Source organism: Cibotium barometz, chromosome 12 (genome assembly GCF_041138505.1).
Source record: "Cibotium barometz isolate CiBa-2024 chromosome 12, ASM4113850v1, whole genome shotgun sequence".
Classification (NCBI taxonomy): domain Eukaryota; kingdom Viridiplantae; phylum Streptophyta; class Polypodiopsida; order Cyatheales; family Cibotiaceae; genus Cibotium; species Cibotium barometz.
Genome location: NC_141057.1, coordinates 7,830,747 through 7,891,694, shown reverse-complemented (window position 1 = coordinate 7,891,694; position 60,948 = coordinate 7,830,747). Strand labels below are relative to the sequence as shown.

The window sequence follows — 60,948 nt, the reverse complement described above, 5'->3', positions numbered from 1 at the left end:
CGCCCATGGCATGTCTTGGGGGCCCTAACTTACCAGTGACATAAGTGTGGAACCACCATCACCCAGGCTGTCCACCAATGTCTGCACATGTGGAGCTCGATATCTTAACACTTTGGAGCTGGAGAGTAGAAAATGTGGCCGGCTCGAAGTACGAAAAATTATACCAAGCATGTGAATTCTGTTGTTTCACTACCCAAAATTCTGTATCTATCCATCTTCTTTTCATTGGCATGAAACAAGGGTTAATGCATCTGTGTCGAGGGGCTATTTGGTACCTGTACTGCTACTCCTCTATTCCCACAAGTAGTGCCTTCGCCAACGCAGTTGTAAGCCATAGGCTTGCAGGTCTCTAGCTCCCTCCTGGATATCTATATACCCTCCTTGTGCTTCATCCAGATGCTTCTCCATCCATTTCCTATAGCTATACACTATAATGTACGTGACTAATCTGATTTCCAAGAGATCCACTAGTTTCGGGTTGGCTAACCTGGATGCCTTGGCCACATTGCTCCACAAGGTTCCGTCTCCTTGCATCTCTTGTAGTTCTTCCATTGGTGGAGCTTCATCTCTTATTGGGAACGACCACCATGAAGATTGAGGCACACTCAAGTAACACTCGAGTAAGCTTCATACTCTATCTTTGTTGTTGGGTTGAAAGGAGTGATCTGTAACAAAGCATTAGGCATCAGTTTTGGGTTTAGCAAGGCATTACCATATAGCATGTGGTTCTTGTAATAAGAATTGAGTGGCTGCTGGAGTGGGACTTCGGCTTATGGTTGTGGTGGTGGTTGATCCTCTGGCCAGTATTTCAATTCCTCCTCAAGGTCAAGAGTGTTAGTTGGTAATTCAAACAATGGGAAAGAAGTAAGAAATGCAGACTCTTGAGGGGGGTTAGTTTGTGGTGCCCTTGCAATCTCTTTTATGACCTTAAGCATTTTAGCTTGAATAGGGCTATGGACAGCCAGGCTATGGATAGGATACGTGGCAATTAGCCTTTTTTTTTCTCCTCATCAGACAGATCTTTTGCATCATGAGGGGTCTTGGGATCTAACACTGTGAAGTTTCTACTTACCACATCCAAGTCAACTACCTCAGTAGGATATTCCATATGTTCTAATGCAAAATCATGGGTTAGGTTTTCTAACATGGCTTGCATATAATTGTAGATTTTAAGATAAAGATATAGTATGCCACTGGGATGATAAACCATACTATTATGCAAGGTTAGATGTAAAAATGTGTCATGGGCTTCTTCCCACCCATGGACTTGTAACGATTGGAAACTCTCTTGGATTTTATCTCAAGAGATCTAGGGGTACTAGGTAGTGGCCTCGCCATACTTAATTGAATAAATTCATCCTGGTCATCAAAATTTGTGGAGTTTATAAAAAGTACTCAACATCATGACCAAAAATTTATGGACTTTATGAGTACTCAACACCATGACCAAAAATTTAGGATGATTGGATGCAATGCAAAAGAGTAGATAGATGTGTTATCTTGTAATTGTTGCAATGCTCCATGGAATATAGAGATTATAATAGTTGGATCAACATAGCAAGTAGTATTTTGTATGATGAGAGCTATGTCGTTAGCGCTAAGGTCACAAGTGATGTTAATTTGAAATTGAATGAGGGAGGGGGTAAGTGAAAAATAAAACAAAGACAAGGTTTCATGAGGGGCCCGAGGAGTTACTAGAAAATTGGTGCCAAGTTGATTAGCTATTGTAGGGGTTTGGTTGGCATCCTTGAAGTGGGCCTTTCTTTCTCATCCAATAGTTTTTTGAAGCACTAGGATCTGGGCTTCTTTCTCTTCTAACTCTTTGTTGTTGCTAATGGCCTTTTTTCACTCTTGCCTTGCTAGGATAGGAATCCTGAACACTCTGTAAGGCCCTATCCACCATTTCCTTGTTCCTTTTGAGACTCTGCAATGATCCCTGTCATCTGCTATTCCGGCTCCTTTAGTTGGTCTCTGCCTTACTTATTGTGCTCCCTGAGCTCTTCAACCTCCTCATTTACTTTAGCTTCCAAAACTAAATACATGTTCTCAGCATTGTGGAGCTGGTCTGTTACCTATTGTACCCGCTCTTGAGCTTGGAGGAGTTGTCCTACGTGTGCTATCTTCTTGTAGTAGTAGTTCAGCCTCTTGGAGCTTTACATGTACTCCCTCTAGCTTTTCTTCCATTTCCTTAAGCTGTGACTTAGATAATTCCACCTATTCTTTATTCTCCTTTTCTTTCTTGCGCAACCTTTCTTGCAAACTGGTAATCTCTTGAATGCTTTTCTCTAAATCCATATTTTGTTCATAGCGTGGCAATTACCTGTTCACTTTGCTCTTTAATTTCCTTTAGTTTTTGCACAAGCTCTTTCTTTTCCTTCTCCAATTTGGTGAGGTCCTCCAAGTACTTTGTGTTATGGTGAATAAGAATTCTGATGGATTTGAGTAAATCGTTCTTGATGTACCTATGCTTCTCTGATAGCTTTCTGGGCATCCCTTTTCTCCTTCTCTAACCTATGTATGTACCCTCTTTGTGCAGTGATAGTCTTCTCTATTAAACTTGATGTAAGGTGCTACAGGTGTACTATATTCTGCTTACATATTTCATTATGCTCTTGGTTACTTTCAGCATAAGCTTGAGGAGTGTAGTACCTCTCTAATAAAAGATGATCAATAGAAAAGAGCATATCTTTCTTGAATTCCCCCATTAAGCCTATCCCAGTCTCCTCTCTGACTTGTTGTCTCTTTGGAGAGGGTTCTCCCATATCTTCATTGTGTGTTCCTTCTTCCCTTTGCATCTTGGCTAGTTCAGTCACCAACTCCTAAGGAGGGGATGGGGGTGTATCTGAAACAATGGGCTCCTTCTCCCTTTTTATCTTGGCTGGTTTGATCACCTATTATTGAGGAAGGGATGGGGGTGTATCTAAAACAATGGGCTCTAGTTGTAGAGTTTCCTGTGGGGTTGGTGGTACTTTTTGCTCCTCTGGTTGCAGGGCCCTTGTATCCTTTTTTAGGGCTCTTGTATCTGGTTGGGCCTCCTCTTGCACATGTGGCTCTAGAAGTGGTACGTATGGTATATCATATTCCAAAAGCTGTGTTTTTGTTGGGCTGGTGGATCCTCTATTTTTTGGCTGGCCTTGACTAGTAAGGCCCTCCTTGCCTTAATCTTTTCATTCCACTCCCGACCGTGGATCCTCTGCAGATATGGTGGAAGATTATTGAATATCATCTCATTATTAATTGATTTGATTAACATGGAGTGCTGGACAACAACTGAAGCCCACAATTTCTGATCATCCAGTCACAAAATGTTGTGGCCTAAATTCATACAAGATGTCTTCATTATGTCATCATTATATTATGAAACATGTTGTGGCCTAAATTCATATAAGATGTCATCATTATATTATGAAACATGTTGTAAGGATCTTGAGGATGTTCATACATCTTGGCCATGGAAGACTACTTGTTGACATATTGTTGCACGGACTCATTCTCCTTTTGCTCTATCTTGTTCTACTTCTGCATGATCTTCTGCATGGTATTAGGTGGGAGGAACTGAGCATATAAACTTGTCCTTTGCAGGTTACTAAAAAGCAATTCAATCCACCTAAAAATTATTCAAATTTCTAGTTCCTATATGCTTGCATTAAAGGTGGATTATATAATTTCTTTTTTTTTAAATGAACACAAGATTCCGAGGCTAGACTTAAGTTTTAAGTCCATTTTGGATGCACAAGTATTTTAGGCTTCATTGGATGCTTAACAATATAGGTAAGGTTCCAAAGGTGACAACTTGGGTTAAAGTTGTCATATTGGCATATGAGATCCAGTAACAAATATTGCATCCAACAACCATCTGATATAATGTGGCATCAAAGGAATCTCCAAGATCCTGAAAACTAAGCCGAGCACCTGTCTCAACTGGTGTGGCTACTACAGGCTTACAGTCTTCAAGTGGAAATCTTTTTAGCAGCTTCAGTATATACTTAGACTGCAATTAATTCCTTTAACTTATGGTAAACTAATTAGAAAATCGAGATACGAAAATAGAAAAAGAAAAATGATACTTTTATTATGCAAAAGTAATGGTCTGTTGTAATCCCCTTGGGCAGGACCCGATCGATTCTTGGGATCAAATTTGTTTTGAGATGGAGAGTGATCTAGCAGCCGAAGAACTTCAGAGACAAGAAATTCGTAATCTTGAGCAATGCCTTTTCCCTGATCAAATAGAAGCTTTATGGTAAAAACATGGGTCCAGAATCTTAATTCATGCCTTGTCAAGGTTCCTTTAGGACCCTCCTCCATGTGGTCTTCAAATATTCAACTATGTCAAAGGTTGGAAGTCATAGGTATTGATGCCAATTATGATATCATTGACCATGAGAGTTTATCAAATGATGAGTTTCATAGGAAACTCCATCACTTTTCCACTTATGTAAATAAAATAAAAATTTCCACCCCTCTAGCTACTTAGCTAAACAACACAATGCCATCATCACGTTGTAGAAACTGGATGCCTAAATAATAACGCAAACAGCCCAAATTTGACATCTCAAATGTAGCATGTAATTCAGCCTTAAAGGTTGAAATCTGATCCACAAATGCAAACAGCCCAAATCTGACATCTCAAATGTAGCATGTAATTCAGCATGGAAATATAGAATTCTGCAATAGACATGTGCAAGAGAGAGAGAGAGATATGGAGCAAGAATGCTGAATATATTGATCTATTACAATCCCGAGCAAGAGACCTCAACAGGGCTCATAAGTGAGGGATAGAAGGGCTAGAGGATAGTTACAAGCATGCATTGTTGATCAAATGAGAGTATATACAAATGAGGGAATGGGTGCTGTCTTTATAGGGGCAGCTAACCAACCCGACCAGCCCAAAAGAAAATCGACCAACATTAAATGCTTACGATTGGAGGAAATGAGCATGAAAGATGATGATATAATGATATCAAATTGTCTTGGCCTCACGATTCAACAATAATAATCAAGACCCTTGATGGTTATATTTACCCTGATGTATGACTTGGCCTCACATCATGGTTTCTAAGAGTCATTTCTTGTTGAGATGAGTAGAAATGTGCATCCTATTCCATTTGGTCTAGCGGTATTGGATGTCCACCTTCGAAACAAGGCCTCCACTTTTTGGATTGTGGATTCTTTCAAAGTTTTGATTAAAGGGTTGAATGACCTTAATGCAGAAATAAAATATGTGCTTGTTGTGTTTATAAACTTTGCACACATTGGTACCCTTTTGGAAGCTGTGGACAAAGTGGTCCAAAATGTACCTTGATGTCTAATGAGTCAATGCCCCTAGATCATTAGACATCACCTTATATATAACAATGTAGATGGCATACCCTCATGCTTGAACAAAAAGTTAAATGTGTCTATGTAAGTGGGTGCAATGGAACTCTAGTACTATGAAGATGTCTATTGTGATATGTTGTCTTATGAGTCCTAAATATCTCTTTGATGTGACTTTTACATATGGTATGAGTAGAATCCTCTCTCTTTCTCTTTAATGTCTCTTTCATAAATCTCTTCTAGTATGCAATTAGTTGAGTACTTTCCCTTCCTTCCCCTTGCACTTCAATATTTTTGCACCCAACAAGGTCACAATTGAGGAACCTGAGCATCTAGATTGTTCATGTGGTGCATGGCCAACATTATTTGGTGATGCAGCAGAGTTTGTCAAGTGCTTACGAAGAATGCCAACGATTCAATGTTCCTCAGCAAAAGGATAGAATGCCCTTAATTCACGGTGCAACAACCTTTTAAGAAATGGAGAATAGACTTTGTTTGTCCCATCAACCCAGCTGCCCACAACACACGCAGTCACGCTATATCATTGTAGCAACGGATTACCTTACAAAGTGGACTTGGTCCACAAAAACGAAAGTCAAGTACCAAGGACTTGGTCCTTTTAGATTTGTTGAGATTAACAAGGATCGAGACCCTTGACGGATTAGATATGGAAGGGTAGATCACTCCTCAAGGATCAACAAGGATCGAGACCCTTGACGGAATAGATATGGAAGGGTATATCAATGGTAGTAAATTGAAGAAATACTATGGGCCATTGACTCAAGACATGCTAGCACAGATTCATTGCAAATAACATGAGAAACAACAACAACAAGAGATGAAAAGAAGAGCTGTGGTGGTGGAAACTAAGGCTCAAGAAGGAGAACAACAAGAGCTAAAAACAAGGAGTGAAGAAATAAACAAACATTGAATGTCAACATTGAACATCAACATGGCAAACCTCACCCTTGTGGATGAGGGGAGTATAGAAATAGAGGTTGCATGCCTTAACTTGAAACTTGTATGTTGACAACAAAAATGTGCCTACATTGGCCATGATTAATACCGGGGGGGCTAGTCATAACCTTGTATCTTATAAGACCTGGGAGAGCAACTTGGCTAACCAACACACTAACTCCAACCAATGCTCAAGTGCATGGAGTAGGGTTTTAAACTAGAAAGGCAATGGGTATTTTAGAGCTTGATGCTTCCCTTAGCAATAATTGCTTAGTCGAAAGGTTTATGGTGATGCCTGCCAAGTTCAATGGAAGAGTAGTGATGCTTCCCAAGTTCAATGGAAGAGTAGGTGTTGCTTGGAAGAACTTGGATTTGCAACACCAACTGCACAATCCAATGGAAAGAAAAGACCGTTGAGCTATAAATTCAGGGAAAAGGACTAAAGCTACCATGGGGAATTCAACAGCAGCAGTAAGAAGAGGATACCAACTTGGGGGGAACAACTCCAAGATTTCACCTACATCCAAGCAGGTGTTATCACCTAAGAAGAAGGAGGACATCAAAGGTAAATGGTCGATGGTTCCAAAGAAAGAGCAGCCAAGCTGTAAAGGTAATGCAGTGGAGACCCAAAGTGCCAGCAATGGAAGCATCCAAATGGGAACACCAAAAGTCCAAGCCAATGGCATGCAAGGTCACACGCCGCCAATGCCAAGGGCCATATTACAAGCCATCAAGTCGCTCGTCTCGTACCAACAAATCAAAGGGTTACTCGCAAATGGATACTATTGAAAGTACTTGAAGCACAAGGATACTATAATACTAAACATTTCCTTTTGTCGAGGCTTCTTTATTTTAATTTATGATACATATATGTGGTGTTTATTCATGTGCAACCTGACCTTTGGTAATGCTCACCAAGAAGAGGCTTGTGCGGGAATCGGGAAGCTAATGCTTATAAGGATGCTTTCTCATAAGGCTTATGACAATATGGGAGGCTTGTATGTGAAGTTGGCGGCTTAGCATGGCAGCTTGGTGACTCGTCTTCAATGGTTTAGTGGTGATTTGGCTCCAAATATCTTGTTTCACATGAAGGATTTTATGTAATATTATGTATTGGGTGTGAGAATGAGTGGAGTGCTACCTTGTAAATACCATTTGTATGGATGATAAATACATTGGTATGGGAAATAGTGCTAATGTTTTATAAATTAGTGATGAGTCATAAAATAGGAGTGGGACTTTTGTCTACTTGGCTTGGTAACTCCAATAAAACAAGATGGCAAACACATGCAAGGCTTGTGGAGGGTGGAAGCTTGTGGATGGCGTGTGGAGGAGTGTGGAAGGATGCATAATAGAGAAGAATCCTTCTAGAAGTCCCATGTGGATTAAGGAGATTTTTGACATGTGTACATGAGGGGCCCTTGTGTGGGATCAATGTGGGCTTAGATCTTATCTCCCAAGTCAACATTTCTTTGATTAAAGAAATCAGAGGAACACATGTCAAAAGTAGCCAAGAAGGACATGTGATGGTGACATTCGGGCTTATACAGTCCTAGATTGAAGGCTTCTACTATTGGAAAGTGTAATTTGTGAGATCATGGTGAGAAAGCTCATATAAAAGGAGCCCTCTTGTAACCCTCTTGCTCACTCTTGGAGACAAGTTTTCTCATTCATAATTGATGATAGTTTGCCTAGAGTAGTGTTTCCATATCTTGTTGCTATCACTTATAGTGTAGCTTTTCTCCTTCTCTACTATATTCCCTATGTTTATGTGTTGTTGAATTTATGGATTGCAATGAAATTCTAGTATTATGAAGATATTTATTGTGATATGTTGTCTTAGTCCTAATTAGCTCTTTTATGTGATTATTACATATGGTATAAGTAGAATCCTCTCTCTCTCTTTCATGTCTCTTTCATGAATCTCTTCTAGTATGCAATTAGTTGATTACTTTCCCTTCCTTCCCCTTGCACTTCAATAATAAGGTCACAATTGAGGAGCCTAAGAGTAAGGGACCCCCTTTACCCTCTCTCACTGGGGACAAAGTAGTAATGAGGGGGACAAACTAGCCCCCCCTAATTTTTAGAGGGGCCCAATTCAACACACCACCCTCTTCCTTTTGGTCCATTGCTAATGGATTCTTAATCAAAAGGGCCCTTTCATAGTTCAAAAGACTCCTAATTTTAAGGAAACAAAAAGAGAAGAACCATACGTTGACATGGTTTTTTCGTTAATGGTAGTGTACATATCAAGAGTGTGTTTTTAATGTTAGAGGATGGATGCCATGGACAAGTGATGTCTCTACCGTGTGTAAACACTTCAGTTTCAATTTTGTTAAATGTGGATTTGGATTGCTGCATTGAGAGTCTTGCACTTGGTGCCATTGTTGGTGGCACTCTTGTTGATATATATGCTAAGGGTGGAAGCATGTGAACTTGAGTTTATGGAAGTTTTGATGTAAATAAGTGATGGGAAGACCATATTTGTGAAGGTATGGAATTACATGGAAGAAAATATGGCCAGCTAGACATTGGAAAGATCTAGCTAGGCATTCTGCATGAAACTTGCAGAATGAGAATTACTTGTGTAAAGTCGCATGGACTTGGGATAAATATGTGAACCCATGCTGAGGGGATTATGGTTAAAAATAGCAAATATGAGAAGGCCAATCATTTTGTTTTAAAAACACGTGAAGAGAAGTTGGAAAGTGAAGCACATGGCGCGGTTTTTTGTGGGAGAGCCTCAGCACGCATATCAATAGTAACCAGAGTTTTCAATGTGTGTTATTACCTGCAACAAAAAAACTAGAGAGAACCGGTGGGAGAACCTCCACATAACAAAAAAGAAATTGAGCGTGAATCTTATCGTGGCGAGGCTCTCTGTAATACATGCTGCTTACATGCGAAATGATCAACCAGCTACGCATGTTTTTTTTTTCTTGGAAGGTGGATCTGCAAAAAAGGATATGGCACGTGTTTGGTTTCTCTGCATGTAGAGAATATGGTGAACGATGCTCTGTTCTGAGGCCATGGAGAAGGCAAAGGCCATCTAGCAAGCATCACAGTACTTGCAACCAAGTCTTGAGCACAGGTTTGTTTAGAGCAAAGCGCAGCCTTTGTAGGCTATATAGGGCTACGGTCTAGAAATATGAGGCTGCCGATTGGAGGAGATAGCATAAAAAGCAAAGCATGCTCAATCGTGGAGCAGTTCTATTGGCGGACAGCATGGTACACAGCCACATCAATAATTCACTCATTATATTCGGTCATGGGACTTTCTTGCATCAGCAGACCAGTAGTATAATCTCATATAAATAGATTTGGACATTGGTCATTTAGATCATCTCTTAGCTCATAAGTGGATCAAGTAACTAAAGCAAGTCACAACAATTCGGCATAAGAGCACAGGATATCTCAGCATTGGAGCAGTCAAGTGCCAATTTGGGGCATCAAAGTCAACCTTCAGGACTCAGCATAGAAGTTCATCCCTAAGGTCAAGTTTATGGTATAATGGATCTCAAGAGGGTGTTCTCTTTGTTATTTTTTGAATGTGAAGATATTTTCTTGATGTTAAGGGAACCCTTTTTGTGGTGTAAGGTCCCTTGCCTACTACCAAGGGTGGTGCCCCTTGCATACGTATAGATATTTTGGCTGGGTGTTTTTGATATATTGATATCTTGAACAAGTTCTATGTAAGAATGGTTTAAACCTGTGAAAATAGCCATCTTTTTTTCTCTTTCACTTGTGTAGCTATGAGACGTGATATAGAGGCCACCCCCGAGAGCTCATATATCTTTTAGTGCCCCCACTAATGAGGATTTTTGAAGAGCAATGTTTATGCTTTGGTTACCATCTTGGAGCCCACTTGGTGATCAACGCAGGATCTTTGATAGTGGTTAGTTCATTGTCTTTGCAGATGGAGGATATGCCATTATGGTTTCATGGTTTGCCAGGAGAGGATGTGTTGACAAGGATTGAGCATGTTGAAAGCAGGTTGTATGCCTATGAGATCTATGATGATTTTCATGCTACAGGTTTTGCCTATCAAGGTTTACTTGATGATGCATATGCTTGGTTTTGAGCAAAGTCATAAAGATCAAGGGAGTTGGTTTTTGCTAAAGCATGGTCTATTTTCTCATTTTAGAAGGCATCTATGCAAGAGTGCATACATTTGTGTGATGACCTACAGAACGTTCATGAGAATGTATGTGGAAACAATGATGTGGATGTCATTGATTATATAGGTTTTGCCATGAGTGAATATGTGTCAAAGATAGATAAAGTGGAAGAGAGTGATGATGATGCATGGGAGATTGTCACTGAGGATGAGGAAGATCTGTGTGTTTTGCCTAGTGATCACATGAGAGCTTGGACGAGGATGAGTCTATTTTGCAAGGTGAGGAGAGCCTTGGAGAGATGCCTATGGTCTTGAATCCACAGATGGTACAGGAAAGCAACAGCAATGATGGATTGGAAATGCATCATTCTTATGTGTGTGAAAGTGATGAGTTGGATGGTAATGCTTCACATGTTATTCAGGATGACATGTTCCCTTTGTTAGATCTTGTGGGTGATGATTTCTTTGAAGAGGGTTATTTGGATGACTCCAAGCATGATGATGCTGGCAGTTTAGAGTTGCTAGACAACCTTGATGATGGCGGCATAACATGCCTTTTTGAGGATACATGTACTGGAGTGGACTTGTGTGAAACCCTTGAAGCTAATCGATATGGTGAGCCAGCTATGCATGAGCAAGGCAATGATGTGGAATTCTTGGATGGAATTTTGGGAGCTCCTTTTGAAGAAGAGAATGCCTCACATGAATGTCACATGGATGAGATAGGCAAAGAGGAGTGTAAGGAATCTATGCAGCATTAAGATTTTCTTGCGGAGACAGTTTGTGATGATGATAGTGCTTTTGATACAAGCTTGGAAGAGTGTGAGATAATGGTGACACCACAAGTGCTTGCTTTGGTTGATGTTGGATGCTTTGACATTGAGGACCTAACTAGTGAGCTAGAGGATGCTCTTTTTGATGAATATGTCAAACATGAAGACCATGACTTTGGGTTTGAGGCACATGTTGATGAGGTTGTTGATTCCTCTATCAACGAGGGTTCATTTGTGGTGGTTGATAGAGATGGTGATATGCATGTGGTTACCTTTGAGCATGTGGAAGTTCACTATATGGGTGGCCCTATTTTGAAAGGCACATAGTTTGATCTTAGAAATGACATTTGTGTTCAAAAGAATGAGTTGGAGATGCATTTTCCATTTAATCCAAGAGGGGTTGGGCATGTGATCCCGCGACTTGTTTTTGATCCAAGTGCGAGGACATGAATGTTCTGCATACCAGGGGTTGGGCAATATGACATGGTTTTTTTGTTAATGGTAGTGTACATATAAAGAGTGTGTGTTTGATGCTGCTAGAGGATGGATGCCATGGGCAAGTGATGTCTCTACTCGCGTGTGTAAACACTTTAGTTCAAATTTTGTTAAATAAGGATTTGGATTGCTGCATTGAGAGTTTTGCACTTGGTGCCATTGCTGGTGGCATTCTTGTTGAAATATATGCTAAGGGTGGAAGCATGGGAACTTGATTTTATGGGTGTTTTGATGTAAATAGGTGACGGGAAGACCATACTAGTGAGGGTATGGAATTACATGGAAGAAACTATGGCCAGCTAGACACTGGAAAGATCTAGCTATGCATTCTACATGAAACTTACACATAGAATGAGAATTACTTATGTGTAAAGTCGCGTGTGAACCCATGCTTAGAGGGGATTATGGTTAAAAATAGAAAATATGAGATGGCCAATCATTTTGTTTTAAAAACACATGAAGAGAAGTTGGAAAGTAAAGCACATGGCACGTTTTTTTATGGGAGAGCCTCAGCACGCATATCAGTAGAAACCAGAGTTTTTAATGTGTGTTATTACTCGCAACAAAAAAACTAGAGAACCGGTGGGAGAACCTCTACATAACAAAAATTAAATTGAGCACGAATCTTGTCGTGTGGAGAGGCTCTCTGTAGTAACTATATAATACATGCTGCTTATATGCGAAATGATCAACCAGTTGCGCATGTTTTTTTTCTTGGAAGGTGGATCTGCAGAAAAGGATATGGCGTGTGTTTGGTTTCTCTACATGTAGAGAATATGGTGAACAATGCTCTGTTTTGAGGCCATGGAGAAGGCAAAGGCCATCTAACAAGCATCACAGTACTTGCAGCCAAGTCTTGAGCCAAGCCAATCATAGGTTCGTTTAGAGAAAAGCGCAGCCTTTATAGGTTATATAGGGCTATGGTCTAGAGATATGAGGCTGCCCATTGGAGGACATAGCATAAAATGCAAAGCATGCTCAATCGTGGGGCAATTCTATTGGTCGACAGCATGGTATATAGCCACATCAACAATTCACTCATTATATTCAGTCTCATGGGACTTTCATGCATTAGCAGACCAATAGTATAATATCAAATAAATAGATTTGGGCATTGGTCATTTAGATAATCTCTTAGCTCATAAGTGGATCAAGTTAGTAAAGCAAGTCACAACAATTTGGCATAAGAGCACAGGATCTCTCATCATTGGAGTAGTCAAGTGCCAATTTGGGGCATGGGCATCAAAGTCATTGTTCAGAACCTAACATAGAAGTTTATCATTAGTAAGGTTAAGTTTATGGTATAATGGATATCAAGAAAGTTGAGCTTGAGGGAGAGTGTTGAGAAATCAAGCTCAAGTGATAGTATGTGTTGAGAAATGTAGTGCCAAAGAGCACAAGAAATGTAATGTAATGTCAAAGTGCACAAGGAAAAGTAGGGAGTGAGGAGAAAGCAAAGAAATACTAGGAAAAGTAGGGAGTGAGGAGAAAGCAAAGAAATACTAGGGAAAATGGAGAAGTGCACTTGTCTCATATAAAAAGGGGACATTTTGAACTCAGTCTCAGCTTTGCATCCCCTTCTCATTCCATTGGGAAGAGTGCATAGGCTCGAGATTGGACATCTTTGGTGCTTCTACAACAATGTACAGTTCAGCCCAACACTTGGTCTTCAAAGGTCTATCGTCAGTCACACCGTTAATCTCTTTAAAGATAATAAAGCAAATACTATCTCGGTAACGGGATAGGGGGCCCTTCAGTGGGTAATTCGGGACCCCATACGTGTTTAGTCTCTCTCTCCATCTCTTTAAAGTTTGAAGTCATTAAAGTGGATTGCTAAACTCGCGAAACTCAGGATACAGAAGAGGGTGTGAGCATTTGTGTGACAGGATCCTCCAATACGAATACTTCCGCTGCATGTTACAGGAAGAGTACTCTGGGAACACATTCCCCAAGCACCCATCCTTGGGTATTGTTTATTATGTAGCTTTTATGTTTCATGTTAGGAAAATCTATTGGTCCCAAGTGACACCCTCAGCTTGTACATAAATACTCCTTTGCTAATATAAGTATTACAGAGGGGGTGGTCGGCCCATTCCGGGCCACCAATGTGGTGTCCAACATCTTATTATGTTTATTTTCTTGTTGATGTGAATGTTGGAATGGTCTATCAACTTGTCATCTTGTCTAAATTCACACTTAAATAGTTATGTTGATTCCTTAAAGACCCCAAATGGGTTACAAGAGGAATACAATAAGTGGCTACAAACTAATGTATGCATGAATGGACAACAACAAGGTCCAGCTTACCAGCATACTAAGTAAAGGTCACGTTTTTTGGGAACAGGGTTGGCAAACATACTGTGGTTGACTGCGTGGAACATAGTTGCATCCGAACGACGTTTGGATGTAATCCAAACGTTCCAAACGTTTGAAACGTTCACTAACATTTGGAAACGTTAGTGAACATGCACTGAGACCACACAAGCAGTGACATCTTTCACCATCCCCCCGTCCTATTGGTGCGGATCACACATACCTCTTACTGTCACTAGCGAGCTCCACACCAGCACCCACACACCCCCCACAGGCATTGCATACAACTTTCTACTTCACCCATGACTTGGCAGACATATATGAGCATCATGTATATAACGGGCTATTCCAGATGGATCCCCTGTCACCTCTAGACACACTCACCACCCAACTGTCATCTCTACTACCTATGGCCGCCACCCGCAGCTTCCCCCATCATACACACATTGCACACAGAGATAGATCTGGGAGCATGCCCCAGAATCGGTGGTATGATGATGAGTGCAGAGAGCTATATAGACACCTCCGTGCCCAGAGAGCACTGGGGACCATTACACAGACAGGCGAGCCGACAGATGAGGATCCTCACACGCCATAAGAGGCGTGCATGAGGAGGCACAATACTATACCACCTACTCATGAGCAGAGATGCAGTCACTGCATGGCGCAGGATGAGAGAGCCTCGCCCTCGTACCCCGATTGAGGATCCACACACATGGCACACACATGCAAAGAGCCTCTACCATATCCCTCAGCAGCCGCCCATACCACAGCACAGGAATCCCGCCCTACCACCTCTACTTTCTTTACCGCCTCGATGGTAGAGAGAGCATGCCCCAGAATCGGTGGTATGATGATGAGTGCAGAGAGCACTGGGGACCATTACACAGAGATAGGCGAGCCGACAGATGAGGATCCTCACACGCCATAAGAGGCATGCATGAGGAGGCACAATACTATACCACCTACTCATGAGCAGAGATGCAGCCACTGCATGGCGCAGGATGAGAGAGCCTCGCCCTCGTACCCCGATTGAGGATCCACACACATGGCACACATATGCAAAGAGCCTCTACCATATTCCTCATCAGCCGCCCATACCACAGCCACAGGAATCCCGCCCTACCACCTCTACTTTCTTTACCGCCTCGATGGTAGAGAGAGCTATCCGCCGGTTACAACATGGGAGATCGGCTGACCACACAGGTATACAGAGTGAGCATCTTATTTATGCAGCTGACACACTGGGACTCTTTGTTGCTCACCTCTTTAATAGGGCACTAGTGGAGGGCCTACCAGCTGAGTGGACTATGCACACCATCGTGCCTCTCCACAAAGCGGGAGACATGCTAGACCCCAGCAACTACAGGACTATCATGATTGGTCATACATTGGCCAAACTTTATGGCGCAGTGCTCGAGGCAGAGTTGAGCTCATATGCAGAGGAGGAGGGGCACCAGGGCAGGCTGGATTCCGACGAGCTTTCTCCACTATTGACCATACATTCACTCCGATATGTCTGATTGACCAGGCTAGGGCGCGGAGAAGAGATTATACTCCTGCTTTGTGGATTTCTGCAAAGCATTTGACACGGTGCCACGAGAGAGACTCTTCCAACGCCTACAGTCATTGGGGATCCCATCAGAGATGGTTTGGGGCATCTATGCTTTATATGAGCAGGTCTTTGGGCGCATACGATGCCCCGGGGGGCTATCTGATGTTATTGTTAGCACCATAGGTGTGAAGCAAGGATGCCCACTCTCTCCTACACTATTTGGGCTATACATCGATGAGGTGGCTGACTTCATTGGTCACGGCGGTGGGGACGGGGTAGACATCTCAGGTACCACAGTCCACATTATGCCATATGCAGATGATATTATTCTGGTCTCTGAGTCGTGGATGGGACTACAGCACCATCTCCATGCACTCGGTGACTTCTACACACAAAGGGGGCTAACAGTGAACCTTGAGAAAACCAAGGCCATGACTTTCCACACCTCAGGGCTGGTTCGACGAGAAGCCATCTTCACACTAGCAGGAGGACAGGTAGAGGTGGTAGACTCATGTGTACCTGGGGATTACATTTACGACTCCGCCAGTAAGATTTACTATGGCACAGGCAACCAGGGATAGACTCACATGAGGGTATGCAGCTCTGGCCATGCTAGAGAGACAGTGTCACCAGGCACACTTCCAAGAGCCCCACACGAAGGGGTGGTTGTTTGACACACTAGTCACCCCTACTTTGATGTATGCTGCAGCAATATGGGCACCTAGGCTCGCCACCTCCACATGGTCTCAAATAGAGAGGCCTCAGATTCTCATGCTCTCACGGATGATCCGCAACAAACCCTCCGTCCCACATGGCATTGTCCGGACGGAGTTTGCTGCACCTCCTATGCTAGTAGAGGCCCTCTTCCAGACGATCTGCTTCACACAGAGGATCAGAGATATGCCATCAGATCGACTCTCACATAGAGCTTTTAAAGCGTCCAAGCAGCTCGCAGAGAGTGGAGATAGGAGATCATGGTATTCACAGATGATACAATGGTTCACTCATCATGGTCTTGACATAGATCACCTGACACCTTTCCAGTACCAGCTCTCTCACAATGAGAGGAACAGAGTCCTTCGGCAGGATTTATGGCAGCGATACACTCAAGAGACTTGGATTACACCCATTCAGCCTCTACCGCCGAAGATGCTATACTACAGAGATCAGTTTATGCGTATCTCAACGGATGGATTCATACAGAGACCTGGATACATGGATGTGTACATGCCTCACAGTGCTCGAGTGGTGATTGGCCAGCTCAGAGTGTCATCACACTAGCTTGAGATTGAGGCAGGTAGGGTAGCACGGATCCCCAGAGCAGAGAGGATATGCAGACTATGCCAGGAGGAGGTTGAGTGAGAAACATTACGTATGCAGATGCAGAGCATATAGTGTCATTAGAGAGAGATACACCACCATCTTCAGTGGATATCCCTCACTCCGCCAGATCATGGAGTCCACAGACCAGCGCAGATTTGGCTAGTTCTTGCTAGAGACAGCGCCACAGAGAGACACTGCTCTACGGACTCATACCACAAGGAGGGGTGCGATAGCTCCAGCTCACTGATTTCTTCCAGAGATCTATCCCAGTGCCTATCCTGACACAGGAGGGGGTTACACTTTAGCGCACTGCGTACCTCCGAGCCAGACGGAGACCGAGAGCACCAAGCTACCAGACTCCCAGACTACATCAGAGGGAGATCACAGAGATACAGGCTCAACATCAGCACCATATCCAGGAGCGGCTAGCTCACTTACACTCACACCCGGAGATCATGCTCTGAGGTATTTTTGTCTCGCCATCGCCTACGTATCATATATTACACCCCCATTATGGTACTGGTTGGAGCTAGACAGATCTGCATTGCATTCTTGTATACCCTACGCATATAGGTTGCATACTGAGCCTCTAGCAGTAGTGCTCCATCCATCACACCCCCCACTAGCTCAGTACTTTCATAGTTTGTTTCATGTTCATTTTGTCCTTTTTTTTTCTGGACATCTAGAAGACATTGACAGTTGTACATTGATTTGTCTCATAGGTCGAGTTCGGCCTCTAGTAGACGTTAATACACCTTTTTTTCTCCTTCTTTCTCTCTCTCTCTCTCTCTGGTAGCGCGACCTGCTCCTATGGCTGAGATGACCTGTTGCGCCTCTGCTCTATGTGCACCTCTTTGCTGCGCCTCTGCCCGCCTCTCTGCTGAGATGACCTGTTGCGCCTCTGCTCTATATGCACCTCTGTAGCCCGCCTCTCTGCTCAACTCTGTGCGCACCAACCTACGCACCTTTGCCTGCCTCTCTGCTCTAACTTGTGCGCCTCTACTCTATGCGCACCTCTGTAGCCCGCCTCTCTGCTGTGACTTGTGCGTAGGCAGCTGCCCCCCGTTTCCCACCCACCCTTGCGCTGCCCGCCTCTCTCCTGTGAGTTGTGCGTAGGCAGCCGCCCCCCGGTTTCCCACCTATCCTTGCTCAGGCCCCCAAGGCAGCAACTAGTGGAAAACATGTCTCAACCCTTGGAGGGAGAACAGGATGGTGAGATAACCTTTCACACCCCCACGAAGGCACCAAATACCTACCGCAGAGAAGACTGAGGGAAGGGATCATGTCCCCTGGCTCACGAAGGCTTGCGAAGATGGCCCGACGAGATGAGGCCCTTTATGAGGAGATACAGCTTCACATAAGGACAGAGATGAACACCATGCGACAGGAGCTTGAAAAGGAATGGACCGAGCAGATGCATGCCCAAAGGAAAGTGATATAGGAAACGTTGAAGGAAGAGATATATGTCCAATTGAAGGGAGAAATGCAAGCCCAAGTATGGGTTGAGATGGAATTAGCCCAAGCCTTGATGCACACGGAAATGAAAAAAGAGCAGAAATGGAAAGACGACATGCTCCGGGAGATTGGCACAACAGTTGCATCATACGAAGGCACTTTGAAGACATGTATGGCTGACCGCGAAAAAGACATCACAGAAATGCAAAAGGTTTCGAAGCCCGCCTGGAAGCCTGCTTTCGGAAAGGATTCCCTATGCTGCTTACCACGTATGCAAGAACTGCAACGTCCTTGCCTACTACCAACATCTAGCAAGCCAACCACCATCTGGTCCCGGAAGGCGCGCCTCAATGCATCCACATTTAAGTGGCCAAAATGAAAGTGCCACAAATCTCCGACCTGAGAACCTGTCAATGAGGAGAGTGCAGAGAGCTTGTAGATGCCATTCTCCACACCGCCTTCCCAAACAACTTTGCCTATCTCACGGTCCCTTAGAGCAACTGAATGCTCCTCAATTTCCACCCGAAAGCCAGTCTTGCATACCTCATGCACTGACAGAAGATGAAAACCCAGAGCAAGGACATAAAGAACACGGGAAGCATGCTTGTCCCCCTTGCCATCGGGAATAATCTCCATCCGGCCCTCACTATGTATCGGAATAGTGGAGTTATCGCCAATAAAGATACGACCTGACTGCCGTTTCAGATCCAGAAAGAAGTCACGGGATGGAGTCATGTGCCTGGAAGCACCACTGTCGAGAATCCATTCCCGGTTATCCTTCGCGGTGAAGCCAACTGCCTCCTTGCTCGAAGATGATGAAGCATCGGAGTCCACCATCTCTAAGTGCACAAATGCCGAAGTCTTTGCAGCTGAGGCTGAGGAATCAGCACTCTTCCCTATCCGCTTAGGGCACATCCTCGAGTAGTGGCCTTTCTCGCCACAATCATTACAAGATCTTTCGGCCTTCAGCTTCTCTCGTTCTGGATCAGGCTTCTTCTCAGAAGACTTCTCCGGTGAAGCCTTCCGTTTGCCCTTGTTGTTACTCCGGCCTTTCGACCGTTGGCCAGTTAAGGCCTCCGAACCTCCGCCGTGAGGAGGGTTCGTGAAACGTTCCTCCTGGTCCAAGACCATTGGCACAAGCTCCTCCCAAGTAATGGTGCTGAGCCTGCCACTCGTGATCAACGAGGAATAGAAGGCAGAATACTGACCAGGCAAGTGGGAAAGCAAAGTGATGGCCATATCTTCAGATGATATCTCTTTCCCAGCTTGTAGGACTTCCTGCTGAAGGGCCTGCAGCTTGTTGATGTGTTCCCTCATCGTCGAAGACTTTGCAGGGTTCATAACCCGCATCTGCACTTCCAAGGAGATCCGTTTCATGGGGGATACCCTGTTATACAAAGAAGCCAAGTGCTCCCATATGCCTCTCGCCAGCGTCATGTGCTTCACATGATTGATCACTTGTGGTGTGCAATTGAGGAAAATAAACGACCGGACCCTGGCGTTGACACGATCCCACATGTGTGCCTGTGCCTCGTGGTCCTTCCTCGTCGACAGTAACTCCCCTTCCTCAGCTTCCGGCCGTGGAACCCCGATGATGATAAAATCAGCAAGGTCATATGAGTCCAGAACCGACTCCATCATGACCTTCCAGATGCCGTAATTGGACCCGTCCAACTGACGATCCACTGGGAACGTGGGGAGAGTCGGAATCTTCACGTGCTTCTCAGCCATCTCTAGTAAATCTGCCATCGCGGAAAGTAACCTGAAAGGGTGGGTGGGTGGGGAAAAAAAAAATCTGTAAACCTGCAAGTGGCTGTCCAACCAGCACCTAAGCCCGCCTTCCTCTTGCACCTTCTCTTCCCGTTCAGCCCAAAACAGTCCACCAATCAGCAGCCTAACGCTCCCCCTCTTGCTCAGAAAAACGCCCAAGATCTGTCTAGAGCCTAGGGCTCTGATACCATGTCAGAATATGCAGCGGAAATGATAACCAAACTTGGGTAGACAAGAGCAAGTAGACTGCAGAAAATAAACAGCACAAGAAACACAGAGAGATAGGTGTGTAAACTCTTCTCTATACACAAGATCCCGAGAAAACTGAATGAGGAAGTGGTGGGGGCAAGGGGCCTATATATACATCCCTGGGAGAGCAATCGGCCAGCATATAAAGTGCCCACGACTGCTGAAAATGGTCCCACGACTGCATAAATGCAGTCGGCCAGCAGACAAGTGCCCACGACTAAGAAACTCCAGTCAGCCAGCAGTCCAGTAGCCCACGACTGAGAAACATGCAATCGGCCAGCACTGGGAGTGCTCCTGGCATCCTCTGGCAACCCTCCCCACCACTAGGAAAAATGGGAAAAAATAGGGAAAAATACGGGGAGTGTGGAAAAATGATAAAACACCTTATACTGGGCGGGCACACCCACAACAAAGGCCCTGGTGTAAAAATATAAACAGGAGATGACTTCTAACATACTTTGGCAGGAAACCCGATGTCTCGCACTTCCGTGTCTTTGGGAGTGATGCGTGTGTACATATTCCGAAGAAGCAGAGCGGGAAGCTTGACGTCCCACAAGCTGGTATTTGTGGGGTATAACTCTCTTTCCAAGGGATACAGGTTGTATGATCTAGATAGGAACGAGATTGTTGTCAGCCGGGATGTGGTCTTTGACGAGCATGTTCCAGCATCCACTGTCGAGGAGCCGCCACTTCTTGGAGATCCAGAGGAGTCTGATGATGATTCCCAGTCTATCATTCCAGTTGATCCACCTCAGTCATCACAGGAGGTTGAGCCCGCAGCTGGAGTAGAGCCCCTGCGACCACAGGACGCTCCACGATCTGTTCGAGTACCTAGGTGGTTGTTAGACACCCTTCCGGAGTCCGGTGTCACAGAGCTACCCTCCGAGTGACCACAGAGGATGGCCCTCGAAGATCACATCGAGTCCGAGATAAAAGCAACACAGCAGAGCTTCTTCAGGTGAACTATGCTTTGATGTCTCGTATCATGCGGGATAAAGAGCCCACTTCCGTAAAGGAAGCCCTTTCACAGGATACTTGGAGGAAAGCCATGCAGGTGGAACTTGATGCCATCGAGAAGAACAACACTTGGGAGTTGGTACCGAGGCTGTCGAAGCGGTCAGTCATTAGTGTCAAATGCGTCTTTAAGACCAAATACGCGTCTGATGGGTCGGTGGACAAACACAAAGCCAGGCTTGTGGCTAAAGGTTATGCTCAGCGGCCAGGCATCGACTACGAGGATACCTTTACACCGACAGTGCGGATGTCCACGATTCGGACCGTTCTAGCCCTTGCTTTTTCTCGGAGGTTGCCCGTGTATCAAATGGATGTAAAATCTGCATTCCTTAATGGTGACCTACAGGAGGAGGTGTACGTTGAGCAGCCTCCAGGCTTTATTGTTCCAGGATCGGAAGGGATGGTTTACAGGTTACGTAAGGCCTTGTATGGTCTTAAGCAGGCTCCCAGGGCTTGGAATCAGAAGATTGATTCCTTCTTTATTCGGACTGGATTTCAGAGATCGGTTACAGATCCGAACGTGTATCTCTTTCGGGAACGCGGCATGGTCACGCTTATCATCCTTTATGTGGATGATCTCATTCTCACCGGCGGTCATGTGGAGCACATTGGAGTGACGAAGGTTGCCTTGTCAAAGGGGTTTGAGATGACAGACTTAGGCTTACTCCACTTCTTTTTGGGATTGGAGATCTGGCAGACCTAGAGGGGGTTTTTGGTCTCTCACCAGCGGTATGTTCATGAGTTGCTTGAGGCCTTTGGGATGGAGAACTGCAAGCCTATTACCTCACCGATGGACCCGAACACAAAGTTAACCGTTACAGATCCTTGTGAGCCAGTTGATGCCTCGCAGTACCGGAAGTTGGTTGGTTCATTGATCTGGTTGCTGAACACCAAATTGGACTTGAGCTTCTCCGTGGGGCTGTTGAGCTCTTTTATGCAGACGCCATTGAAGTCTCATTGGGACGCAGGATTGCGGATCTTGTGGTATCTGCAAAGTACGACGGATCTGGGACTCTTTTACACAGGAGGGAATGGAGTCAAGCTCCAAGGTTGGAGTGACTCAGATTGGGGAGGAGATCCAGACATGAGGAGATCTACTTCAGGATACAGTTTTACCCTCGGCTCAGGAGCAGTTTCTTGGAGCAGAAAGAGGCAGCCAACTATTGCCCTTTCTTCGACAGAGGCAGAGTATCGGGCTGCTTGTGGTGCTGCTTGTGAGGTTGTATGGCTGTGGAGGCTACTAGGCGAGATTGGGTTTCCACAGAGGGAGCCCACAGTCATCCAGTGCGATAACCAGAGTTGTATAGCTATTGCTCGGAACCCGGTTTTCCATGCCCGGACCAAGCATATAGAGATACAGTATCACTTTGTACGTGAGAAGATCTTGGCTGGTGACATCTTGCTACTTTATTGTTCGACGGAGGACAATGCGGCGGACCTCTTCACGAAGTCTCTACCTCAGGCTACGCTCAGGCGGCACTCCAGCTCCCTTGGGTTGGTTTCACAGCCAGGAGCTGAGAGGGGGTGTTAGAAGTCATCTCCTGTCTATATTTATACACCAGGGCCTCTCTTGTGGGTGTGCCCGCCCTGTATAAGGTGTTTTATCATTTTTCCACACTCCCCGTATTTTTTTCCATTTTTCCTAGTGGTCGGGAGGGTTGCCAGAGGGTGGCAGGAGCACTCCAGTGCTGGCCGACTGCATACAGGTGAGTCGTGGGCTACTGGACTGCTGCCCGACTGCATTTTCTCAGTCGTGGGCACTTCTCTGCTGGCCGACTGCATTTATGCAGTCGTGGGCACTTTTTCAGTAGTCGTGGGCACTTTTTATGCTGGCCGACTGCTCTCCCAGCGGCATATATATAGGCCCTTTCCTATACCACTCATTCATTCAGTTTTCTCGGGATCTTGTGTATAGAGAAGAATTTACACACCTATCTCTCTGTGTTTCTTGTGCTGTTTATTTTCTGCAGTCTACTTGCTCTTGTCTACCCAAGTTTGGTTATCATTTCCGCTGCATATTCTGACAGTGCCGCCTGTAGTAGGAACACAATCCCAAAAAGCTGCGTACATCATGCACGGTTCTCAAATCTGGCCAATTAAGAATTGTTTCCACATTCGATGGATCCATACGGACTCCATACTTAGACACAATATGCCCCAAGAAGTGTATCTCTTGCAAGAAAAACTCACTCTTCTTGCCATTAATAACCAGCCTATGGTTCTTGAGTTCTGCAAACACAATGGCCAAATGCCTTCTATGCTCTTCCTCAGTTTGTGAATGCACAATCATATCATCAAAGAATGTGCCTACAAACGCTCTATGAGGCTTGAAAATCCTGTCCATCATTCTGTTAAATGTGGCAGGCGCATTTGTCAAACCAAAGGGCATAACCAAGAACTCAAACAACCCAAACGTGGTTCGAAATGCTGTCTTATGCACATCCTCGGGTCTAATACGTATCTGATGATACCCGCTTTTCAAGTCACTGTCTGCGACTAAAGACTGTGGAGCCCTGTAAAGCGGTCCAAAATGTCATCGATCCTCAGAATGGGGAATCGATTCTTGATGGTATTCTTGTTCAGCGCCCTGTAGTCAATACACATGCGCCAAGAACCATCCTTCTTTTGCACTAAGAGTACAGGTGAGCAAAAGGGTGATGAGCTAGGCTGTATCAACCCTTTATTCAAAAGCTCCTGTACCTGACTCGTAATTTCTTCTTGTTGGGCTGCACTAACACGGTACGGCGGTCTATTTGGTGGAGTACTACTAGGAATAAGATCAATGGCATGATCTTCTGGCCTCTCCGGAGGAAGTTCCCCTGGCAATGACTCGGAAAAACAATCTTGGAACCCACATAAGAAATCAGTCCTGCCCTTATCTAGCATAGACAAATTAGACTTAGACTCATCATCTTTTGCATCCTTTACATAAATCAAGTACGCGGAAAGATGCTTTTTCATTTACGGATGAAATTGCCGAAGCTGATACAATAGGAACAAATTCCCCTTTTTAAGTTTTACATCCAAAACATGTTCTTTCCCTCTATGAGTCAAAGTGATCTTCCTATTGTATGTATCCACCACCGCATGTACTCTGTGGCACCAGGGCATACCCAACAAAACATCACATCCATCAAGTGGCATGATGAAAAACTCTTCGCTGTCCACATAACCCTGCAAATGGCCTGAGCTTCCCAATGATAGGAGTGACGGGTTCTGCATACCCTGGACAAGCCATGTTAATGTTAGCCTCATATAACGGCCCCATCTCCTTTGCACGAATCCCCAATTGGCCAGCCAAATCCGGTGAAATAAAGTTGGCTCTAGCACCTGTGTCAAAGAATATCAAGGCATTTTGATCTCTCACTTTGCCCCATGCCCTGCACAACTCAGTCTCTTCACCACCTGGCTGTTCCCCAACAGGATCAGGAACTAACCCTGCAGACGGTTTTGGTTTCTTTGACTTGGGCTCTCCTTTATTGTCAGAGTCCTTTTGAGACTTTCTCTCGGGACAATTAAAAGACATATGTCCCTCTTTTGTACAGTGAAAACATTTCCGAGCATCCCTCAAAGCCTGTCTCTCCTCAGGAGTTCTCTTGGGCATTGGCAACTTCTTATAGCGCGTCTCTGTAGACCCTTTTGCATCACGCGAAGCATGCCCTGACTTTTCAGATTTCTTGCTCGAGTTCTTACTGCCTTTAAATCCAGATGAGACTCCAGTGAGTAACGCATTAGCTGTCATAGCATTCTCTATCATGTGTGACATGTTTGTTACTCGAGTCTTTATGCAATAGTCACGCACCTCCTTGGGCAGCCCACAACAATACTTCTCTACCTGCTCAGACAAAGGCACTGCACGATAAGAAGTAACTAGGAGTAAAGCTTCCCAAAACTTCTTATTATAATCTTCAAGATTTTCACACTTTGATGCATCCAACTTGTGCCATGCTGTCATTACATCCACCTCAAAAGTAGATGTGAGCCATACGGAAGAGAACACTTGCTTAAACTGTACCCAAGTAGATGGTGCTATGCCTTGCAAAAGAAGAGTAGACCACCACTGCAATGTATTGCCTTTGAGAAAAGTCGCAGCTTTTCTCACTTTAGAAGACTCCGTGTAATTACCACAAGAAAAAGCAGCATCAAATTGCTGTAAAAAGGTAAATGCTTTTAGCTTATCTTTGGCCCCACTGAATGTGTCAAATTTCACAGCAGCTCCTCCTTCCTTATAATCCTTTGCCTTATTCATAGGCGCTAGATTATCATAAGGAAGTGGCTTCACAAGATTGCTACCCCCAGCATTCATGCCCATCATAGGGTCAACATTACCAATTCCCACACCTCGCATGCTATACATTCCAGCCATGTTTCCAAACATACCATTATGCATACCGGGCCGCATGCCCCCATACATATTTCCTTGCATTCCTGGTTGCATGTCCCCAAACATGTTTCCTTGCATTTCGGACTGCATACCACCATACATATTCCCCTGCATACCAGACTGAAAATTAGCTCCAAAAGTCCCTGGCATACCCATGCCTCCCTGAGGATAACCCCTAGTCATAGATTGGAACACCGAGCCACCACCAAATGCATAGTCTGCTGAGGAATAGATGGCTGTCCGAAAAAGGAACTCTGAGAATTAGCACCAAAAGCATGCTGCATGTTCGGAAACTGTCCAAAAGATGGATCCTGTGGGAAGGCACCACTATGACCCTGAGGAAGGTTCTTAGAACGCACCGTCTTCTTCTTCTTTTCAGGCTCTGTACGGGATCTCATAAATTCAGCAAACTTCTCACTTTGTGTGAGCTGCATAAACACATCCATAACACCGGCCAAACGAGTTTTAAACTGAGCATCATCTTCCTCTTTACCAAGCACATCTTCTGGCTGTGTTACATCCTCATAATGCTCATCATCTGCAGCCTGTTCTCCTGCAAGAATATCCTCAGATTCATTTCTCTCAGGAGAGGTCTCTTGCTCTTCCTCTTCATGATAAAAATATTCGTCTTCTGTATCAAACATGTTGCTGAATTTTTCAGGGATGACTTTCCTCGAGTCAACCACGAGCTCACCCCCTTAAGAAAGTTGATGATGGGTTCTGGTAGAAACCAAAGTGCGGTAGACTAGCAGTCACCTTTCCACTTGTAGTCCAGATATAAAAACAAATTTAATTGGAGCTAGAGTGCCCCAAATCTGAAATGAGAACGACACCTGTTGGCCCCAAAGCTTGGCGCCCCTTTCGGTATTTCTTTATTCAAATTCAAAAAGATGTAAAGCTGAGTACAACAAAACCAGCCAGGAGAATACACCTGTATGTCCAATCTGGCAGCCCACAAGACCTCTTAGCACAGAGGATTCACACACAGATCTGTGTCCCACAAAAGCAACACTCTGTGTGTCCCTCTGATCAGCCAAGACCATTCAACAGGGCAGCCTTGAGCACACATCTGGCATACCCCAAGTACATGGTTCCACAATTCAGCACAAACATACATCCACTGTCCAATCTCTGTTTCCACCCTTTCAATCTGCCATACCCCTCCTCTCACAAGGGGCCAGATAGCACAACTCTGCAGCAGACATAAGCCAATGGAAAGAAAGATAGATGGACAAGTTCAGAGCTTACCAAATCAGCACGTGGTTCTACACTCGTGAAGCAGTTCGTACCAGTCTGTACTTGTCAACGACTGTCTGTACTCTTCCTCCTCCAACCACCTGACTGTTTGCACCAACCAAGCTCTGGAAAAGCTCTGCCTACAACTGTCCAAGTCTGAACAGAACTGAGAACAGCTGTACGTGTCCGTACAGGGCAGTAAAACCCTACTCTACATGTCCGTACAGTCTCTGCAGTCACCTGTACAGTATAGATTAGTACCTGCAGAGCAGTCGCCTGCTGTCTGTTCCTGCCAGCACAGCCTGAATGAGCGCCGACTGCACCTGTTCTGCCCGTACAACTGTACCTTGCAATCGTACAGCTGCCACGTGGACTGTACCTGCCTGCGCCGCCTAAATCTACAACTACAACCACCTGCAACAGCCAGCAACAGAGTAACAGCCGCCTGACCTTTGCCGCCTGTACCTGCAGCAACCGTACACAACACCTACTGTCCATACAGAGCTGTACGGCCTGGCTGTACGGCCTGTTCTTCAAAAATAGCAGCAACACCCTATGCAGCAGTCGACCAGCTTCTCTCCCCTTGTCCATGCTTGTTTCATGCACGACTCCCAAAAAGCTAGAGAGAGAGAGATGAGAGAGGCGTGTAACTCCAAAAGTGGAGTGGCCTCTCTACAAAATTATCGTAGGCCCCCAACTTTAATAATTATTAAAGCTCCCTAGGGGTCACCCATGAATAAAACATTAAAATTCATTAATGTTCTGGTCCCCCTTCACACCTGCAGATGTCCACACACCATTATCTTTGTCCGGGCACCCCAAATGTGAATCATTTAATATTTTTGCTCAGCAACCACCATGCCCACACTTGTGCTGTTCCATTTTCACAGGGTCATGACATACCCCCCTCTTGAAAAATGGCAAGCGTCCTCGATTGCATTCCGGTGATACAGCAAAATATCCAAAGTGAAATATACAATATGGCAAGATCAGCGTCCCAATCTCTCTAAGCCATGCACATGTAACATCATTCACTGCAAACCAATGGCGTAGTAGTAGTCCAAGTTGTATACCACTGTGAACCATACACATCCACAATATCCAATGTGACTAGTACACATATATCATAGAAGTCCCATTAACAGATGTACTGTCAGCCACCATCAGTACCTTCGGGTGAGACAAAAACTGCACCGAGCGACCTCTACATGTCATCTGAGCCTGTCTGTATCAAGGGAGTGGAGGTACTACCCCCCTCTTGAGCATCAGGCAATGCTCCAGACCCATGCTCTGCTGAACCTGAATGAGCCAAAACAAGAGTTGGCTCCAACTCAAAGGCATCGAGATAAAGCTGCAAAACCTGAGGTGAATCTGTTAAGTCACCTTTCTCCATCCACTTCGCATCCATCGGTGAATAGTTCTTGAACTTCACAAGATAGCGACGGGAAACTTTACCTCGTACCTTTCTTTCCTTATGTGCCAGTATCTGCTCTGGAATAAGAACCTCATCAAGTTCCTCAACTTCTGGCTGAGCCTCATCTGATACATCCTCAGGCACATCCCCATGGAAGGGTCTAAGGAGACTCACGTGAAAAGCATTGTGAATCCTCCAGTGATCTGGTAGCTTCAAGCGATAGGCCACCTCACCAATCTTTTCCAATACCTGAAAAGGCCCATAATAACGCATGCTCAACTTAGGGAATAAGCGCTCTTTACCCTTCATCTTCTTGAGTCTAGCCTTTTCAAAGCGCAAAAGAACCCAATCACCCAATGCAAACTCTAATGCACGTCTGTGACGGTGTGCCGCTTTCTTTTGCTTCTGCTGAGTTTTCTGGAGTGCCAACTTAACTCTCCGATAAGCTTCATCCATGTTTTCCACATACTGATCAGCCTCAAACATCTTATCCTTTGTATGCAAAATGGGTGGTACCTTCTTCTGTCCTTCCACAATCTCAAAAGGCGCCTTGCCCGTCGAGGTATGGACAGTATTGTTATATGCAAACTCCACCAAAGGAAGATACTTTTCCCATTGTTGCTTGTGCTCTGACACATAACACTTAAGAAGATCTAACACTGTAGAGTTGGCCCCCATCTGTTTGTGGATGAAATGATGATGAAAACTTGAGAGTTGTACCCATGTTGTCAAACAACCCTCTCCAGAATAAACTCGTGATCCGTGGATCACGGTCACTAATGATAGATGTAGGCAAGCCATGATACTTGAAGATGTTCGCCATGAACAACTTCACCATATGATCCACTTTGATCATTTTACGCACGGGAATGAAATGAGCCTCTTACTGAACCTGCATATGATAGTCCAAATGCCATCATTTCCCATTTGTGTCCGTGGAAGATCAAATATAAAATCCATGGCAATGCTCTCCCAAGGTCTATCTGGAATAGGTAAAGGCTGTAGTAACCCTGGTGTCTTTTGACGGTCAAACTTTACCTTCTGACATACGATGCATTGCCTAACAAAGGCATCAACATCTCTTCTCAAGGTTGGCCAATAAAAGAAAGTCTCCACTGCTTTTACCGTGGCGTCAATACCTCTATGACCTGCATACGGTGGAGCATGACTTTCAATCATAACCTTGAGTCTCAATTGCCTGGTAACACACAGTCTACCATGCATCAATAAAAACCCATCTCTGAGAGTATAGTGCTCATGCCGCTGACCCTCAGATATCTGATCATACAACCTTTCAAAGTCCTCATCATGGGCATACTGCTCTTTCATTTCATCAAGCTCATGATGATAAGCAAGTGAAACTGCTGAGACCTATGGCTTGCGTGACAAAGCATCTGCCACAACATTCTTTTTGCCTTCCACATGCACAATTTGGAAGTGAAACATAGACAAAAAGTTTGCCCATCGCATATGCTTCTCTGAAAGCTTAGTTTGCGTGAGGAAATAACGCAAGGTCTGATGATCTGTCTGCACAATGAAATCAGCCCCAAGCAAATAGTGTTTCCATGTAGAAAGAGCATGAATTACAGCCAACATCTCTTTCTCATAAACCTGTAAATGCTTCTCAGCATCTTGCAATATTCTACTCTCATAGGCTATCACATGTCCCTCCTGCATGAGAACTGCCCCAATGCTACTTCCACATGCATCACATTGGACAACAAAAGCCTTTCGGAGATCCGGTAACACCAATACTGGATCTGAAGTAAGCTTTTCTTTAAGCTTTTTGAAGGCTGTAATTTCCCGATCAGCCGATCTAAACGGAGTTGCCTTCTTTGTTAAGACATGAAGGGGCGAAACAATTTCAGCAAAATACCGTATGTACCGCCTGTAGTAGGAACACAATTCCAAAAAGCTACGTACATCATGCACAGTTCTTAAATCTGGCCAATTAAGAATTGCTTCCACCTTCAATGGATCCATACGGACTCCATACTTAGACACAATATGCCCCAAGAAGTGTATCTCTTGCAAGAAAAACTCACTCTTCTTGCCATTAATAACCAGCCTATGGTTCTTGAGTTCTGCAAACACAATGGCCAAATGCCTTCTATGCTCCTTCTCAGATTGTGAATGCACAATCATATCATCAAAGAATGTGACCACAAACGCTCTATGAGGCTTGAAAATCCTGTCCATCATTCTGTTAAATGTGGCAGGCGCATTTGTCAAACCAAAGGGCATAACCAAGAACTCATACAACCCAAACGTGGTTCGAAATGCTGTCTTATGCACATCCTCGGATCTAATACGTATCTGATCATACCTGCTTTTCAAGTCAATGCAACTAAAGACTGTGGAGCCCTGTAAGCGGTCCAAAATGTCATCGATCCTCGGAATGGGGAATCGATTCTTGATGGTATTCTTGTTCAGCGCCCTGTAGTCAATACACATGCGCCAAGAACCATCCTTCTTTTGCACTAAGAGTACAGGTGAGCAAAAGGGTGATGAGCTAGGCTGTATCAACCCTTTATTCAAAAGCTCCTGTACCTGACTCGTAATTTCTTCTTGTTGGGCTGCACTAACACGGTACGACGGTCTATTTGGTGGAGTACTACCAGGAATTAGATCAATGGCATGATCTTCTGGCCTCTCCAGAGGAAGTTCCCCTGGCAATGACTCGGAAAAACAATCTTGGAACCCACATAAGAAATCAGTCCTGTCCTTATCTAGCATAGACAAATTAGACTTAGACTCATCATCTTTTGCATCCTTTACATAAATCAAGTACGCGAAAAGATGCTTTTTCATTACGGATGAAATTGCCGAAAATGATATAATAGGAACAGATTCCCCTTTAAGTTTTACATCCAAAACATGTTCTTTCCCTCTATATGAGTCAAAGTGATCTTCCTATTGTATGTATCCACCACCGCATGTACTCTGTGGCACCATGGCATACCCAACAAAACATCACATCCATCAAGTGGCATGATGAAAAACTCTTCGCTGTCCACATAACCCTGCAAATGAAGCCTGAGCTTCCCAATGATAGGAGTGACGGGTTCTGCATACCCTGGACAAGCCATGTTAATGTTAGGCTCATATAACGGCCCCATCTCCTTTGCACAAATCCCTAATCGGCCAGCCAAATCCGGTGAAATAAAGTTGGCTCTAGCACTTGTGTCAAAGAATATCAAGGCATTTTGATCTCTCACTTTGCCCCATGCCCTGCACAACTCAGTCTCTTCACCACCTGGCTGTTCCCCAACAAGATCAGGAACTAACCCTGCAGATGGTTTTGGTTTCTTTGACTTGGGCTCTCCTTTATTGTCAGAGTCCTTTTGAGACTTTCTCTTGGGACAATTAATAGACATATGTCCCTCTTCTGTACAGTAAAAACATTTCCGAGCATCCCTCAAAGCGTGTCTCTCCTCGGGAGTTCTCTTGGGCATTGGCAACTTCTTATGGCGCGTCTCTCTAGACCCTTTTGCATCACGCGAAGCATGCCCTGACTTTTCAGATTTCTTGCTCGAGTTCTTACTGCCTTTAAATCTAGATGAGACTCCAGTGAGTAACGCATTAGCTGTCATAGAATTCTCTATCATGTGTGACATGTTCGTTACTCGAGTCTTTATGCAATAGTCACGCACCTCCTTGGGCAGCCCACAACAATACTTCTCTACCTGCTCAGACAAAGGCACTGCACGGTAAGAAGTAACTCGGAGTAAAGCTTCCCAAAACTTCTTATTGTAATCTTCCAGATTTTCACATTTTGATGCATCCAACTTGTGCCATGCTGTCATTACATCCACCTCAAAAGTAGATGTGAGCCAAACGGAACAGAACACCTGTTTAAATTGTACCCAAGTAGATGGTCCTATGCCCTGCAAAAGAAGAGTAGACCACCACTGCAATGCATTGCCTTTAAGAAAAGTCGCAGCTTTTCTCACCTTTGAGGACTCTGTGTAATTACCACCAAAAAAAGCAGCATCAAAACTGCTGTAAAAAGGTAAGTGCTTTTAACTTATCTTTGGCCCCACTGAATGTATCAAATTTCACAGCAACTCCCCCTTCCTTATAATCCTTCGCCTTACCCATAGGCGTTAGATTGTCGTATGGAAGTGGCTTCACAAGATTGCTACCCCCAACATTCATGCCCATCATAGGGTCAACATTACCCATTCCCACACCTGGCATGCCATACATTCCAGCCATGTTTCCAAACATTCCATTATGCATACCGGGCTGCATGCCACCATACATATTTGCTTGCATTCCAGGTTGCATGCCCACAAACATGTTTCCTTGCATTTCGGACTGCATACCACCATACATATTCCCCTGCATACCAGGCTGAAAATTAGCTCCAAAAGTCCCTGGCATACCCATGCCTCCCTTTGGATAACCCCCAGTCATAGATTGGAACACCGAGCCACCACCAAAATAACTTGGATGCATAGTCTGCTGAGGAATAGATGGCTGTCCAAAGAAGGAACTCTGAGAGTTAGCACCAAAAGCATGGTGCATGTTCGGAAACTGTCCAAAAGATGGATCCTGTGGGAAGGCACCACTATGACCCTGAGGAAGGTTCTTAGAACGCACCTTCTTCTTCTTCTTTTCAGGCTCAGTACGGGATCTCATTCAGCAAACTTCTCACTTTGTGTGAGCTGCATAAACACATCCATAACACTAGCCAAACGATTTTTAAACTGAGCATCATCTTCCTCTTTACTAGGCATATCTTCTGGCTATGTTACATCCTCATAATGCTCATCATCTGCAGCCTGTTCTCCTGCAAGAATATCCTCAGATTCATTTCTCTCAGGAGAGGTCTCTTGCTCTTCCTCTTCATGATAAAAATATTCGTCTTCTGTATCAGACATGTTGCTGAATTTTTCAGGGATGACTTTCCTCAAGTCAACCATGAGCTCACCCCCTTAAGAAAGTTGATGATGGGTCCCGGCGACGGAACCTTGAAACCGGCCTCTGGTAGAAACCAAAGTGCGGTAGACTAGCAGTCACCCTTCCACTTGTAGTCTAGATATAAAAATAAATTTAATTAGAGCTAGAGTGCCCCAAATCTGAAATGAGAACGACACCTGTTGGCCCCAAAGCTTGGCGCCCCTTTCGGTATTTCTTTATTCAAATTCAAAAAGATGTAAAGCTGAGTACTACAAAACCAGCCAGGAGAATACACCTGTATGTCCAATCTAGCAGCCCACAAGATCTCTTAGCACAGAGGATTCACACACAGATCTGTGCCCCACAAAAGCAACACTCTGTGTTTCCCTCTGATCAGCCAAGACCATTCAGCAAGGCAGCCTTGAGCACACATCTGGCATACCCCAAGTACATGGTTCCACAATTCAGCACAAACATACATCCACTGTCCAATCTCTGTTTCCACCCTTTCAATCTACCATACCCCTCCTCTCACAAGGGGCCAGATAGCACAACTCTGCAGCAGACATAAGCGAATGCAAAGAAAGAAAGATGAACCAGTTCAGAGCTTACCAAATCAGCACGTGGTTCTACACTCGTGAAGCAGTTCGTACCAGTCTGTACTTGTCAACGACTGTCTGTACTCTTCCTCCTACAACCACCTGACTGTTTGCACCAACCAAGCTCTGGAAAAGCTCTGCCTACAACTGTCCAAGTCTGAACAGAACTGAGAATAGCTGTACCTGTCCGTACAGGTCAGTAAAACCCTACTGTACCTGTCTGTACAGTCTCTGCAGTCGCCTGTAGAGTACAGATTAGTACCTGCAGAGCCGTCGCCTGCTGTCTGTTGCTGCCAGCACAGCCTCAATCAACGCCGACTGCACCTGTTCTGCCCGTACAACTGTACCCTGTAGTCGTACAGCTGCCACATGGACTGTACCTGCAGCTGTACTTGCCTGCGCCGCCTGAATCTGCAACTGCAGTCGCCTGCACGCTTGTTTCATGCACGAATCCCAAAAAGCTAGACAGAAAGAAAGAAAGAAAGAAAGATAGATATATTAACGTCTACGAGAGGCCAAAGTCGGCCTATGAGACAAAAAATAATACAACTGTGTTCTTCCGGTCATCGGAAGAAAAGAAACAAAAGAAAAAGTGTGCATGTGTCTGGATACAACTGTGAATCATCATGGATCGGTGGAGCCCATATACAAACAATATAAGGGGGGTGGGGATGTGGATGGAGTGCTAAGGCAAGATGCATCTCTATATGCTGAAGGGGTAGTACAAGCATGCTATACAGATCTATGTCCAACTCCATCCACAGTGCCATAAGGGGGATATAAGATATCATACATCGCCGATGCTGAGGCTCTGAATGGCATGAACATGTACCCTGAGTCTGAATGAAAGCGAGCTAGCCTCTCCTGTGTCTCCATCTGGTGTCTCATTCGGATAGCTGCTATCTCTCGGTGACGGAGTCGGGGTGCTCTATGTCCAGTCTGTCTAGGTCTCCTCCTGGCTCTCAATTCCTCTGCTCTCTGTGCGGTCACCCCACGTGGTACATTAGCTGGCACTGGCATAGCTCTCTGGAAGAAATCTGTGAGCTGGGACTGTCTCCCACCCCTAGTGGGACCGGGTGTCTGGAGGAGTCTCTCTCGAGAACTATGAAGCTCTAGTAGTAGTCTGCCAAGCTGTCGCGCTGGTCCGAGGCCTCCATCAACTGATGTAGTGAAGAGTGCTCCTCAAACAATCCTGCATATCTATCTCTAACCCCCTGGTGGGCTCTACATCTACATACAAAGTGATCCTCAGTCTCCACCTCCTCGCGGCACAATCTGCATATCCGCTCAGCTCTAGGAACCCGTGCCGCTCTCCCAGCCTCTATCTCTAGCTGATGTGATGAGACTCGTAGCTGTCCAATAGCAACGCGAGAGCTGTGTGGCATGTATACATCCATGTACCGCGGTCGATGTATAAACCCATCCCCTGAGATGCTCATAAAGTGGTCTCTGTAGTACAGCATCTTCAGTGGTAGTGGGCTCTGTGGTGCTGTCCATGTCTCCTGTATGTAGTGCTGCCATATGTCCTATCTCATCACTCTGTTCCTCTCATTGAGAGAGAGGTAACCCCGTGGAGCAGACTGATCATACTGAAAAGGTGGCAACCGCTCAATGTCTATACCATGATGTGAGAACCACTGTAGCATCTGTGCATACCAAGATCCAGTGTGTCCAGCCTCGGCCAGCTGTCTAGATGACTCAAAAGCTCGGTGGGATAATCTCTCCATGGGCATCTCCCTCATCCTGTATATAAAGGAGATCGTCTGGAACAATGCCTCCACTGCCATAGGTGGTGCAGCAAACTCAGCTCGAACAATGTCGTGTGGGACGGATGGTTTGCTGCGTATCATCCTCGAGAGCATCAAGATCTGTGGTCTCTCTAGCTGTACCCATGTTGAGGCTGCAAGCCCTGGTGCCCAAACCGCTGCTGCATACATCAAGGCTGGTGTCACTAATGTATCAAAGAGCCACCCCTTCGTGCGGGGTTCCTGAAAATGTGCCTGATAACACTGACGCTCAAGGCCAGCAAGAGCTGCATACCCCCGGGTCACTCTGTCTCGGACTGCCTGAGCCATGGAGAAGCGTCCAGCTGAGCTAGTAAATGTGATGCCAAGGTAAACATAAGAGCTCACCACCTCGACCCGCCCTCCTGCTAATGTGAGAGTAGTGTGGCTCCTGACTGCGGGTGAAGTGTGGAAGATCATAACCTTGGTTTTCCCAAGGTTCACTGTGAGCCCTTGTTGTGCGCAGAAGTCATCAAGAGCCACAAGGTGTCTTTGAAGCCCAACCTACGTGTCGGATACCAAGATGATGTCATCAGCATAAAGCATAACATGGACAGTAATACCTGATAGCTCAACCCCAGAGCCTCCTCCCTGTGTGATGTAGTCGACCACCTCATCAATATAGAGCCCAAAGAGCGTGGGGGAGAGCGGGCACCCCTGCTTCACACCAATGGTGCTAGCAACTGTGTCGGACAAGCCTCCTGGGCATCGGACTCTCCCAAAGACCTGCTCATATAGCCTGTATATGCCCCACATCATGTCTGAAGGTATGCCTAGTGTCTGTAGTCGCCGAAAGAGGCGCTCTCTGGGCACAGTATCAAATGCCTTGCGGAAATCCACAAAGCAACAATAGAGCCGTTGCCTCCGTGCCTTGGCCTGATCAATCAGGCACCTCAATGTAAAAATGTGGTCGATGGTCGAGAAGGCTCGACGGAAGCCTGCCTGGCCTGCTGCTCTCAATCCCCCAACCTCTGCATGAGTGCTCAGCTCTGCCTCCAAAACTTCCCCGTATAGTTTGGCCAATATATGGCCAATCATGATGGTCCTGTAGTTCCTGAGGTCTAGTACATCTCCCGCTTTATGGATCGGCACAATAGTGTGCATCGTCCACTCAGCCGGAAACCCCTCTGACAGAGCTCTGTTGAAGAGATGAGCAAGAAATGGTGCCAATGTATCAATAGCATAGATGAGATGCTCTCCCTGTAATCCTGTATGATCTGTCGCCCGTCCCCATGTTGGAGTCGGCATATGGCCCTCCTAACCATAGGTGGGGTAAAGAAGGTGGAGACTGTGGGGCATGGCTCTATGGGCTGTGGTATAGGGGGCTGTGCAGGCACATCATAAAGTCTCTCTGCATATGTCTGCCAGGTCTGAGGATCGGCAATAGGTGTGGGAGGACGGGGCTCTCTGAGTCTCCTCCAAGCAGCAGCAGCATCTCTGCTCATGAGCATGTGATATGTGTCCCAGTACTGAGCCTCCTCATAAGCTCGCCGCTTACGGCGGGTGAGAGTATGCATCCTCCTGCCTGCCTGCCTCTGGGTGATCTCCCCGCGAGCCCTCTGCACTCGGAGACTGCGGTAAAGGTTTCTGAACTCATCATCATACCATCGGTTCTAGGGCATGCTCCCAGATGTAGGTGGCCGTCCTGTCTGTATGTGGTATGGGAAACTCCTCGCGGCTGCGGAGTGAAGTACATGTGAGAGCTGGGAGGTGAGCATGGCCATGGGTGCCGATGGATCTAAGGCAAATAGCTGATCATGAACATGATAGTCGTACACCTCGGCTAGGTCCTGAGTGAAGTGAAAAATAGTGCGTGGTGGCTGTATGATGGGTGGGTGGGTCTCCAATAAGCTCCTGAAAGTGAGGGATAGGTATGTATGATCCGCCCCAATGGGGCATGGTGGTACGGTGAAGTGAGACACCATATCTGCTGCCTCCCGGGATCCCACCACATAATCCACTGTACTACTACCGCCTCCCACTGGAAAGCAAGTCAACCCACCTGAATCTGGCCACTGAGTCATCCCATTATAAATAACTCCAAAAGTGGAGTAGCCTCTCTCCAAAATTATCCTAGGCCCCCAACTTTAATAATTATTAAAGTTTCCTAGGGGCCACTTAGGCCTAGGGGCCACCCATGAATAAAACATTAAAATTCATTAATGTTCTGGTCCCCATTCACACCTGCAGATGTCCACACATCATTATCTTTGTCCAGGCACCCCAAATGTGAATCATTTAATATTTTTGCTCAGCAACCACCATGCCCACACTTGTGCTTTTCCATTTTCACAGGGTCATGACAGTTGGCATGTGGTTGGCCATTGGTGGTCAACCAGCAGCTTGTCCGAGGTGCAGCCGCCTTCAGGAGTCTCAGGGACACTGTCCTTGGGATTGACCAAAGGCTCAGCAGGTTTGGCAACGGATCCTCCACATCTAGGACCTCGACCCCGTATCATTACATGGGGCACTGTCACTTGGAACGTAGAGGCTGAGGTCGCCAAGGCTTATGAGGAGAAAGATGGGGGCTAGCCCTTCAAGTCTCTCACCTTCGTATTTCGGCGGTACCAGTTTTAGTCCCATCTACTCATCACTGGCGATCAGGCTCATGCCAGAGATGGGAGATTTGTAGTAGCATTACAACCTGACATATATGATGAGCTAGATGCAGTGAAGCCATCGAGGGTACCCACACTCCGCCTGCGGAGACCATCACGATTATTTGGCTCGACATCATCCATACTCTCCGCGGCCAGTGGGGGAAGTTGCAGGGTGGATCTGACCGCATGCGGTGTCATGACCCTATGAAAATGGAACAGCACAAGTGTGGGCATGGTGGTTGCTGAGCAAAAATATTAAATGATTCACATTTGGGGTGCCCAGACAAAGAGAATGATGTGTGGACATCTTCAGGTGTGAAGGGGGACCAAAACATTAATGAATTTTAATGTTTGAAACATGGGTGGCTCCTAGGCCTTAGTGGCCCCTAGGGAACTTTAATAATTATTAAAGTTGGGGGCCTAGGATAATTTTGGAGAGAGGCCACTCCACTTTTGGAGTTACACGCCTCTCTCATCTCTCTCTCTCTTGCTTTTGGGAAGTCGTGCAAGAAACAAGCGTGGAGAAGAGGAGAAGCAAATGGACTGCTGCATAGAGGTCTGGTTGCTGCTGTGTGTGTGAGGAAAACAAGCTGTACAGAGCTGCAGGTACAAGTGTACGACTACAGGTACAGGTGGCGCTGACAGGAAACCGTACAGCAGGTAGTACTAGCGGTGGCTGTTGCAGGCCGCTGACAGTTGCAGATTTAGGCGACGCAGGCAGGTACAGTCCACGTGGCAGCTGTACGACTGCAGGTACAGTTGTACGGACAGAACAGGTGCAGGCGGCGCTGAATTCAGGCTGCGCACAAGCTTGTACAGGCGAAGAAATCTGCAGGTACAGCTGTACGGACAGGTGCAGTGGTGATCTACTGACCTGTACGGACAGGTACAGCCGGTTCCACATCTGTTCAGTTCTGAGCAGTAGTAGGCAGGCAGTGTATCTCCTGTTGTAGGCAAAGCTTTTCCAGAGCTTGGTTGGTGCAAACAGTCAGGCGGTTGCAGGGGAAAGAGTACAGACAGTCGTTGTCAAGTACAGAGTGGTACGAACTGTCCCACGAGTGCAAAACCACGTGCTAATTTACTAAGCTCTGAACTTGTCCATCTATCTTTCTTTCCATTGGCTTATGTCTGCTGCAGAGTTGTGCTATCTGGCCCCTTGTGAGAGGAGGGGTATGGCAGATTGAAAGGGTGGAAACAGAGATTGGACAGTGGATGTATGTTTATGCTGAATTGTGAAACCATGTATTTGGGATATGCCAGATGTGTGCTGCCCTGCTGAATGGTCTTGGCTAATCAGAGGGAAACACAGAGTGTTGCTTTCGTGGGACACAGATCTGTGTGTGAATCCTCTGTGCTAAGAGGTCTTGTGGGCTGCCAGATTGGACATACAGTTGTATTCTCCTGGCTGGTTTTATTGTACTCAGCTTTACATCTTTTTGAAATTGAATAAAGAAATACCGAAAGGGGCGCCAAGCTTTGGGGCCAACAGGTGTCATTCTCATTTCAGATTTGGGACACTCTAGCTCCAATTAAATTTATTTTTATATCTGGACTACAAGTGGAAGGGTGACTGCTAGTCTACCGCACTTTGGTTTCTACCAGAGGCCGGTTTCAAGGTTCCGTTGCCGGGACCTATCATCAACTTTCTTAAGGGGGTGAGCTCGTGGTTGACTCGAGGAAAGTCATCGCTGCAAAATTCAGCAACATGTCTGATACAGAAGACGAATATTTTTATCATGAAGAGGAAGAGCAAGAGACCTCTCCTGAGAGAAATGAATCTGAGGATATTCTTGCAGGAGAACAGGCTGCAGATGATGAGCATTATGAGGATGTAACATAGCCAGAAGATATGCCTAGTAAAGAGGAAGATGATGCTCAGTTTAAAAATCGTTTGGCTAGTGTTATGGATGTGTTTATGCAGCTCACACAAAGTGAGAAGTTTGCTGAATGAGATCCCGTACTGAGCCTGAAAAGAAGAAGAAGAAGGTGTGTTCTAAGAACCTTCCTCAGGGTCATAGTGGTGCCTTCCCACAGGATCCATCTTTTGGACAGTTTCCGAACATGCAGCATGCTTTTGTGCTAACTCTCAGAGTTCCTTCTTTGGACAGCCATCTATTCCTCAGTAGACTATGCATCCAGGTTATTTTGGTGGTGGCTCTATGTTCCAATCTATGACTGGGGGTTATCCTCAGGGAGGCATGGGTATGCCAGGGACTTTTGGAGCTAATTTTCAGCCTGGTATGCAGGGGAATATGTATGGTGGTATACAGTCCAGAATGCAAGGAAACATGTTTGGGGGCATGCAACCTAGAATCCAAGCAAATATGTATGGTGGCATGCAGCCTGGTATGCATAATGGAATGTTTGGAAACATGCCTGGAATGTATGGCATGCTAGGTGTGGGAATTGGTAATGTAGACCCTATGATGGGCATGAATGCTGGGGGTAGCAATCTTGTGAAGCCACTTCCATACGACAATCTAACGCCTATGGGTAAGGCGAAGGATTATAAGGAAGGGGAAGCTGCTATGCAATTTGATACATTCAGTGGAGCCAAAGATAAGTTAAAGGCACTTACCTTCCTACAGCAGTTTGATGCTGCTTTTTCTGGTGGTAATTACACGGAGTCCTCAAAGATGAGAAAAGCTGCGACTTTTCTCAAAGGCAATGCATTGCAGTGGTGGTCTACTCTTCTTCTACAGGCATAGCACCAACTACTTGGGTACAATTTAAACAGGTGTTCTCTTCCGTATGGCTCACATCTACTTTTGAGGTGGATGTAATGACAGCATGGCACAAGTCTGGATGCATCAAAGTGTGACAATCTTGAAGATTATAACAAGAAGTTTTGGGAAGCTTTACTCCCAGTTACTTCTTACCGTGCAGTGCCCCTGTCTCAGCAGGTAGAGAAATATTGTTGTGGGCTGCCCAAGGAAGTGCGTGACTATTGTATCAAGACTCAAGTAACGAACATGTCACACATGATAGAGAATGCTATGACAGCTAATGCGTTACTCACTGGAGTCTCATCTGGATTTAAAGGCAGTAAGAACTCGAGCAAGAAATCTGAAAAGTCTGGGCATGCTTCACGTGATGCAAAAGGGTCTACAGAGACGCGCTATAAGAAGTTGCCAATGCCCAAGAGAACTTCTGAGGAGAGACGGGCTTTGAGGGATGCTCGGAAATGTTTTTACTTACAAAAGAGGGACATATGTCTTTTAATTGTCCCAAGAGAAAGTCCCAAAAGGACTCTGACAATAAAGGAGAGCCCAAGTCAAAGAAACCAAAACCTTCTATAGGGTTAGTTCCTGATCTTGTTGGGGAACAGCCAGGTGGTGAAGAGATAGAGTTGTGCAGGGCATGGGGCAAAGTGAGAGATCAAAATGCCTTGATATTCTTTGACACAGGTGCCAGAGCCAACCTTATTTCACCGGATTTGGCTGGCCGATTGGGGATTCGTGCAGAGGAGATGGAGCTGTTATATGAGGCTAACATGGCTTGTCCAGGATATGCAGAACCCGTTACTCCTATCATTGGGAAGCTTAGGCTTCATTTGCAGGGTTATGTGGACAGCGAAGAGTTTTTCATCATGCCACTTGATGGATGTGATGTTTTGTTGGGTATGCCATGGTGCCACAGAGTTCATGCGATGGTGGATGCATACAATAGGAAGATCACTCTGACTCATAGAGGGAAAGAACATGTTTTGGATGTAAAACTAAAAGGGGAATCTGTTCCTATTGTATCAGCTTCGGCAATTTCATCCGTAATGAAAAAGCATCTTTCCGTGTACTTGATTTATGTAAAGGATGCAAAAGATGATGAGTCTAAGTCTAATTTGTCTATGTTAGATAAGGACAGGACTGATTTCTTATGTAGATTGTTTTTCCGAGTCATTGCTAGGAGAACTTCCTCCGGAGAGGCCAGAAGATCATGCCATTGATCTAATTCCTGGTAGGACTCCACCAAATAGACCGTCGTACCGTGTTAGTGCAGCCCAACAAGAAGAAATTATGAGTCAGGTACAGGAGCTATTGAATAAAGGGTTGATAAAGCCTAGCTCATCACCCTTTTGCTCACCTATACTCTTAGTGCAAAAGAAGGATGGTTCTTGGCGCATGTGTATTGACTACAGGGCGCTGAACAAGAATACCATCAAGAATCGATTCTCCATTCCGTGGATCGATGACATTTTGGACCGCTTACAGGGCTCCACAGTTTTTAGTCAGATTGACTTGAAAAGCGGATATCATCAGATACGTATTAGACCCGAGGATGTGCATAAGACAGCATTTCGAACCACGTTTGGGTTGTATGAGTTTTTGGTTATGCCCTTTGGTTTGACAAATGCACCTGCCACATTTAACAGAATGATGGACAGGATTTTCCGGCCTCATAGAGCGTTTGTGGGCACATTCTTTGATGATATGTTTGTGCATTCACAAACTGAGGAGGAGCATAGAAGGCATTTGGCCATTGTGTTTGCAGAACTCAGGAACCGTAGGCTGGTTATTAATGGCAAGAAGAGTGAGTTCTTCTTGCAAGAGATACATTTCTTGGGGCATATTGTGTCTAAGCATGGAGTCCGTATGGATCCAGCGAAGGTGAAAGCAATTCTTAATTGGCCAGATTTGAAGACCGTGCATGATATACGCAGCTTTTTGGGATTGTGTTTCTATTACAGGCGGTACATACGGTATTTTGCTGAAATTGCTTCGCCTCTTCATGCCTTAACAAAGAAGGCAACTCCGTTTAGATGGGCTGATCGGAAAATTATAGCCTTCAAAAAGCTTAAAGAAAAGCTTACTTCGGATCCAATATTGGTGTTACCGGACCTCCGAAAGGCTTTTGTTGTCCAGTGTGATGCATGTGGAAGTAGCATTGGGGCAGTTTTCATGCAGGAGGCACATGTGATAGCTTATGAGAGTAGAATATTGCAAGATGCCGAGAAGCATTTACAGATTTCTGAGAAATATATGTTGGCTGTAATTCATGCTCTTTCTACATGGAAACACTATTTGCTTGGGGCTGATTTCACTGTGCAGACAGATCATTAGACCTTGCATTATTTCCTCACACAAACTAAGCTTTCAGAGAAGCATATGCGATGGGCAAACTTTTTGTCTATGTTTCACTTCCAAATTGTGCATGTGGAAGGCAAAAAGAATGTAGTGGCAGATGCTTTGTCACGCAAGCCACAGGTCTCAGCAGTTTCACTTGCTTATCATCATGAGCTTGATGAAATGAAAGAGCAGTATGCCCATGATGAGGACTTTGAAAGGTTGTATGATCAGATATCTGAGGGTCGGCGGCATGAGCACTATACTCTCAGACATGGGTTTTTATTGATGCATAGCAGACTGTGTGTTACCAGGCCATTGCGACTCAAGGTTATGATTGAAAGTCATGCTCCACCACATGCAGGTCATAGAGGTATTGACGCCACGGTAAAAGCAGTGGAGACTTTCTTTTATTAGCCAACCTTGAGAAGAGATGTTGATGCCTTTGTTAGGCAATGCATCGTATGTCAGAAGGTAAAGTTTGATCGTCAAAAGACACTAGGGTTATTACAGCCTTTACCTATTCCAGATAGACCTTGGGAGAGCATTGCCATGGATTTTATATTTGATCTTCCAAACGGACACAAACGGGCAATGATGGCATTTGGACTACCATATGCAGGTTCAGTAAGCAGGCTCATTTCATTCCCGTGCGTAAGACAATCAAAGTGGATCATATGGTGAAGTTGTTCATGGCGAACATCTTCAAGTATCATGGATTGCCTACGTCTATCATTAGTTACCGTGATCCACGGATGACGAGTTTATTCTGGAGAGGATTGTTTGACAACATGGGTACAACTCTTAAGTTTTCATCTTCATTTCATCCACAAACAGATGGTCAATCGGAAGAGGCCAACTCTACAGTGTTAGATCTTCTCAAGTGTTATGTGTCAGAGCACAAGCAACAATGGGAAAAGTATCTTCCTTTGGTGGAGTTTGCATATAACAACACTGTCCATACCTCGAAACGGGCAAGGCGCCTTTTGAGATTGTAGAAGGAGGGAAGAAGGTACAAAGGATAAGATCTTTGAGGCTGATCAGTATGTGGAAAGCATGGATGACACTTATCGGAGAGTTAAGTTGGCACTCCAGAAAACTCAGCAAAAGCAAAAGAAAGTGGCAGACCGTCTCACAGACGTGCAGTAAAGTTTGTATTGGGTGATTGGGTTCTTTTGCGCTTTGAAAAGGCTAGACTCAAGAAGATGAAGGGTAAAGAGCGCTTATTCCCTAAGTTGAGCATGCGTTATTATGGGCCTTTTCAAGTATTGGAAAAGATTGGTGAGGTGGCCTATCGCTTGAAGCTACCAGATCACTGGAGGATTCACAATGCTTTTCACGTGAGTCTCCTTAGACCTTTCCGTGGGGATGTGCCTGAGGATGTATCAGATGAGGCTCAGCCGAAAGTTGAGAAACTTGATGAGGTTCTTATTCCAGAGCAGATACTGGCACATAAGGAAAGAAAGGTACGAGGTAAAGTTTCCCGTCGCTATCTTGTGAAGTTCAAGAACTATTCACCGATGGATGCGAAGTGGATGGAGGAAGGTGACTTAACAGATTCACCTCAGGTTTTGCAGCTTTATCTCGATGCCTTTGAGTTGGAGCCGACTCTTGTTATGGCTCATTCAGGTTCAGCAGAGCATGGGTCTGAAGCATTGCCTAATGCTCAAGAGGGGGGTAGCACCTCCACTCCCTTGATACAGACAGGCTTAGATGACATCTAGAGGTCGCTTGGTGCAGTTTTTGTCTCACCCGAAGGTACTGATGGCTGACAGTACATCTGTTTATAAGACTTCTATGATATATGTGTACTAGTCACATTGGATATTGTGGATGTGTATGGTTCACAATGGTATACAACTTGGACTACTACTACGCCATTGGTTTGCAGTGAATGTTGATACATGTGCATGGCTTAGAGAGATTGGGACGTTGATCTTGCCATATTGTATATTTCACTTTGGATATTTTGCTGTATCACCAGAATGCAATCGAGGACGCTTGCCATTTTTCAAGAGGGGGGTATGTCATGACCCTGTGAAAATGGAACAGCACAAGTGTGGGCATGGTGGTTGCTGAGCAAAAATATTAAATGATTCACATTTGGGGTGCTCAGACAAAGAGAATGATGTGTGGACATCTTCAGGTGTGAAGGGGGACCAGAACATTAATGAATTTTAATGTTTGAAACATGGGTGGCCCCTAGGCCTTAGTGGCCCCTAGGGAACTTTAATAATTATTAAAGTTGGGGGCCTAGGATAATTTTGGAGAGAGGCCACTCCACTTTTGGAGGTACACACCTCTCTCATCTCTCTCTCTCTCTTGCTTTTGGGGAGTCGTGCAAGAAACAAGCGTGGAGAAGAGGAGAAGCAAATCAACTGCTGCATAGAGGTCTGGTTGCTGCTGTGTGTGAGGAAAACAGGCCGTACAGAGCTGTACAATTGCAGGTACAAGTGTACGACTAAAGGTACAGGTGGCGCTGACAGGGAACCGTGCAACAGGTACTGGCGGCGGCTGTTGCAAGCGACTCACAGCTGCAGATTTAGGCGACGCAGGCAGGTACAGCTGCAGGTACAGTCCACGTAGCAGTTCTACGATTGCAGGTACAGTTGTACAGATAGAACAGGTATAGGCGGCACTGAATTCAGGCTGCGCACGAGCTTGTACAGGCGAAGGAATCTACAGGTACAGTTGTACGGACAGGTACAGTGGTGATCTGCTGACCTGTACGAATAGTTACAGCCGGTTCCAGATTTGTTCAGTTCTGAGCAGCAGGCAGTGTATCTCCTTGCAGGCAGAGCTTTTCCAGAGCTTGGTTGGTGCAAACAGTCAGGTGGTTGCAGGGGAAAGAGTACAGACAGTCATTGTTAAGTACAGGCTGGTACGAACTGTCCCACGAGTGCAAAACCACGTGCTGATTTGGTAAGCTCTGCACTTGTCCATCTATCTTTCTTTACATTGGCTTATGTCTACTACAGAGTTGTGCTATCTGGCCCCTTGTGAGAGGAGGGGTATGGCAGATTGAAAGGGTGGAAACAGAGATTGGACAGTGGATGTATGTTTATGCTGAATTGTGAAACCATGTATTTGGGATATGCCAGATGTGTGCTCAAGGCTGCCCTGCTGAATGGTCTTGGCTGATTAGAGGGAAACACAGAGTGTTGCTTTTGTGGGACACAGATCTGTGTGTGAATCCTCTGTGCTAAGAGGTCTTGTGGGCTGCCAGATTGGACATACAGGTGTATTCTCCTGGCTGGTTTTGTTGTACTCAGCTTTACATCTTTTTGAAATTGAATAAAGAAATACCGAAAGGGGCGCCAAGCTTTGGGGCCAACAGGTGTCGTTCTCATTTCAAATTTGGGACACTCTAGCTCCAATTAAATTTATTTTTATATCTGGACTACAAGTGGAAGGGTGACTGCTAGTCTACCGCACTTTGGTTTCTACCAGAGGCCGGTTTCATGCGAAAGCAATGGGAAGCTTTCTTGAAGCTCTGGTGGCTTGGCCCTATTCTCACCGATAGAGATGGTGATCCCACTTGGCATTACAAATCACCTGTGTGGTTATTCCCCTCGTCCCTCCCCCCCTTGTATGAGATAGTCTTCTTCTCATAGAGCGGCCAGCCGGAGGGGAAGTGCATCTTTCTCCACCCCTTTTGATTATTTGATCTTTGCTTCATACATGGAGGCGAGTTTGTGTCTAGGCCTTAGCGGTTGCACTTAGTGGTTGCACTTAGTAGTGGTTGCACTTAGTCCTTCGTGGCTATTTCTCATTAACTAATAGAAGGATCTTTTTCCCGGAAAAAAGAAAATTTGGAAGAAAGGGGAGAAAGAAAGAAATATATATTAAGCATCTACTTAAGACCCAATGGACCTATGAGACCAAAGTGATACAATAATGTCCATGGCATATCTCATCATGGAACATAAAATAAAATAGAACAAATCAATATTGGGGAGAAGAAGAGAAAGGGAGAAGAAGAGGAGACAGGAAGAGAAAGGGAGAAGAAGAGAAAGGAAGAAGACGAGGAGAGAAGATGGGACTTGGATCTTCGTGGGCAGCAAGGCCAATGAGCGAAACATGGTAAAATAGCTAGTGCATGCAAAACATGCATTTTGTACCCGACTACCACGTTATCAATGCCACGTCACCATTGCCACATCATCACTGCATGGTTATTGCCACGCTTCTTTCCTTGACTTCAAGGCCTACATATTCTCCTACTCCTACAGTGTAAAGACATCCCTAATCCAGATTTTGTGGCGGTGCTACGCTTCCTCAACCTCATCATCATCTTAATTGATCACAAACGGCAAACATCATGGGAACATCGCACTTTATCTTTGATCTCAATGAAGGCCCACATGTGGATCACATAGCTTTCTACTACTACCAATTACAGTACCTGCCCTACCACATGTAACCTTTGAAGATATAATCTATTACCGCCGTCACATGTCTGCCCTCAATCATCAACAACTCTACTTTGAAAGGGATCAAAAATCATTCATTGTGCAAACCCAAACAGTAGTCTGCTCAAAGCCCAAAACGCGGTGGAGAACTGTCAGCCCTCGTTAGTCTTTGTAACATGTTATGTGTCATGGTTTCCTATTATTCATCATTGTCCAAGTCGTGTGTGCTGGAAAGACACGCACAAGATATATATACCTAGATGAATCCAAGAACATGCCCAAATTCACCTTTTAGGAATGTGCATGTTATATACTCATGGTAGTCAACCCACAAGACTATATAACTATCAACTCCATTATGCATAGTATGGACTAGATGCTACGACATCCCCACTAACGTCATCAGTGCCCAATAGTGGGTGTAGAACTCTGTATCAAGATATGCTCTCACACACGCACTCCACACACACACACACACATAAGAGCATATATTCACACAAAGCCCTTCATACTGAGTTTTTGTCAAACCTCTGAAGATGCAGGGCAAACTCAGCCATAATGAAGCCTAGCACTAAGGGAAGTAGCAAATAGAAAGAATTAATACAGCAAATAAGTAGTTGATAGGGCAAATGCACCGCTAAAGATAGAAAGAATAAGCACAATATCAATTGGCCGCAACTCGGACGAAAACTTCACAATGTGAAATCCGCATGTCCGCTAATACGGCTGAATTATATACCTAGATGAATCCAGGAACATGCCCAAATTCACCTTTTAGGAACGTGCATGTTATATACTCATGGTAGTCAACCCACAAGACTATATAACTATCAACTCCATTATGCATAGTATGGACTAGATACTGCGACATCCCCACTAACGTCATCAGCGCCCAATAGTGAGTGTAGAACACTGTATCAAGATATGCTCTCACACACGCACTCCACACACACGCACACACACACATAAGAGCATATATTAGACGTAGGCAAGCCATGATACTTGAAGATGTTCGCCATGAACAACTTCACCATATGATCAACTTTGATCGTCTTACGCATGGGAATGAAATGAGCCTGCTCACTGAACCTGCATATGATAGTCCAAATGCCATCATTCCCCGTTTGTGTACGTGGAAGATCAAATATAAAATCCATGGCAATGCTCTCCCATGGTCTATCTGGAATAGGTAAAGGCTGTAGTAACCCTGCTGTCTTTTGACCGTCAAACTTTACCTTCTGACATACGATGCATTGCCTAACAAAAGCATCAACATCTCTTCTCAAGGTTGGCCAATAAAAGAAAGTCTCCACTGCTTTTACCGTGTCGTCAATACCTCTATGACCTGCATATGGTGGAGCATGACTTTCAATCATTACCTTGAGTCGCAATTACCTGGTAACACACAGTCTACCATGCATCAACAAAAACCCATCTCTGAGAGTATAATGATCATGCCGCTGACCCTCAGACATCTGATCATACAACCTGCCAAAGTCCTCATCATGGGCATACTGCTCTTTCATTTCATCAAGCTCATGATGATAAGCAAGTGAAACTGCTGAGACCTGTGGCTTGCATGACAAAGCATCGGCCACAACATTCTTTTTGCCTTCCACATGCACAATCTGGAAGTGGAACATAGACAAAAAGTTAGCCCATCGCATATGCTTCTCAGAAAGCTTAGTTTGCGTGAGGAAATAACGCAACGTCTGATGATCTGTCTGCACTGTGAAATCATCCCCAAGCAAATAGTGTTTCCATGTAGAAAGAGCATGAATTACAGCCAACATCTCTTTCTCATAAACCTGTAAATGCTTCTCGGCATCCTGCACTATTCGACTCTCATAGGCTATCACATGTCCTTCCTGCATGAGAACTGCCCCAATGCTGTTTCCACATGCATCACACTGGACAACAAAAGCCTTTCGGAGGTCCGGTAATACCAATACTGGATCCGAAGTAAGCTTTTCTTTAAGCTTTTTAAAGGCTATAATTTCCTGATCAGCCCATCTAAACGGAGTTGCCTTCTTTGTTAAGGCATGAAGGGGCAAAGCAATTTCAGCAAAATACCGTATGTACCGCCTGTAATAGGGATACAATCCCAAAAAGCTGCGTACATCATGCACGGTCCTCAAATCTGGCCAATTAAGAATTGCTTCCACCTTCGATGGATCCATATGAACTCCATGCTTAGACACAATATGCCCCAAGAAGTGTATCTCTTGCAAGAAGAACTCACTCTTCTTGCCATTAATAACCAGCCTATGGTTCCGGAGTTCTACAAACACAATGGCCAAATGCCTTCTATGCTCCTCCTCAGTTTGTGAATGCACAAACATATCATCAAAGAATGTACCCACAAACGCTCTATGAGGCCGGAAAATCCTGTCCATCATTCGGTTAAATGTGGTAGGCGCATTTGTCAAACCAAAGGGCATAACCAAGAACTCATACAACCCAAACGTGGTTCGAAATGCTGTCTTATGCACATCCTCAGGTCTAATACGTATCTGATGATACCCGCTTTTCAAGTCAATCCGACTAAAGATTGTGGAGCCCTGTAAGCGGTCCAAAATGTCATCGATCCTCGAAATAGGGAAACGATTCTTGATGGTATTCTTGTTCAGCGCCCTGTAATCAATACACATGCACCAAAAACCATCTTTCTTTTTGCACTAAGAGTACAGGTGAGCAAAAGGGTGATGAGCTAGGCTGTATCAACCCTTTATTCAACAGCTCCTGTACCTGACTCATAATTTCTTCTTGTTGGGCTGCACTACCACCGCATGTACTCTGTGGCACCATGGCATTCCCAACAAAACATCACATCCATCAAGTGGCATGATGAAAAACTTTTCGCTGTCCACATAACCCTGCAAATGAAGCCTGAGCTTCCCAATAATAGGAGTGACGGGTTTTGCATACCCAGGAAAAGCCATGTTAGCCTCATATAAAGGCCCCATCTCCTCTGCACGGATGCCCGATCGGCTAGCCAAATCCGGTGAAATAAAGTTGGCTCTAGCACCTGTGTCAAAGAATATCAAGGCATTTTGATCTCTCACTTTGCCCCATGCCCTGCACAACTCAGTCTCTTCACCACCTGGCTGTTCCCCAACAAGATCAGGAACTAACCCTGCAGAAGGTTTTGGTTTCTTTGACTTGGGCTCTCCTTTATTGTCAGAGTCCTTTTGAGACTTTCTCTTGGGACAATTAAAAGACATATGTCCCTCTTCTGTACAGTAAAAACATTTCCAAGCATCCCTCAAAGCCTGTCTCTCCTCGGGAGTTCTCTTGGGCATTGGCAACTTCTTATAGCGCGTCTCTATAGACCCTTTTGCATCACGCGAAGCATGCCCTGACTTTTCAGATTTCTTGCTCGAGTTCTTACTGCCTTTAAATCCAGATGAGACTCCAGTGAGTAACGCATTTGCTGTCATAGCATTCTCTATCATCTGTGACATATTTGTTACTCGAGTCTTTATGCAATAGTCACGCACTTCCTTGGGCAGCCCACAACAATACTTCTCCACCTGCTCAGACAAAGGCACTGCACGATAAGAAGTAACTGGGAGTAAAGCTTCCCAAAACTTCTTATTATAATCTTCAAGATTTTCACACTTTGATGCATCCAACTTGTGCCATGCTGTCATTACATCCACCTCAAAAGTAGACGTGAGCCATACGGAAGAGAACACCTGCTTAAACTGTACCCAAGTAGATGGTGCTATGCCCTGCAAGAGAAGAGTAGACCACCACTGCAATGCATTGCCTTTGAGAAAAGTCGCAGCTTTTCTCACTTTAGAAGACTCCGTGTAATTACCACCAGAAAAAGCAGCATCAAACTGCTGTAAAAAGGTAAGTTCTTTTAGCTTATCTTTGGCCCCACTGAATGTGTCAAATTTCACAGCAGCTCCCCCTTCCTTATAATCCTTTGCCTTACCCATAGGCGCTAGATTATCATAAGGAAGTGGCTTCACAAGATTGCTACCCCCAGCATTCATGCCCATCATAGGGTCAACATTACCAATTCCCACACCTGGCATGCCATACATTCCAGCCATGTTTCCAAACATACCATTATGCATACCGGGCTGCATGCCCCCATACATATTTCCTTGCATTCTTGGTTGCATGCCCCCAAACATGTTTCCTTGCATTCCGGGCTGCATACCACCATACATATCCCCTTGCATACCAGGCTGAAAATTAGCTCCAAAAGTCCCTGGCATACCCATGCCTCCCTGAGGATAACCCGGAGTCATGGATTGGAACACAGAGCCACCACCAAAATAACCTGGATGCATAGACTGCTGAGGAATAGATTGCTGTCCAAAAAAGGAACTTTGTGAGTTGGCACCAAAAGTATGTTGCATGTTCGGAAACTGTCCAAGAGATGGATCCTGTGGGAAGACACCACTATGACCCTGAGGTAGGTTCTTAGAACGCACCTTCTCCTTCTTCTTTTCAGGCTCAGAACGGGATCTCATAAATTCAGCAAACTTCTCACTTTGTGTGAGCTGCATAAACACATCCATTACACCTGCCAAACGATTTTTAAACTGAGCATCATCTTCCTCTTTACTAGGCATATCTTCTGGCTGTGTTACATCCTCATATTGTTCATCATCTGCAGCCTGTTCTCCTGCAAGAATGTCCTCAGATTCATTTCTCTCAAGAGAAGTCTCTTGCTCTTCCTCTTCATTATAAAAATATTCGTCGTCTGTGTCTCACATGTTGCTAAATTTTTCAGCAATGACTTTCCTCGAGTCAACCACGAGCTCACCCCCTTAAGAAAGTTGATGATGGGTCCCGGCAACGGAACCTTGAAACCGGCCTCAGGTAGAAACCAAAGTGCGGTAGACTAGCAGTCACCCTTCCACTTGTAGTCTAAATAAATAACAAAATTAACTGGAGCTAGAATGCCCCAAAACTGAAATGAAATCGACACCTGTTGGCCCCAAAGCTTGGCGCCCCTTTCGGTATTTCTTTATTCAAATTCAATGAGATGTAAAACTGAGTACAACAAAGCCAGCCAGGAGAATAAACCTGTATGTCCAATCTGGCAGCCCTCAAGACCTCTTAGCACAGAGGACTCACACGCAGATCTGTGTCCCACAAAAGCAACACACTGTGCTTCCCTCTGATCAACCAAGACAATTCAGCAGGGCAGCCTTGAGCACACATCTGGCATATTCCATGAACATGGTTCCACAACTCAGTTCAAATATACATCCACTGTCCAGTCTTTGTTTCCACCCTTCAAACTGCCATACCCCTCCTCTCACAAGGGGCCAAATGACACAACTCTGTAGCAGACATAAGCCAGTGGAAAGAAAGAAAGATGGACAAGTTCAGAGCTTACCAATTCAATGCATGGTTCTGCACTCGTGGGACTGATCGTACCAGTCTGTACTTGACAAAGACTGTCTGTACTTTCCTCCCTGCAACCACCTGACTGATGCACCAACTATGCTCTGATAAAGCACCGCCTGCAGCAGCTAGAGATGCGCCGCCTGCTACTGTTCAGGACTGAACCTGCTTGTACCTGTCCGTACAGGTCAGCAGTATCCCACTGTACCAGTCCGTACAATCTCTGCGCCTGCAGCTATTGCCTGTATGATGCACCTCCGCCTGTACTAGTTGTACGGGTCTGCACTGTACCCGACTATACCAGCTGGATAGAGTTTTTCCTTGTCGCCTGTACCTGTCCGTACAGGTCTGTAGCCGCCTGCACCGTACAGGTCAGCACCTGCACATCAGCCGCCTACTGTCTGTTCCTGCCAGCGCCGCCTGAACCTGTACCTGCAATCGTACAGCAGCCACGTGGACTATACAGCCAAGGTCTGTACGGCCTGTTCTCTGTACGAAAACCAGCAGCCAATCGACTCCCGTTTCCCTTCTCCTCAACGCATGTAGCTTGCACGCTGTCCCAAAAGCAAGAGGGAGCTAGAGATGAGAGAGGCGTGTACCAAAAGTGGAGTTTCCTCCCTCCAAAAAAATCCTAAGGCCCTTACTTTAATGTTTATTAAAGTTCCTAAGGGCCACTTAGGCCTAGGGGCCACCCATCGTTAGAACATTAAAAATATTAATGTTCTTAGTCCCCCTTCACGCCTGAAGATGTCCACACATCATTCCCTTTGTCCGGGCACCCCAAATATGAATCATTTAATATTTATTTTGCTCAGCAACCACCATGCCCACACTTGTGCTGTTCCATTTTCACATGGGTCATGACAGTGTGGATTGGAGAGTGTGTGTGTCATTTCTTCTCTCTCATATGCCTTCCCATTGATACTAGTGAGAGTATGAGGGTGTGAGTAAGGAGAGAGCTATTGTCTTGAAGCTCCCTTGAAGCTCTTCAAACCATGGGAGTCCCATGCTCAACATAGACAACTCATGTGGTGACAACGGGAGGTAGTCTTTTCAAGTGTTAGCTTGTTACAATGCAGTTGCCTTTTCTCCAAGACGGTGGGTAAGCATCCAAGTTCCCCACCACGACATGAGAAAGGTAAGTGCCCTTCACTTGGTTAGGGAATTTTAATTGGGCAAAGAGGTGCATGGTCAAGCAGATCCTCATCAACACGTGTGTGCGTTGTGTACTATTGCTTATGTGACACGAGCTTTACAAAAGTGCAGTGCTCAACAAAGCATCCCTAGATCTGATGTTATGTTCCGAATGGACATAATGAGGCTAGTATTGTTAGAATTACCTAAGGGTGAATCAAATGTTAATTGGAATCATGGTGAAGTAAAAAGTTTCCTAGGATAAACGACGTCCTAAGAATTAACCAAGCCAAAGCCAACGTAAGTGACTGGACTGCTGATATCCAGGTTTTGATGGGTGGAGGCTGAGAGGGCATATTGCCTTGGGTTCTCCTATAGCCAGAATAAAGGGAAAGAGTTTGGGCAAATGGTTTGGGTCAGTGATGGTCGAGCCTTAGGCTCCTGAGGAGGTATGGCTGGGTGGTGAGCTTGCCACTCTCGTCTAAGGTCTTGCAGGTTGGAGCTCCTGCTTTTTCACTTATCACTATCCTGTCAGAACTCCACCTAGTTCCAATCCTTTTGGAGAAAAGTTCTTCATTCGAGCCTGATGTAGGATCTATCTCGGTTAAAGCCGTGGGAAACATCATTTCCTGTGTGGATAAAGACTGATCAAATTGCACCGAAAGATAGCAAATCCTCAACATCCTCTAAAAGGTCCGCGCAAGCACTGGTTAAACTGGGTTACAAAACGACCCTTGGATGTGTGTGTGTGTGTGTCATGGCCCGATATAATATTGTGTTAGCAGAGGCAACATAGGGGCTGGAACAGGCAACAAGGTTTCAAAAACTGTAAGTTTGCGTGTTACCTGGAAGTATGAATTGTGATGTACAAATCCGAAACCAGTGATCGGCAAAGCCATCTCTTCTCTTTTTACAACAGTGCAAAAGGGATGTTCACACGACTTTTTACACTTCATCTATAAGGTGTTTTTAAGCAAATTAAGACTCCACATGCAGCCACGTGTTCGCTTACTTGAAAGTGGAAGACGCTTATGGTCAATAAAATCATTCCACCTCACAATTTTTTAAAAGTGGGAAACGCTTTTTACTCTTTCTTAAGTATGGTAAAGTAAATCATTGGAAGGTTGCAAATTATTCTTCACCATTGGACTAACTGTTCGTGCAAAAATACAAAAAAATATATCATTACTCTTCGAAAAAATTCATCTCTCTCAATTTGGACAGAACAATAAAACCATATGTATTTTTTATTTCTAAAGATAAAAATTCCCATGACTAGCCGAGATAGACGAACGGTGTTGAAGGTCACATAGAGATGGCCTGAGTTGGCTGCAATTCCTAGAGATGGCCGTGATGAAGATCGCATTATTTGTCTTGGTATCCAAGTCAAGACAAGCTTCCATTTGTGGAGCCAAGGGTGATAAAGCCATCGTCTTGGTCGTACTTCACTGCCACTGGGGACCTTGAAAGTTGGGCACGACTAAAGGAAGTCACCTAGGATGATTACTTTCCACAGGCTATGCGAGATAAAGGGACAAAGCTCCATCTTGAGCTCCTTCAACTTTGCAACTAGCCCTTTGTTGCAACTCCCACCGTTGTCTAGTGGTCTGTTGATTTCAAGGGATCACCCACTCACAGCTTGTAGCTATGGTGGTGATGGAGAAGATAACCTACAAGCCACACTACCATCCTCTCTCACACACATTGTAGCTATGGTGGTGATGGAGAAGATAACATACAAGCCACGGCCCTGCATATGAGATTCATTGTATTTGTGCCATTGCATGGGACCCTTCTCTTATTTAAAATCTTGTAAGCATATACAAATTGTGTTAAGGAACTTCATGGCAGCTTGGATGGTGACATCTGAGGCATCTTAATATGAGGTAATAAATTGGATTATCAGTAGCCTTGCGCATCCACTCTTCTATTGGGATCATGCCAAATGGAGGAGACTCAAACTTAGGGAATTTGAGGAGGAGAGGGTTGATCTTCTTTTTGGCCTCATATTTATTCCACTTCATGTGCCTGCACAGTGGCATACACATTATGATTGGGTTTACTCTTTGTGTTTAACTGATGCAAGGTAGTTTGTGGCCCAATAGTTTGGATTATGGAGGTAGCAGAGCCACCCACTTGGGCTGATTCTTCATTTCCACACTATTAAATGCCATGTCATCATCTGCATGCCTTTTGTATCCTCCATGCTCTTTAATGGGCGTTTTCTATGGGCCCCACCACTATTTGAAGGGTTGCTCAAGGTAAAGTTGTAGGAGTAGAACCTCAAGCATGTGTACACCATTAGTGGGCTCATGCTAGGTGAGGAAGATTCTTAGTGAGCTTGTTAATGGCTTCATTGTAATCTTGGATCTGAGGAAGATTCTTGGCGAGCTTGTAAATGGCTTCATTGTAATCTTGGATCTGAGGCAAGTGGGAGAGATTATTGGGAATCTCGTTCTTACACTTGTTCTTCTACTTCAAAGGATAAATTAGCAAGATTAAAATGACTAGGTAGGGGTAACACACCCATCACTGTGGCATGGTTCTCTGATCAGTGTTGGCGGGTGAATGGGACCTCACCTCCTTCTTGTGGTTTGATGCCCTCTTGCTGCAGACGTGGTGGTTCCTCAACAGCATCGGCATTAAGGTCTGGGAATTTCATCCCCTTGGGCTAGTCTTCACTCATTACTATGCTAGTTCCTTGGAAGGCTTCACTCATTGCTATGCTAGTTCCTTGGAAGGCTTCAACATCCTTAGGTTGCTTATCAGTAGTTGTGGCTCTTTGTCTCCTTTCGGACCCTTGTTGTTGGCATCCTTGGTCTCTTTTTATGGTGCCTGACTTTCTTAACTTCCCATGCTTATAAGGATAATATTGTCACTCCATCTCGTCGATAAAATGAAGTGCCTCATCACCCTCCATCTTGTTGAATGTATGCTAAACCACTTACAATGTAGTGAAAAAGAGCACATTTGCTATCTTTTTCTCTTCAATCTGTGCCACAATATGGTGGAAGAGGATTACCATGTTAATTGGGTCATATGTGGTAGCAACCAATGGACTAGCTTACAATGCTTCATATGTTGCCCTCCTCATGCCCTCTAGCTCTGCAAAACTCATCTACATTCAGAATGATTAGCTTTGCATCAACCTCTACACATGGATTCTGCAAAATAGAACACCAATCATGATAATTCGAGACCATTGGGATGAATTCACTGACCGCAAATATCCATTGGTTGCTCCAAGATGTCCCCTTTGAAGATCATCATGTCACGAACTGCATGTATTCTATTGGCACCTTTCTACAAAGCATACCCTTGTTCACCAAGTGCATGTATTCTACTAGCACCTTTCTACAAAGCATACCCTTGGTATTCAGTGATGAACATGTGCAAGTTTAATGGCTAGTCTAATGCATACCCTTGGTATATAAACATAAGCGACATTGCGTGGAGAACCAAGTGGAGATTTGGGAAAGCTGAGCGAAAAAATGATGGATCAACTTGATACATCTGACTTACATGTTTGGTTTTTCAGTTGCAATTAGGGCAACTAGGACTTACATATGTTGTTGTCCATTCAATAAATTTCTTAGCATTGGGGGATAGTGGTCCCATGATTTGTGGGACTACATGCATTCGTTTAGACTCTCCTGGTCCTTGCATTGTGCTCTCTCTCTCTTTGAGTTGCCACATATAACTTCCCATTGTGGGTGCACTAGCTCGCCCATCACATCCTTACTCTATTATCACACCGGAATGATCTTTGCTAAAGGGGTGAAAGGAGAGCTCTTAATGCCTAGATGGAGGTAGAAGAGATAATCCTTTGCGCTGGTTCTCTATCACAAAAGGTGGGGGGGGAGAAGAGGCTCTAACACAAGAGAGGTAAATCACACCTATCTAAACAAGCATCTATCAAGCAAGTAAGAACAAGCATCTATCAAGGAAGTAAGAACATGATAGCATGCAAGCAAGTAGGAACAGGGAAGAAGGAGAGGTCACAAGAAAACTATTGCAAGGGAATGATTATGTGTATTTCTTATTATTAAATATGACTTATATATAAGTGTGACTAGTTTTCTCACTAGGTAGGACGAACTTAAAAATGGTCGAGTCTCAATTAGAAGTGGAGCGTAAGGCCACTGCTTTATATGTTCTAATGCCCTCTTACAAAGGTTAAGTTCACATTCACATGTGTAAGATGGAAAAGCACCTTACGATAGGTCAAGTAAGCAAAACCATGTTAACAAATGGAGTGGTTAACATAACCCCCTTCCTAATGGAGACCGCGTCCTCATATCACTCAAGTCGACAGTGAAGTTGCTGCTATGTAGTGTATGGTCCAGGATACGCCATGGAGCTGGCGGCAGCCGAAGTTATGTGGTTAGTTTGGGACCAATCCGTAGCCAAAGATATAGGATAGAGTGATGAGAAGCTTTGAGTAGCATGAACATTAGCATAGGCAACTTGTTAAGGTGGCATGGGAAGTGATAGACAATGTAGAGGTGCTTCATGCTGAGCCTTCATTGGTTGTGGAAGTGGTGTGGACCTCCTTGTAACATGAGGTAGTTGTGGAAGCAGTCTATACCATGTGTTAGGTAGAACGAGTGCCAAGGCCCCATGGAATGATGAGCATGGGTAGATGGAGGTCCGGGATGTCTTGGTGCCAACAGAGTATTGTGCTCAAATCTCATAGTGTGATGCCTAGAGGTGGGGTGTTTGCTTATTAATGAATATGTCAGCCAAGGTGACATTTTGCTGGTGGTGAATTAGAATCGAAGAAGCAGAGGATATATGCATGGAAGCTCAAGGGAGGTACTTGCAAGGTTGAGGTTTCTCAAGGCAATGGGTTGTACCATGGGCCACGCTTGCGCCCTCACCATGGTCCCCCCATTGAGAGACGTACTTTGAGGGTTGGCATTGACAAGGTTAGTTATAGGTGCATGTGTTTGAGGGTTGTCATTGACAAGGTTAGTTATAGGTGCATGTGTTTGAGACTGTCGTGAGCTGTAAGAAGTGAAAACAATTGTGATGCCCATCATGAAATATGTAGGTGACGTGCATGGACAATGGGTAGAAGGTGTGCTTGTGTGAGTACACTTCTCCAACATAAATGCTTTCTTTGACTCTTTTTTGCTTCTTTCTTTGACATTTACTTGACATCCCTTTTATTGGAGAGTCAAGACCAGTAGCTTGTTAGAGGCATGGCACATGGTGGTGCCCACAACTACAACAACTGAGCTGGATGACCCCTATGGCTCAAGGGATTCAATGGTGTCAAGCATTGAATGCGTGGGGGTGGAAGGACGAGGCACGAAAGGGTCCTACTAATTTTAGGAAGGTCCAAGTGATGAGTCATACCAATGGGCCAAGCTTGTCCTGCCATCCAAAAATATACCTAGAGGGCTATCAATGAAAATGAGGCTCAATGCATGTTTATGAAAGAACAGTGTCAATGTATCTATTACACACAAAGCCCATAGATATAGATGATATGCATGGGCATTAGGCAAAAGTTGGGCCCATGTAGAAGCTTCTTCTAGTGAAAACTCTAACACTATACTTTGTTCATCACTTTGTATTATGCTTTCTTTGACTCTTTTCTTTTTTTTGGTACCCCTGGACATGGGTTTTGTACCAAAAGTGGGTTTAAAGGTGGCCATGGAAGTATTTGACCATGTCATAAAGGACGACTTGCTCATGGAAGTTGGAATGTTCATTGAGATCGAGGCCTAAACACTCTTTGCTTGTCCATTGGTTCGTTGGTACTTCCTCTAGTATACGGATGATGAGATGGAATAACTAACATGTGGCAACAATAGCGCTGTCAGCAGGGACCTTGGATTTCATTGAAGTTCTTCATTCAAATCCCTATCTTTGTGGTGATGAGGGGTGTGGGGACTTTATAATGTAGGGAAAGTTGTAAGCATGCTCTTTGCCTTCTTCCATGCACAAGAACTTGCACCAAGACCACCTCCTTTTGATTGGCATGAACTTGGGGTCAGTGTGGATTTCTCTTGGTGCTCTCTGATTGTGGCCATGTATTCTTGCCACATTAGGTGATCATGGAGGAGAGAGGAGCAGAAGTAGGTGGCTACCTTGACATAGATGGTAGCACACTTGAGTGCCCATGGACGAGATTCTTCATCAGCATATACTTGTGGATTCTTCATCGGATTGGTGGAAATCATCTTCGCACCATCTCCTTGGTCTACCATCAGTTTTATGTGGTTCTATATTTTTGTATTGTACGACTTGAAATGTCTTGCATTGTATCTTCTAGTAGCCACCTTGACATAGATGGTAGCACACTTGAGTGCCCATGGACGAGATTCTTCATCAGCATATGCTTGTGGATTCTTCATCGGATTGGTGGAAATCATCTTCGCACCATCTCCTTGGTCTATCATCAATTTTATGTGGTTCTACATTTTTGTATTGTACGACTTGAAATGTCTTGCATTGTATCTTCTAGTAGCCCCTTATTTACAGATTTTCATGATGTTACTACACCCCCAACTAACACATGGACTATTACACTAAGTGGGTTGAAGCTCGGGCTACCTGTAAAGCTGATGCGCGATCGACTACCAAATTCCTTTATGAATCAGTCCATCACCCTCTTCGGTTGCCCCAATGGGACACATTTCATTAATGAGGTAATCCAATTCATCTTGCAAGAGTTCCTTGTTAATAACAGAAAGTTCTCC

At 44.9% G+C, this 60,948-nt stretch overlaps 1 long non-coding RNA gene across 1 annotated transcript; it reads left to right on the top strand.

The window, feature by feature from the left end:
* The first annotated feature begins 9,363 nt into the window (after nt 1-9,363).
* Nucleotides 9,364-11,525, top strand: LOC147633012 (uncharacterized). The gene is made up of 2 exons (XR_015267035.1): nt 9,364-10,266; nt 10,627-11,525. It is a non-coding gene; the product is annotated as an uncharacterized LOC147633012 (long non-coding RNA).
* The last annotated feature ends 49,423 nt before the right edge of the window (nt 11,526-60,948 follow it).